The 72,089-nt window shown below is 40.0% G+C and overlaps 1 protein-coding gene across 1 annotated transcript; it reads right to left on the bottom strand.

Moving 5' to 3' along the window:
• Positions 1 to 62,359: 62,359 nt before the first annotated feature.
• net1 (neuroepithelial cell transforming 1) lies at positions 62,360 to 70,007 on the bottom strand. Its single transcript, XM_053313757.1, has 9 exons — positions 69,694 to 70,007; positions 66,708 to 66,815; positions 66,406 to 66,570; positions 65,800 to 65,862; positions 65,385 to 65,558; positions 65,020 to 65,277; positions 64,740 to 64,910; positions 64,297 to 64,483; positions 62,360 to 64,187 (listed from the first exon to the last, which is right to left on the bottom strand). The coding sequence occupies exons 1-9, from the start codon at positions 69,784 to 69,786 to the stop codon at positions 63,727 to 63,729; spliced, it is 1,680 nt and encodes a 559-aa protein (XP_053169732.1). The 5' UTR covers positions 69,787 to 70,007; the 3' UTR covers positions 62,360 to 63,726.
• Between the last annotated feature and the right edge of the window lie 2,082 nt (positions 70,008 to 72,089).

The following is a 72,089-nucleotide window of genomic DNA, read 5'->3' as shown; positions in this document are numbered from 1 at the left end:
AGCCAAAACAATAAGCTGAAAGACACTAAAAGTGTCAATAGAGGTGAAGGGAAATCAGGTCACATGCTGCGTTCCATTTACTTTTAAAGTTGGAAGTCAGAGCTGGGAATGACGTTGCACCCGAGTTTGAATCATTCCAGTTCAAGAAGTCAGAAAACCAGTTCTAGCCAGATAGCAATACCAGTTGATAAAAACACATTTTGCTGTATTTTGTGCATACTAACAACATAGCAGCGTGTCCTGGTGTGTGTACTACAACTTTGGAACTGTTGATGAACAGGCTTATCAGTTTGGATTTTAAGGTCAGGGCTGGTGAGGTTCATCTGTTCTTCAGAGTCGTCAATCCGACTTCAGGGCGCACTCCAGTTGAAATGTCCATCTGGGACCGACTTCCAAGAACAAATAGAATTCTCAGCGAGTATGTCACATTTCACATTACACAGTCATTTCACCCATTATATAGACCTCAGATATACAGAAACATGCTTATTGCTTGACCAACAGGGTGATCTGCATGGCTTGTAATCTTGCTGAAAGAAGGTACAATCCCACCACAAAAAGCATGGAGCATGTCAAGATGAATTTACTCAGGTCCCACAAAAAAGGTTTGTGTGACCTGAACTGGAGATTAATACATCAGAAGGCAAAAACCCCTGTAGCTTCTCTAAGGTGCATGAGCCTTATAAAACAGAGCTGTAATGTTACAAAACTGCATTGGCCTTCATCATGTTTCTTAAAGGACTATTACAGCCAACATGTAGGTTTGTGACATTACAACCTTGTCAACTTTGTCTAAAGAGCATCTCCGTGCTGTAACCTGCCTCTCTGCTCTGATTCTAAACTCTCAAGGCTTTGTGAAGGACTCCATTGTAGCCCAGGTATTTTGGCAGGTCACTATCTGTGTGACGACAGATAAATGGTACCTTTGGCTCACCTGCTTCAGCTGCTCACAAAGGGAGGATTTTGTGTGAGGAGTTGAGCTCCCTGCTTGGTTTACAGCCTCCAATGGGAATCAGGAGAATGAAGCAAGAAAAAGTGGGGGGGAAGGGAGGAGGATCAGGAGATGGTATGGAGTAATGCAGCTTATCAGATAAAGCTGTTCTTTTTTGCATGCCAGATCATTACACAACTGGCACAAACAGATGTAGAAAAAGGAACACACACATATTCCAACTGGTTCCCAAAGATTGTATGCAGCTAAAAAGATGCAGCATGATGGTGTCAAGTTGATTTTAAAACATTCTCAGAGTAAAATTTCAATGTCTGTCACTTTTTCTGCAAGAACTTCAACTTGACCTCAATGATACTGTAGCCATTGTACATTTTACAGTCTTTTTCAGAATTAAACTGCTTTTGGTTGACTGACAACTAAGAGCCAGTATTGCTAGGGCATTGCGAACTTACTGTCAACTTCCACGATTCCACTGCAGAATATCATACACTCCATTTTCAGAAAACCAATATAGCACTGGTTTTGCAATTTAAACCATATTTTTTCCCCTTAACATTCAACATTTGCGTGGATATATGAGTCAGAAGGTGGATGCTAGCAAGCTAGGGTAATTAGCCTGATAACCAACTAGTTTCCTCTAGCATCGAGTCGGAAATCGACTTGTAAGTAAGCTAGTTAGCATCCGTTTTCCGCGTAGATAACATTGCTTATGAACATGACCACTAATTACCACTACGCATTACTTTTTGTTAATGTTCTTGACACCAGTGTCTTTGTGTTACTGACTCACAATGCAAAGGAGGAACGTTTTTTAAAAGTTCTTCCTGTCATCCTGATAGCTGACAGAAACCAAAGTGTATGTGAAAAATCATAACACATTTGAAAAACTTTTGACAATTCAAAAACCTCTGGGAGGCACTGCCAACCTAAACAAGCTTTCCCCCCCACTGTTAAAACAGACGTTGAACTCCTTGGCACCTTATTTACTGCCCTCCAGTCAATCTGTATGTATCTCTATCTGTAACTGCTGTGCTGTGTGTATTTGGGATTTCTGATTGTAGCTATGTGATTCTTATCTGTGCAATGATAAAACTGCAGTAACACACTGTACCATAAAATCCACCACCTTAACTGTGAGGTCATTCAAATGAATTCAAACTAGTGAGCACGTGCTAACACTGACTTTCTCCAAACATCTTGACAACAAACTGCTCAAATGACCCTGACTAAGACAAAGTGTTCTGACAGATAATTATATTTTATTTAATAATTAAGTCATTAATTCTGTCTATTTTGAAGCCCCGCCAGTAAAATAAAAGAAAGTACACTGCTGTATCTTGTTATTTTCTGCTGTTCTTGTTTGGCAGGTTCTACTGTTTCGTGTTAAGGCCAAATCAGAGTTAATTGCCTTTCATCATACCCTGGTGAATCATACGAGCCACCGTGAGGTGAAGTGTGCAAGCAAAAGGTTGGAGGGTTAAATTTGGGACAACAACCTGTGATGCACCCCTGAAGGCTAAATGGAGGCCCCAGAGCCTAGAATACACCTCCACAAATGAGAGGTCACAACCCATGATGAGTGAACAAAGGCAGTTTGTGTGTGTGTGTGTGTGTGTATGGGCACGAAGGGGTGAGAGAGTCCATGCATGCAGTTGGCAGGTTGACAGGTCAGAGTGTAGGGGGGCAGAGGTTAACTTGAGCTGCAGAGAAGGGCCAGTGATCTCCTTACAGCAAGGACACACACACTTCCTGCAGCCGAGAGGGAAAAAATAGACATCTGTTGAACAGAGGGCACGTGAGAGAGAGAATCCCAAAAAACATAAAACACACATTATAATGCTGAGGTTGGCCAGATTAGAGCTGCCAAACACATGACACTCTGCAACAAAGAAGAAACGTAGAGAGCAAAACAACACAGAGTGGGAGGATCTGGAAAAGCTCAGTGCAGACAGGAGAGCAACACAAAGCTCCGCAAGGAGTCGAATGAGTGTGTAAACATGCCACGGGCCTCTGGATAGATCGATACTTACACAAACTTGCCCAGCAAGGTCCTAATGTGCACGTTTGTTTTAGGTGAATAAATTGTTTGTCAGACATTTGAACGTCTCGCTTGATAGATAGATAGAGATTATCTCTTTTCCAGTTCTCAACAAAGAAAGCTAAGTTCTTTATCTGCAGAGTAAAGAGATCTTTATAAGGAAAAAGGAACTGTGCCATCAGTAAACTTTAAAAAATCATGCTGTCTAATGCACAGTCCTGGGTTGGATACTAACAGGTCTGTTGTTGCCATATCTTAACCAGAATTTTAAAAGAAATTAGCCTCACCATTTTATCTCTGTTGCACACACTAATTCATCACGGTGTGTCAAACAGTCAAATAACTATATCATTACTAATGCTGCCTTTTCATCATGTGGGAATTACAATGTGTAGATACATCAACATTCAACTTGTAATGACAAATGGAGAACTCATTTTTCTTGAAAGCTTGACACTTGTTATAAGTAGTCATTAATTAAGTGTTGTTGTGGTTGTAGTTTTGTCGGTGGATAATATGTTAGCTATGTAGCTAACGTTAGTGTTCTGTGTATTTTGTCAGAGCTTTTTCATGTAAATACAGGCCTGATGAAATCCACGCTAGAGCTCAAAGTAAGACTGTAAGACAGCATGGATTTTCAGAAAAGTGACGTGTGAAAAGCAGAACCAAAATAAGATCGGCAACTGCTATCTTGACTTGTCTCATGATGTGAATGCTTACAACTTGTTACCCTTTTCTAGCTTTTATTTTAACATAGCATAACAGGCTACATATGTTAATCACCAAATGGCAGGGATACAACTGCAAAGGAGACATATTATGCATATTTGTAGGTCTATTTTTCAATCCTGGACTCTATTGGAATATTTTAGCATGATATACAGTCAAGAAAAAACTCCTTATTTATCTCATACTGACTCTTTACACAACCTCTCAGTTCAACCTCTGTCTGAAACAGGCCGTTTTAGCTCCTGTCTCTGTAAGGTCAAAATAATAGTAACCAACCAAAAAACTGATTTGACCAAATTTGGGTCCATTCTAACCACTGGCAGAACATCTAGTCACATTTTTATTGTTGGGTCTAAGGATGTCACTGTCAGCATGTCAAGCTAACACCTTTGTCCGAAGCCTCTTGTCCAGGTTGCAACAAAATCTCCTCCAGGCCTTTCTTGTAGCAGACCATCTGGGCGTTCAAAACTTTTTGAGCACCTTCACTAGATATAGAAATGTCAGAATCATTAGAATCATTCTTACAAACACACTTTCATGTGGAGATGTAATAACCTTTATAGTCTGTAAGAACCAACATGTATATGCCATTAATAAAAAACATCTGGGTTGTCAGGTTGTGAAATCTCCATTTAGTAACTTATTTTTTTAGGTCTGTGGGTCATCAGGAAGTTTACTTCATATAACCATTTATCATTTGACCTTCTGGATCTGCAGTGCATCTAAAGCACAATCTATTTATTGACAACTTATATTTACAACTCATGACTAGATAGATAGTTTTAAAAACCCATTATTGACGTATTAACATTTATATGTGTCGAAAAATTTGACTTTTACCACAACCTGGCAACCTGAATGTTGTTCTCATTAAAGGTTTAAAAGTCTCATTAAATGTGATTTATAAAGAACCAGGAAATTGTTAACCACTTGTAAACTCTTTGTAAGGGGTGCCTAATTAGAAAATAGTACTAATGTATTGTTCACTGGATAAGCCCCTTGAGGTGCATTGTCTAACTTTCAAGAGGGTCCTGACAATTTACCAGTTTAAACAGGTTTTTACAGCAGGAAGAGCAGGCTGGAGGCCGTAATGAATATAAAATGCAAAGACAAACGTTATCCAAGTGAGTGAGTTTTCCTTTTAAATATCTCCTCTTTCCTCATATAAAAGATTCTTACTGCAAAATCTGGAGATGGAAGATCTGTGAGACTAACAATTTGTCATTAAATGTCTTTTATGAATTATTAGTGTCTGGCATTTTATTGTCAAGGATCGTGCACTTGTGGTACAGACAAAATCTTCTTAAGACAAGTTCCACCGAAAACCACCAACTGCCAAACACTACAGAGAGAGTGAAAGAGTCAGCACAGTCATCATCTCTAATGTACGAATGGAGTTTAAACATATGGGATTTTTGGCAATATAAAGAGACAAAGGCTTAGCACATCAGTCAGCCAAATGTGGGTTATATTCAGGACAGTGTGCGGGAAATTAGAGTGTAAGAGTGAGTGAAGATGAAGGAGACACTGTCAGGACAACACGACTGTCTGGATGAACTGGAACCCAAGAAAGAGAGGAAGAAAAGGCGGTGGGACAAGTCAACGTTGTCCTCTGGGTTCTGCTGCAGAGAACTGGGTCAAGAGGAAGGGTCCAGACCACCACTATGCACAGTCAACTTACTTCAGCTTTTCCTCAGGAAACACAGAAAGGGAGGCAACACACGCCGACCCTGCGCTCTGTTCTTTAGATGAAGTGCTAATTGAGTCCCGTGGTGGATGACTTTCAAAAATAGGCTTTCCCTTGTTCCAAACCCCCCATCAAAGGCTTCCTCGTCACATGTTTCAACAGTTTGTATGTGTGTGTGTGTGTGTGTGTGTGTGTGTGTGTGTGTGTGATCCGATGAATGTAAAGGTTATACAACAGCTCTGTAGGTGCAGGAGCCAGTGAGGTTTTTAGAGAGGCTTAGCGAAAAACGCTGAGGGAGCTTTTCCTAAAGCTCTGCGCTGAACTACTTTCAAATTTGGCACTCTTCTCATGTGTCAGCAGTCTCAGCAGCACCAGCAGGACTTCAGCAATACAACATAATTGACCTACAATACTTAACAATAACGCCAAAAAATGAATAAATCAAATATCCATGAATTGATCTTAAAGTAGGTTTTAACTTCAGTGCTGTCAGACAGTACAGAACAATCCCTCTAGTGAATGTATTCTTGGCACATGGATTCACAACGTAGAGTCCAAAATTAAGGAAGCTATCATTAGCTGTGTTGCACCATCTACTTTTATAAGCTATCCCTGAGGCTACACTGCTCCATAAAAGAGACATGGCTTGCAATCAGTTGTGAGACAGGACTGTGAAACTGTGTTGGACAAATGGGCTGAGCTGTCACTTTTTCAAAGAGTCAAGATTGACGGAATGAGACTATCGAGTTAATCCTTCCAATGAAGTTAAACACAACACATATTATGGACTAAGTTGTAGAATTGAAGGGCTTCTGCTCATTTGCGGTGACTTTGCTGACTCACTTGTGCAGCAAGCTAATGTTATTGTAAGGCACTAACATTTTACAAAGTCAACAAACAGCCTTAGCTTTATCCATGGTCTTTCTTTCTTTCTAGTCGCATATTAAATCCTGCCTCACATTCTTCTGAGACGGTTTCTCTTTTCAGTATAGCTTGCTAGTTCTATCCATTTTTGTATTAGCATAGAGAATGCTAATTTACTGGCAATACCTTTTGAGCCAGTGTGCATTCTTAAAACTCTCCTTGCTTCGGTACAAAATCTTTACACTTACACTAATCTTTATACTTTGAATATTTTTTGCCCATGTTTGAACAGTAGTTTTTAGAATTATATGATAAAGCCCTTGAATGGATGTTGTATGATTGTTGTAGCAAGATTCTGGCTAGCTACCATGTTATGGATTCTTGCTAGCAGCTGTTCGCTAATTGCTCCTCCTGTAACCACCACAATATTTAGCTTTTTGATATATCGTATTAACAAAGGTTGATGGAAACAGCAAAACTTGAAAAAACTTAAATATATTTCCATCATGTTTTCTAAGTTATAGTATTCACTATTTTAGGTATGAGTGGCGCTTGTTTAGCTTGTTGCACCTTCTTCTTCTGCAGTGGTTTAATGGCACCTGACTGGACAATTAGCACCACCTGCTGCTTAACTTGATAAACCAACTGGCAATATTTACATAATAGTAATGGATGGAAATGAGCATAATGTTAACTGTAGAAAAGTAATTTTGAAAATGAAATCCATGCAGTTTGATTTGCATAGGAACCTGGTTCCAAACTAGTGGCTATAGCACGTGAGGTAAGTTGATTGCCAGCTCTCTCAAGTATTTGTCTGTGTCTGTATGTGCATAGAAACATCCCATGACACTGACCGGGTCACTGGAGAAGAGGACATGAGTTAAAGTTAAGGACTATAGTTTGAAGTGAGTCTCATTTACAGTTAACAGCATTTTCACGTGAGCTCCTTGTATTACAGGCTTTGGAGGATTTTAAAGAGCTCATCTCTCTCCCCCCGGCTTTGTTTACAAGCAGTGTCATGTCTTTGCAAATGGATCAAGTTGGACTCTGTTTTAAAAAGCTGCATGGCTGCTGCTTGGGTGGCTTCATGTTTGACTGTGAGGCCAACGTGGCTGTTTCTACCCCACTGACAAGAGGCCCACCTCCGGATGAGCTGCAAAACAGAGAGGGTTGGGGGGGGTCAGGTTTCAGCAATAAAAACTCAGTTACCTCTCAGTATTCTTCTTCTTGTCTACATCTCCATCAGCCCTTCAAACTCTCTACAAGCACTCGCTGCTCTCTCACCATACCTCTGCATCCTCCTTGCCCCTTCCCCTTCGTCCACGGCTTGTGCGTTGTCTTTTGCCCCACTTTGACAGAAAATCAAAAGCTTTGCTGTGTCAACATCACAGGCAGCAGGAGTATCATTGTTAGGCCAGGCTGAGATGGAAACACTGAGCCAAAACAGATAAAAGCAGGGATCCTGTGTCAGAGCCATTAGGGCGGCTCTTTTGACTGAAGTCTGAATCATGGGTCATTGAACTTCTGGCCTTGAACAAAAGCTAAGAGCAATATGTAGTGATTCCAAGTTTGGCATCCTGACTGCTTTCTATTTATTGGTAGAATAAATATCTCAGTCAACTACTTTTAAAGACAATTAATTGTGAGGGTCACTTGAAGTACCTGAAGTTTATTTTACATTATTTTATTGCTCTACAGGGAAGTAAATCAGTTTTTGAACATTTGATATCCACTGGAGTTTCATCAGCTATAATTACAGGTGTCATGACTATTAAAACTGTAGGTCTACACCTACTCTATATGCCAAGTGCCTTGAGATGCCTTTTGTTGTGATTTGGTGCTATATAAATAAAGATTGATTGATTGATTGATTGATTTACCTTACCTTCCTGTTATTGGCGACATAAGCATGTTGTTGCTATAACTGTCCTGTTCTATAGGTGGTGTAGTTTGTCACATGTAGAACTGGTCTGACGATGTCTGTGGTGTGGCTATGAGGATCCCAATGTCGGTCAGCAGGTTTATCCTTTACATTGCATTCCAGTTGTAGTCGGAAGTCAGAATTTCCGAGGTTCCAGTGGGAAATTTCAACTGGAATGCCCACTGTAGTCTATCTATACAATCTAATCTATATTATTTGTGTCTCATTAAATCAGTCATACACACAGCACTGTCCAACTTCTATCTGTGGACATATTGCTATGTTGATTGTAAATGCAAAATGTGTTTTTATGAACTGGTATTGTTATCAGTGGCTAACTTGGCAAGAACTGTTTTTTTCTACTTCTAAACTGGAACGATTCAAACATTGGCATGACATCACTCCCAGCTCCAACTATCAAACTTCTGAGGTAAATGGAGCACAGCATAAGTCCAACACTTTTTTTTAGAGACTAATGTTACTGGAGTACTTTAAATGGATTGCTATGAAATTTTCTACAGACGTTCATTGTCCTCATAATCGAATCCTGCTGAATTTGGTAATCATTCGGTTATAAACTTTTCCTGTAGTAACTACATGAGATTGTCGGTTTGGTTTTTCTGGTTGGTCCTCTACTTCGGTCCAGATTGACATCATTCAACAGCATTTGGAAGGAAATCTGGTACAGATGTTCAATATCTGCAAAAGATGAATCCTACTGACTTTGATGAAGCCCCGACTTTTCTTTTACTTTGTAGTAAAGTCGTTTCATCATTGGGTCAAAGCTTTCATTTATACAGTGGAACATTTCGACAACTATTGGATGGATTACCGTCAAATCTAGGTTGATAAATTGGTGTGTTTCAGAGTGCATGAGCGTCTGAAAAACAATGGACCATGTATGATTGTAATAAATTGTGGCGTTTGTTAAGGTTCCATAGGCCTTTTCCACAGAAGACATTCTCAGTGTCCTGGTATTGTGCTTGCTGGCTCACTGTCACGCTGTCATGGCTTTCTAGAGCACTTGAATAGATCAAAGGCGTTGTTAATGTTATTACTAAGGCTTGTGTTTTTCCTCCTATGACAAGTCTTTCCTACGTGCTGTGACAAAGACCCACTTTATCATGTCCTAAGAAAGAATTTGGAGTGCTGCTTGCTTCCTCAGCATCATGTATTCTCTGTGAAAACAAGATAGTTGTCTTTAGTGTGAACACATTGGAATATCAGTTAATGAAAACTTGAAGGGAAAGGCTGATAGGAATTTTTAGTCATTCTGTGCCAGAACATAATGACCTAAATCCTAAACATAAGCCATATCTGAAATCACTACCTTAGTCCTTCATTCACTACTTATAAATCATCATTATTTTGCGTCATCACTGACCGTGATGTAGTGTCATATGACTGAAATTTTCACATGGATAATTATATGGTACGTTGCACTGTGGGATTTGTTGGCTAAAAGTAGTACATGTCATGGACACTTCTTTTTTTTTCATTCCATAGTGGGAAACTTTGACGGCACATGTGGAAAAATTCACACTCAACAGAATACAAGCATTCATTTAAATTGGGGCATCTTCATGATGGATATATTGATGCTGTCCAAGTCTAGTGATTTTCAGGTTCAACTGTAAATAAAGGATCTCATACTCCTCAGTACTGTGAAAATTCTATATCCTGTTAAACTTACAGTGTGAAAGCCTCTTACAGCTTTACTGGAACATACACGGCCCTCAAGCTAAAAACTAGTGTTTTCTAAGCTCCTGAGAAGTTTCTGGGTATTTGTTCTTACCTGACATCAACAATATGCACTGAGTGTAAACACAAGGCTAATGAATGACTCTTTAACTCAGGTTCTCTCCTTGCTCCAGCACTCCCTTTCTGTTTTTTCTGCCCTGCCTGGGGAGATCGAGGGGCCTGGCAGCGCAGATCTCCTCTGGATTAGTGAGGAATGCAGCCTCATAAGGGGACTTCAAATGTACTTTTCGTTTTCAAAGTGCTTGGCCTTTATCAATAGCAGCCTGCTGTGAACCCAGTGCCTAAAAACAAACTGGACGCTTAGACTGGGCTTATCACAGCAGTGGCCCGCTACTGTATGTACAACCACCCACTGAAATCATTCCTTGAGACGCTTCAAACAAAAATATATGAAAAAAACATGCAAGAAGAGAGAGCCGCTGATCCGATATGACTTACAGCCGAGGTGCTGTTACATAAGTATAATTTATTAAAGCAGACGTTTGACCTGCCTTGAAAATGACAAAAGTTAAAGTTAAGGTTCACAAATCCACAGCGTTACTTTAACTGTGACAGCACATGATGAAGAGTGTGTCAGTGTTACACAACTCTCCAGACATCACTGGAGAGTATTCAGATAAATATAACTCAAGATATAACTCAACACTGTCTCACAATAAGGACAGAAAACTGCTCTGCACAGGTGTTCCTCAGTCAGTCAAAGGTAAAACACCTGCTTTGACCCAAGTGCTGCTCTTCTGAGTCTGAGTGTGACTCTTGTTTACAACACATCATTTGTAGTCAGACACAGTGCACCTAAACAGGCCAAATATAAAAATGCAGCAAAGTGACACTGTGTTTAACACTATTTAAACCAAAGGAAACACAGTGAGATCAAGTTGAACCTATAGTTGACAGCATGAGTCATGACGTTGCACTGATTTGATACCTGGAGGAGAATTCTCTGATACTGCTGTGTAGCAACTGCAGCAATATTGTGATGAGGCATTCTGTTGAATTTGGGTGCAACAACTGGCAAGGAAAGAGACTTTACCCCCCCCCTCCATCCCTGTGAACAATGAGAAACATGAGCTGTGCAATGGATGCTATGCTGTTGTTGGTCTGAATGCAGGTTTAGGACTCGGATACATGAGCATTGATTCTTTTTGAGCCAAAATCTGTTCAGTGGGTCAACAGATTTGCTCACAGAGGTGAAGTAAATGCGTTGAGTAAAATGTTTCATATTGAGTTCAACTCTTTGACCTTTTAGTCCAAAATGTAGGAAGCGTCAACCAACAGTAGTTATTACTAGGCCTGTAATGATAACTATGAATAATATTGCAATGTTATTGTCATTTAAAGATTGTTTTATACCAATGCTATAATGAGCGATTGGAGAGTGTGGCAATTTTGAGATAAAAAAAAAAGATTAAGGGTATAAACCATGTATCATACAATGAATCCATATATAGATATGATGATGTTGATAATTGTACGATAAGTCGATAATTATTGTTACAGGCCTACTTATTGCACTTAAAACCAAAATAACATGTCATGCTTTAATAGCAATTTCTTCTTCTTCCTCTTCTATTATTTAACGCCAGATTACTTATGATTTCCACCCTCAACCATAATTAATCACAAGGTGTAACAGGTTGCCTTTGATGAAGTGTGGTGGTGAAAAAGCCCTGTGTTTTAAGGGATAGGAGCAGGGTGAGGCCAACACTTCAGTGATTAATGTGAGTGGAAGTGGTGGAGAAAGAAAGAAGTACAATACAGGATGTTTCAATGATGATGATGATAAACAGCTGCCTTCACCTCAGATTATTAGTCTCCGGTTGTCAGCTGAAGTACAAAGTACGCCAAAAGGTACAGACTTCTGAAACAATGCCACAGGAACAAGTGGATAAATGGATCATTCATATCAACCAAACAAACATTTCATCTCACTGTTCTCAACACAGTAAGTTAACACTGGGCTATTGAAAGGAGACTCAAATTGTTAGCCTCTTTGTGTGTTTACTACGCTGCTTGTGGTTCGGCCTGGGTGCGGGTCTTAAAATCCATACCACACATTGATTTTAAGCAGGTTTTGAATCTTGGAAGAGTGACAAAATGAAGAATGAAGTTTGTATATAAACTAAAAAGCCCTTGATTTTTCAGTGTGTTGTTAATGGACACCATTCTCCCACAAAGCAATACACCAAGGAAAGGAAGGAGCTACTATGACATTAAAAATAATAGTGGATGGTGGTGAAACAGCTGCAGGAACACTTCAGGAAACAAAAAAAAATGATTTTTGTTATGTTTAAGAAGTGTGGAATTCTGGAGTTTGCACAGCACATATATTGCATAAGTTCCTGCTTGTATAAAGCAATAAAATAATGAGTAGACTCTGAAGCTTAGTATACAGAATAATACAGCCTTAGTAACATAGATTTTCATTATTTGTAATAATCTAAAAAATAGAAAAACACAAACTTTAAATATGCACGACTACACAGTGGTGTTACTATTAGTACTAGTCTGACATCAGTTTTTTTGCAGTGTAACTTGTCTTTCAGTCAGTATTGGCTGCTGTGAAACCTGTTAGCCTTTGGCCCAGTGAGATAAGAGCACACAGGTCAGTTTCCCCAAACACTGAAACCATTTCGTCCTCTTCCTCCTCCTCTTATGAAAATCCCTCCCAAACAAACTGCCGGGACTGTGAGAACACTGCTTCCACCTGTGACATACTCAAGCATCTCAAGCATGGGACCGGTCGCTTAAACACATGAAAAACACACAAAAAGACGTCACCTCCTTACCTCTTAATGATACGTAGTTTCACTGTGAAAACACAAGTGCCCTGAAAGAGAAAAGATGGCTTTCTACTTGGTTTTTTCTCAAGATATGACATGAAAAACATGAAAGTAGGGATTCAAAACTGTAAATATTGACTCTGTTTTTTGATGCAGAGATGTATTCTTTTATTGGCTGATATTTGTTGACTATGCAATAAATAGTTACATTAGCACTATGATGTTGCAGAAAAGTCAAATGCTGTTCCTGCCAATTCAGTCCTGAATTATAGTTGAAGTATATCGCCAAGAAGTACAATAAAATATTATAATGTATATTTCTTTTTTCTTGCCTACAAATCAAAGCGTGACATTTGGCCAACTTTTTGAGCAGCTTTTGCAATACTTTGGAGAATCAATTACTGATATTTTCCTTGCAGAAGTGAGATTCAAGACATTTTTCACACTGAGGAATCCTGCTTTTTCAATTTTCATCAAGGCTAATGGAAACACACTTCATTTTCATTTTAGAGTATGCAGCATTTTACAAGTTGGCATATGATGTATTTGAGTGAAGAGAAAAACAGTCTGAATGTGACCCGAGGCTTTGAGGAGCTCCTGTGTGTGCTGATTAAAGACTAGTGTTTACCTTGCCCTTCAACCAGAAGGGGAGCAGACATGGCTTTGTTCACCATCATACCCCTCAATATCAACACACACACACACACACATGCACTTATACACATACACACCTCTAATTCACTGGTAGGTGAACCTTTCCTATCAGTGTTTGGATTAGCCCCCCATTAGTCCATGGCTGAGGCTAATATACAGAGTGTGATGGAGCTGCAGTTTACATGAGCTCATACCTTTCAGCTGATATAAACCTCGGCCTTGCTGGCTCACATGTTGTGCGGTGCTCAGGAGGAGGCATGAGCATGAGGTCAACCCAACTCCAACACAGCACCCACAAAGTCAGCAGTGGGTCATCCAGGAGAGCTTGACATCATCCTCATTAGAGGAAGACATCATCAGCATTAAATGTTCTGACTCTGCACATTTTTATCACCTGGTGCACCTAATGATGATTACAGAAGGTCAGTAAAGTTGTTGATCTCACACTTCAACCTGTTATTCAGGTTACTTTGACTAGTGTGTTTCGTGTGTGCAGGAGTAAAGTGTAGTCATAAATACCCTTAATATAAGATACAAACATAAACACAAGCACAGTGTAATGTTGCTACAGTAACAGGTACCAACGTCTAAAATTCATGTAACAAAAACGTCTTGCAGTGTCTCATCAATGTTGATATAGCCATGTGTATTATTAACTTTATATAAACTTCCATTTACTTCTATATAGCGTACTGACTAATGATTACCATGCTATTTACCAGCTGCTAATATTTTGAGTCTGGAAGGCTGTAACTCCACATTATTTCGAACATTGTTGTATTAACTGATTATGTACTATGTACTGTCCATCTTTTGCCTTTACAGCTATATTCTGACAGAGGATGACAGCTAAAAAGCTACGCTAGTTTTTTCTCTTAGAATGTATTTGTTTTGTATGTCTTTACTGACTTCACTTATAACTATACTATGTACTGTATATTCTTGTCAAATAATTTGTCTTCAAAGCTTGTTTAAAAAAATAAATAGAATAAACAGATATGAGGGAGTATCATTATTCTTCTGTCACTATTGGGCATATGTACAAATTCAATAGGCTACCAAGACAAAAAAGCAAGCCTGCAATAAAATAAATGTAAAGTAGTAGTAGTTTTGATTTCAACCTGACAGAGGTCATAACATAAACATTACACTGTTTGACGCAGCTTCTGTGTCTGCCAACACCTTTTAGGGGAATACATGGGGACTACGTGTGTCTTTGCCGTTAGCATGCTGTACGTGCAGGTACACAGTCCCAGTGCACGTAACAGCAGGCTAATCACAGTCATCTTTGCACCTGTAGTGTTTTACAGTGATATCACTGCTTGATAGGGCAGGTGTGGTTTTTACTAACAACACATGGACTTCAGGAATCATTACCAGTCTTTTCCTGCTCGTAATATCAACAGCAGATAAAATCACTGCTTCAAAAGTGCAAACAAGGACAGCAAATAGAGTGATGCTATGGTTATATAAATGTGTATAAAGACCATTTTTAGACCACCTGTGAGAAAATTAAACTGAGTCCTTCCCTTGGCAAGCAAATGTTTAGGAATACTACATGTGGTGTTGCTTTACTTGTGCATATTCCTGAATATTTAGTGAAATTAAGTGAACTAAATTGCCACAAACAGGAGAAAACTGGGGCTTTTGGGGCCCCTGGGCACTCCTCCTAACTGTCCACATTTTACATTCTCTTAAAGTGGGTAGTGCAGTTTCAGGCAGACAGATGTCTCTTTTAGAAATTCTTCAAATGTCTGAAAGAAAAACTTGTCGACCCCCTCCTGACCCGGCCTGATTCGTCTCGTTAACTCGACTTACAAAGTGAGAGGTGACTTTGTGACAGCACAGCAGCTCTTACTGTTCCGCAGGCTTGATGAATGAGACGGCAAACGAATGATAAATGCCCCGGTTCCCCCTGCAGAGAGAAGCCACATGTGCATTCAATTCAATCTGCTCACGTGAGCCATACACAGGAAGAAAAGTGAGTATATGTGTGTTTACACAGGCACAAAAGAGCTTTTGTCACCCTAAGGCACCACAGGTGAATGACATCATCCGACCCACTGTGGGACTGCAGAGAGTTGGGATTAGAAGAATATGTGTGTTTTTGTGAGTGTGTGTGCGTCATTAGCTATCAATTTTCCCATGAGAAAAATTCAATGACACGCATCATCTGCCACCATAACAGATATGCTCCGGGGTTACAGTCATATCTATTCAGGTAAACTACATGAGTGAACACCGGTGAACACATGTAGCCTATACACAACACAAACAAAAACATGTGACTTCATACATGTTGCACCAGCAGGTTGGGTTACACACTGTTATTCTAGCTCCAAACACAAAGGCACCTACTCAGGGCTAAATAAATGTCAAGAAAAACAAAAAAGAAAGGACTTTAATGTTCACATAAAAATAAATGTTGAGAGTCTGGTGGGTTAATGCTTTAATATTGTTGTCTCTTTGATTTATCAGCTTTGCTTGAAATTATCATAGCTGACATTTTGGCTGTTTTCAGCCTAAATTCAAACATTAGGAATAATTCAACATTTTAAGAAATACAATTATTCACATTCTTTCATGCATTAAATGAGATATTATACCACTCTCATGTCTGTGTGTTAAGTACAGACCTGGACCTGGAAAGTGTTAGCCTATAGCTTAGCATAAAGACTGGAAGCAGGGGTAAACAGCTAGCGTGATTTAGTCCAAAATTCAAAAGTTTATCACACCACTAATACACGTTTGTTTAAATTATGCTCATGTAAAAACAACAATAAGCAATTTTAGGATGTGTGTTTATGTGATGTAGCTATTTATTGCTAGCAACAGCCGGGAGCAGGTTGCTAGCACTATAGCACAGAAGTGCTAATGTATCTCCTTGCTAAAACCACAAACTGTAATGTTTTGGGTTTTACTGTGTAGCTTGAACGTGACACAACTTGTTAATTAGTTGTAGTTTTAGAGGTTTATTTTTATCTTTCAACACAGTCACAGCCATATTTATCGTATGACACTGTTTCATCCTGTTTCCAGTGTTTATGCTAATCTGTGCTAATCCTCCCAGCTTTAGCACTACTTAATGCACAGATTTAAAATAGATATCAATCTTCTCATGTCACTTTTGTGTTATGATATACTGTTTATACTTGGTATATTGATGAATGATCTATCCTTACTACAATTACTACAGTGTTTGCTAACATAAATAGGCTACTGTGTGCTTAGTTTTATGCTAATGGGAGGTTGGGATTAAGATATTTTTGGAATAAAGAGATTTTAAAAAAAACAATCACTGTAAAAAGACACGATGACCACATTGTGACACATTTGTTCACACACAAGCATGTACAAACAGGGGAAAAAGTAAGGTCCCACAGTTGTATTATCCACATGACACATACAGTATTAATCACACATACACACACACACACACACAGTGGTCTCTGGTGTCAGTGTTTGCTTAGTTAATCCCCTGCTTCTGTGCTTCCTGTGCACTATGTCACATGTGACACCATGATACATGTGACTTCACCTATTTGGATATCGTAACATGGACACACCCTCACGAACAGACATACAACAATATCCACACGCCTCTACTGTTAGAGTGAGGTCAGCATGGACCAACAAGCTCTTTGCACATCACTGATTTCCATCAATGCAAATGTTTGTTTTTCATGGTTAACTTCAGTCTTCACAGTTTCGCAGGTGTGTGTTCACGCTGTCTGTGAACAAGTGGCAAAAACACACAAGGAGATCAATCTGTATACGCCCTCTGGTTTGCAGATAATAATACAAGTGAGTGACAACAGCTGTCCAGTAAGATTTACGATGTTTTATGAGGGATAATGGATGTGTTAAAGGAAATGCCACCAATTTCTCAGAATCCACTAACCACTAAATTTGTTTTTAACTCTGTTTTTCAGTCTAGACTACTAAAATATAGTTTATCATCACAAATAATGAATCATAAATGGGTTGTAGCTCGCCATATGTGACTACATTGTAAGCTTTGTGTTTTCAAATGCAGGTTTACACTGTCCAGGGCAAAATTATATTCTAATTGGACTGTGTTTAAGTCAAATGGAATGCAGCAGAAAAATAATGAGTTTCTCAAAGATAAGCTATCTGTGAGATTGGGTTATGCAGTTATGCGCCCAATTATGAATAATGGGACACGTTCTAATAAGATCTTAGTGATTATATGCATAAGACAATAGCGTGAATAAAGTTTGAACATGGTTCATAGCAACATTATTTACTCAATTACTGAATTTACATGATTTTCTGGATAAATTAAGTTATTATAACTTAAGTTTAGGACCAGCAACCACATCTCATGCTTATTCAGTTTTCTGTTGCAACATATTTAGGCGTGCATAAGCCTTTCCTGCCTCCTTCTTTTCTCTCAGCACAGGAACACAGTAAAGCCATCAACAAATTGTTATCTCCACCCCACCTCCTCAATGATTCGACCTCCCAGTTTTCATTTTATCACAATACAATACGTGTCGTGTTTGCCTTTAAATGAGGAAAAAATGAGGATGAGTGAGGAGGCTCAGGCAGAGATCAGCAGTCCTTGTGTGGGCATTAATGGAGACATGCTCAGCAGTAAAAGAACAACAAACACCTTACCCAACCACCACTGACTCATCAGGGTGGACTAGACATACAAATAAACACACAATATGGTCAAACTAATATTGACATGCTTAGTTCTATATACATAAATAACTTCTAAATCAATAAAAGTAACACATTAAAATATGTGTGTAACGTGGCTTCTGGAGAATACTGAAAAGAGACATAATCCCCCTTCTGCTTCTCAAACATGGCACAATCAGGAAGTATACATAGTTTAAATGTAAATCTATAAAATAACATCTTAATGCCAGAAAGACTGGGGGAACAAAAAGAAAGGTCATCACTCCTTCACCATTAAAAAACTGTGTCAGGAAACTCCATTGCTACTCAGGTAAAGAGAGAAGGGAAACAGTGGTCATGACTAGACTAAGACTTGGGCACTGTGGGCTGGTATGAGACTGTGAAAATTCACCATGTGGACATTAAACACAGCCAGAAACAGAAAAAACATCTGCTCCTGGAATGTGATATGGGCCAGTCGCAGTGTTAGCACAAGTGGGAATGTGGACAATCATGTTAAAAAATGTGCCTGCACACTAGAAAACAGGTGACTAACCCAAATAAGACTATACATACATTACGAATGTGTTGGTGCTGCTTAGCGTATCATTAAATAGTAGACAGCCAGCATGCTTGCTTGTGCTATGCTAACTGGTAATTTTTGCTCCATGCTTTGTGTAAGACGGACTTGTCTTCCACAAACTGCACACAGACAAGTCTTACCATGTTGCACAAGCACACATAATAAAACACACTTTGCATGCAGTACAACCACGAGATGGAGAATACAATACTCATTTGGCCCTAAACAAGACTTTGTATACTTATGCCTTTATGAGCATCCCTCTTTAATAAACTCAGCCTCCCACGCATCAGACTCCATTGAATAATATAAACCGGATCCACAAAGCAATGCAAACATTTACAAATGTTACTACAAAAGTAATTCCAAAAGAATACAGAGGAGCTATTTTGGGCGCCAGTGGTTCCTGAGGTAAAAGCCCAGTTCATTTCATGCATACTAGACAGTATTATGTGCACTTCTAAGGCATTGGTTGTGAATGACTGTAGAAAAGACGAGCTACTGCACAGATAATACCAAGCTCTTTAACACACAAGTCAAAGGTACAAAAGCTGTAGACATAAAAACATAAAATGAGACGTTAACTACAACTCCCATGGTGCATTTCTGTAAGACACATCCAGTCAACTTGAAATGATGTTTACCTGCCGCTGACGGCGAAGTTGAAGATTACACTGTTCAGAAAACAGATCGCATTTTAAAATCAATTTCAATCATTTTGAGATTCTGTGTCAACTATTATGGCAGCTGAGGCTCATGGGTATTGTAGTATCTAGAGCCTTCCATGCCAAACAAAAAGGATAAAATGTGATTTCTTAGAAACAAAGTTAAAATAATGAAAACTAATGTCCGTAACCTATATGCTTGTTAGACTATCTAGGACACTCGTGCTTCAAAGTTGATGATATCTTTCATTTTAAATTGAATTAAATTAAATCCAGAACCTTGCAGCACATAACTCACTTACATAATTAGATTCAGAATTTCATTGTAAAAAATGATAATTTAATAGTCTATTTCAGCAAACTTAAGTCTACTAAAACACATACATGCTTGCTTATGAGCAGCTGAATATTTCTGTGTATTTATCCGTTTCATTAAACAGTGAATATGTCCCGCAGTGCTTAAACCATCGATGATGAGTATTCCAGCTTTGTTACAGTAATCAACTGATGTTTGACTGCGATGTTCTGAAATGATCGGAATGTTTCCATAATCACGTTACAATGAAAACACGAGCACGTGTAAACACACCGAACACCAAACTGTAGACTGAATGCAGAGAGGGGCGATGTGATTCACTTCAGCTCCTGATGACAGCAGCAGCTGCTGTTCGCCCCTCTGACTCCCCACTGGTTCAAACCCAGCAGGAGTCACACTGATCCCACATCAAAGGCCGCCCTGACACACACACTTTAATCTACAGTAGAGCATTCTTCAGTGTGACCTCTGCCTAGCCCGCTTTTAAACCCTGTTGTATACATTAAACCTTCTCACACATTGTAATGGCTCTAATCGTTGTTTAAAGCCAGACACAAGTGAACATGGAAGCCTGGATCTGCTAAGTAGGCCACAGGACATTCACACAGATAAATTTCAAGTGCTTTGCCCCAGTTCACTCCATATTTTTGGGTGTCCGTAATGCTCCCTACACCTGCTTAGTAGATCATATCTTCCGTGTTGAGCAGTGAAGATGCATTAGCAGCTTAAAATGTTTAGTTCGAACAAAAAAAAACTGCAACGGGCTAAATCAGTCAATGCAACAAACTGTTCAAGAGATAACAGCTAAAGAGGATTCAGGAAGAATGGCAGAGAAGATTAGTGAGTAATTGGAGGTTAAACCTTCAAAAGCAGCAGATTGATGGGAGGAAAACCCAGAGGTGAGCTGCGGCTGGACCGGCTTTACTGACGGCCTACAGACCTGAAATTCTTGGTTGACAGGTGTGTGAGACCCTCAACACATTCAGTTCCTGAGAGGACAGCCAGTCACCTGTCCTTAGGTAACACTGACATACTTTCAATGTACACTTTATGCAACAGTTCAATATGTATCCTGCAGTGCACACACAGCATAAAGCCTCCACATACTTTCACATCATTTTGCAACCATCCCCTGCCTTATATAGTTATTTTGCATTTCTTTTAAATCTTCTTTTTGGGACTTTGGGAATGTTTGGCTTTATTTATAACAGGCATTTTTGCATAAAGAATGATGTTAGCCCTGTTATGGACTGGCCACCTGTCCAGGGTGTACCCTACCTCTTGCCCAATGACAAAAGTTATGCTACTTGCCAAAAAAAGGTCATTCATAAGAAAGAAGTATGGGCTTTTTTGTGTCTTTTTCCCATTCTTAAGCATTTTTCAGCATCCTTCATTCGACTTCCCCTCTCTGGTAACAGTTGTGTCTTTCAAACTCTCATTTGTTGTCTCCAAACAAAGATAGCCATGATGACATCACTATGACATCACTACTGCATATTACTATTTTCTCAGTGGTTTTTGTAGGTTGTCCGGCATCCCACATGACCAATAAACTGAACTTCATGTGTTCAATTGATGGAGTGGCCCTTTAAGTCTGATACCATGTAAAACAATAGATTTTGTTTTATGAGAGAAACATTGTGAGGCATTCTCATTCTCCTCCAGGGCTGTGTACTGATACTCGATACCTTAGATATCAAGTATCAATACCTGCATTCCTTACTTGTTGTACCCAGATGACTATTTGTGTGGTTTTGCTCAAAGCCAATCACTATAGGCATGCTTCTATTTAATGTGACATGATTGGCTCATTACCGCAGCAGCTACAGCCCATACAGTCTGTGGTGAAAATTCTTCATTGTACAGTTTTGTACAGTTATGTAACATATATTGAATAATTTGAGCACTTTCAGAATGTGGTGGAAGAGCAGTGGCATGTTACACAACTGTATCACTCCATTCACATGATGGGAATTGAATGAAGTAGAAAAAAAAGGTATTGAATAAAGTGCTCTACTGGTATCATGTTAAAGGTACTGGCATTGGGCCTGGTATCGTCATTTTTAAATGATACTCAGTCCTGTTCTCCTCAGACAAGTGCAAACATAATGTTATCTGAGTTTCATTCAGGTTGACATAGAACAGTGGTGTTAAACTTGGCCAGACAACAATAAACCAAATCAACATGCACCTTGTCACAGCCTGTGTGGTCTGTTTGTTGTCTTGACAGATGATCACAGGTGACAAACACAGTTCTGTTTCACCCTCATCTCCTCGCAGACTCTAGCTATTGTACTACTATCTGCACCCAGAAGTCACAGAGACTGATGGGCACATGCTGTGACTGCAGTGGGATGTTCGTAGGGACAAAACAAGCAGCGGGACATAAGTTTCTTTGTTTGTTTATAAAACAAAATGTAGTCATCTTGACATGGGGATACATATACAGTACAGTCTGTTATCATGACCACCCACCCACCCCACCAGCCCCCTAACCCTACCACATCCCTGTGTCCAGGGTCACGTAAATGACATTCCTTTTTTTGTAATGTGATAAGGTGTGTCACCCAGTGATTCAACATAATAACTATTCATAATAAATTAATATAGCAATAAATCAATGATAATAATATTTACAGTACAGATTTAAATTGCAGTATGTTGCAATCATTTCACAAAGAAAGAAAGAAAGAAAGAAAGAGAAAACAAGAACAAATCTCGCATTTGAAATGCTGCTGTATACAATAGGTCCACAGGTTTTTCAAGTTTTCCACCTTCCTCAAGAACAGCAAGTATCTACAAGAATTTCAAATTAAATACAATAAAAAGGGAAGAAGGGGAAAATCAAAACAATCTAAGGTACCTATGGTGCTCCCTTTAATGGTTAAGTAATTAGCAATAGTAATAATTGTGAATAATAATTACAATAACAAGGGACCATGTATAATTGGCATTAATCTCTCAGAGAAAACATGCTTTGTACCAGAGTATAGCCAATGGCTAGTTTCCATCTAGAGTCCCTGTGATAGTCAGACACAAGAACTACAAACACTAGAAAGGGAAGACAGACATAAGTACAACAAGTAGGACAGGATGGGTAGACACAAGCACAATATACATCAGGAAGGGCAGGAAAACATAGATTAGTACACACAAAACAGCACTCTAACAACAAGACCAACCAGCAGTGACACCAGACAATCAATACAACAGCAGCTAAAACATTAAATAGAGTTCCAGACACTAAAAAGTGAATATTGTGCAGATAGCTAATAGCTTTATAGCTCCTTAACAGCCAAGTATTTTGATAATCGATGAATTGGTTTCAACCAATTGTCCAACTTCTCTTATTCCAGCTTTTCAAATGTGAACATTTTCTGGATTCTTTATCTTGCCATGATAGCAAACCAAACATTCCTATGATGTGGACAGAGACATTTGAGGATGTCAACTTAGGCCTTGAGAAACATTGCTAGACACCAAAACAATCAGATGCTGCAACCCTGTATTATATTCCAGTTCCAGTTGACCAGTATATGTGTCCAACAGTTGTGACTTATCCCTTACCCTAACCCTATCTAAAGGTAATGAAAGGCCTTCGACATAGACTTTATCAAATCAGCATACACTACTCTTGACCTTCTCTAATTTCAGCATTGACGTCACATACTGGATCCACCGAGGCCTTTTTTGGCTTCCGATTACACAAAATAAGTCGCCTGGCGAGCAAAGCCGGAATTATCACTCTCTTCAAATCATCGCAAACATGACGTTATCTCAGTTTCATTCAGCTCGATATAGCGACGTTTATCAGACAGAGCAAAGTGGTGTTAAACTTGGCCAGACAACAATAAAACCAAATCACACGTGCACCTCGTCATAGCCTGTGTGGTCTGTTTGTTGTCTTGACAGATGATCACAGGTGACAAACACAGTTCCTCTGTTTCACCCTCATCTCCTTGCAGACTGTACCTATTGTACTACTATCTGCACCCAAAGGTCACAGAGACTCATGGGTACCTGCAGTGACAGGAGCAGGACATTTGCGGGGACAAAAAGAGCAGCGGGACGTTTGTAAAGTTGCAGACAGCGGAACGATGGGAGGGACGATAAGACACTGAAACCGATGGATGGGTGGGGGGGGAGGGGGTAAACACATCCTGCATGGCGACAGAGGCAGAGGAGCGACACAGGACTACATGTCCATTTATAAACAATGAGCTCATATGTACATTGTTCAAGCCTGTATGTATTAAGCACTTCATCCTTCGGGGGTTTTATTGTTCTAAAACAGCATCCTAATACAAGAGGACAACTCTATTGAAAGAACCAGGAGGGTTTTTTCAGTCTGATGTAACCTGCCTTTTTAAAAAGAGCTGCAGCTAAAATCAGCATATGAAGTGTGTGAGCTCTATTTGGAGGAGGTGTATTTCTGCCAGTGTCATGCTGTATTGAGGGAATGATTCCAAAATAATACAGCACTCTAGAGGTGATTATAGCACGAGAACAAAGGGAACAGAAATAGCCGTGAATAGATTGAAAGTCATCTTGTACAACAGAGCATTACAGCCACGTTAAAACCTGGAGATTTACACAACAATGCTGTTAGGACCAATTGTGATATTATGGGAATGAGGTCATAGTAATACAAGAAAAGAGTCAATGCAAAAAAAAAAAACTATATTTTATGACTGGATTGGATTAGATTGCATGTGCATGTTTTACAAACTGTGTGTAGATGTACAAACATACTGTAGATACAGTACAGATACATATATTGTGTACTGTGTAGGTTTTTGAGAATATCTTAATAATACTTAATAATAGTTGTCCCTCAAGTGTCCTTAGATGGAACTGAACCATAAACATTACCATTCTGGGATGTGCATCTTAACCAGTATGCTGCTGCCATATATACCAATTACTTTCTTATTACATTATACTTATTACTTATTCAATTTTTTCCTCAACATATTTCACATTTGTTCTTAAAATCTATGAGAAACCTTAACCCTTATTGCCTTTTTTTAAACATAAAAAAACAGAAACAAGTTACATTTTTAAAGCTGCATTTATTGATTTTTTGGACACTTTTTTTACTGTGAACACAACACTGACATATTATTGTCTTATAGAGTTGCTATGGTGAATATAGCAGCAAACTGTTCCCTATTTAGACCTCCAGCAGACACAGAGCAACATTAGCTTTTATTCTGGGTCGTGTTTCTGGTCACCTGATAAACACAAGCCCAAAATTCACTCTTTTTTAGCTCTATTTTGGGTCTCCACCAACACCTGAAAAAAATATCTGGCCCTGTAATTACTAAATGCTTCACTATTTTCACATTCTAATTGCAAACTTTGTCTGTCTGTTATTCTGTGCTGGGTAGGTAGTGTTCACTAGGCTTATCACAGCTTTTTCTGAACCAAAACTTGCACACCATAAAACCAAAACAAAGAGCTGACACACTGGTTAACCAGCATTATGTCATAGTTCTCTGTGGGTTGAACTCTTTCACACTACACATATTTGCTTGATCCATTTTTGTTACAAAAACACCAATTTTGCAGCTTTATAGATAATAAAACTTTACACACAGGAAGTGAGTCAAAATGTCTCGCAGCAGAAAGCAGTAAAAAACTAATAATAACCTGAGCATTGTTCAATATACAGCAGGCTGAACAAACCTGCGGGCGTTACATCTTCATCCCACAGATTCTGCTGCTTTGATGTCTCATCATCCTGTAATGTGACTGGGTTAGAAAACTTTATTTGTTTTCCAGGTAGGCACGCTGAGCTGATATTGAATGTTGGGTAACAGCCAATCACTGTCATCTGCTGCTGATATGACGAAGCTCGGCTACCAAAGCAGACTCTAAACCCTGCAATGAAATTTCATTTTCTTGAACACTTTGTTTAATTTTAGCACAATACAGAAGATCCTTTACTTTAAAGAGATGCTTACCCTACAGCAGTTGCTTCAGTCTGGATTTCAGGAGTTCTTCTGACCCACCTTGGTTTGAATATTGTTACAGAGGCCTCTACACCAAGATGAGTAAGGTTGTAGTCAGGACATGGACACATAATTATAACCAGAAGACAAAAAGTCATATTGGATTTTTCTAAACAATTCAATTACAAAGTCAAATATAAGATGCCATGGTGTTGCATTATGGGAAATGTAGGATTCAGTGTTTTTGGAGCTTTATTCGGTGCTAAAACTCAGGATATCTCTGCTTCTGCTGCACAGATTCTGACTGCTGGGTTTAGTAATCTTTCTATTGAAAATCCTCCAACTTCATTCAACTTCAAAACTAAATCACTGGAGTGCCCTTTAAAGCTTTGGCAATGTATTCTTTTCACAACTAAAAAGTTCTCAAATTTAAAACAGCAGATACTAAATCATCCAACCAAATTCAAGAACCGAACAGCCAATAAAAAACACCAAAACAAAAGAAGCCCAATATGATGTGAATGAGAATGGAAATGTGTGTTTCCACTGTCTGTATTTAGCGGCTCTATCTGGCAAACCTGTCGGGCTGATGTCAGTGTGGGTAAAGAACGGTATGCTCGCTCTTTTCTGCCAGAGTTAATCACCAAACCGCAGCCACCGCTCAAGCAGCGGAACCAGTAAACAACACCAGTATGACGATATGGAAGGCATTAGCTTCGGCTGCTCTCTGTGAGACGTTTTTTTTTTTTTTTGCTCACAACCTCAAATAAAACCAGTATTTGATTTGGCTGCGTGTTGGCCTTCACTTGCCGCCGCACTTAAGCCTCTCTGGTGTTACAAAAGCCAACTGTGGAGTGACTGGATAAAAACAACACCGCCGCGGGAGAGCTTACCTTACCTCGTGACCTTTTCAACCTGCAGATGTGCTGTCATACTTTTTGTTCTGTACACACTGTGCGTCCAGTGCTGTTTTGGGGTGGTGGTGAAAGTTAGCATCACCGAGGTGGGGAAGTAAGCCAAAGCCTACCAGTGCGTGAGGACACTCTAACTCTGAGGCAGTACTGACAGTCTTCTAAAGAGTTACGTAACTTAACATTAGCCTGATGAAAACTTAAGTCTTCAAGACCTGAAGCTGATTATAATTGGTCTAAACCAAGCAGACAGGTGTTATATAAATATTTTAGGAACCCTTATATAATAAAATGGGACTCACTCAATTGATTCACTAAGTTCACAAAGCAGCTTCGTTTTTTGTTATGATTCTGATGATTTTTATAATATCAGAGCCATTTTTGACACTGTTATGGCCTTTTTTTATGACAGCCATTATGTGATTTGACCATACAGGATGTAGAGTTTCATAAATTGCAGCAGACTACAGTGAGAGCCAGGTATTTATCATGTAATTCAGTCCTGAGCTCAGCATTACTGTATCCTACAACACTGCTGTCATTGTCGACAATTCAGACTGAAGCTGTAAACAGATCACGAGTCGCTCTGCTTCTGTTGCATTAAAGATTTTTGGGGGGGCAAGATTTAACTTTATGAGACACTGGACAGTAGAGAACAGCTAGGCCTAATAAGGGGAAAGACTGATAGAGAAGATGGCATTCAACCAACGTCTCCATCCAGAATCAACCCAGAGATGTTGTGATTGCATGATCGGTGTTAGGCCAAACCTGGAGTACATACCAAATCTTTTATTTGATATTTCCTCGCTCCTTGATTCTCGTTTGAGCTAGAAGTAACCCTGATCGACCAAGAACCCATCCCAAGTGTCTTATTTCTGCTGTGAGGATTTATGAGCGAAGGAACACAAGTTTTGTATTTTATTTGTTTTCTGATTCACCAATCCTAAAAATCTGTTCATTAATGGTCTGATCAACAGAGGAACCAAAAACAACTTTTTCATTTATTAGAAATAATTTTCTTTCCATGATCTGTTATTACCCCGTTAACTTTTAGTTTGAATAACATAAAGTAATAAATATATATAAGAGTATATATAGTAACATAGTATATATATATAATAGTATAATAAGCATAAATAAAGTAAGGCAGAGTCTGTCTCTCTAAAAACACAATTTGTATATTTTACATAATTTAACATCATTTCCATTCAGTTATATGTGAGGCTGAAAATTCCCCCAGTGTCAGGTTTGTCATGAGTTACATAATTTCCATTTTCCCTGAAACATTTAGCCCGATAAATAATTGAAAGTGTTCAAAAGACATCCTGAGATATTAAATAATAAGTTCACCATCAGGATATCAATAAATAACGATTAAATAATATAGATGCATTCTGCCAGTAGAAATAGTTCCAGTATGCAGTATAACTAGAGAACTGCAGGTGTTTGTCAAACAGGTAATATAATATGTAATATAACAGGCTGCAGGGAGAAATCACAGCCGCTCTGGCAGTGATACTATGAGTTTTTATTATTGTCAGCACAGTACACGTTTGCAGATACAAACTCCATCAGAAGTTGCTACAGCTGTGAAAACCGACAAACAGCTGATCAGCTGTTAAAACTGACTGACAGCTGATCCAGCTGTGATCAGACGCTGCCATCATCAGAAACAGACATCGCTTCCCATGACACTTCAAAGGAAACGGATACATTTCTCTAATTTCCCTAAAAACACATTTCCTTGTTTCCTCTTTCCTTACATGGTTTGCTTTTGTCTCTCCATGAATCCAGGGTGTGAGGGATGGAGACTTACATAAAAGACCCAAGTGAGGGAAACGTGGATGCAATTTATGAGCCTCAGGACGTACCTTTGGGCAGTCGTGCCCTGCGTGATTTTTCCCTGCTCCAACACACCTGATTCAAATGAATGAATCGTCATCAAGTTTCTGTAGAGCTTAATGACGATTTAATTTGAATGAAATGATGAAACAATGCTCCAGGCTATATGAATGTCCCCTTTGTTTCACTGTAGCTTCTCAGTGTTTGCTGTCCTCTGTGGTTGATTCATGTTAGTTCAAACAAAACTGTGGGACTTGTATTATTAGGATGTATTTAACCTGAGCTCTTCTAACTTTACACCCACAGTTCTATAACACCTAACTCTTCTCAAATTGATGCGCTTGTCATTGTCACTCGTAAGTTCTTAAAACCAACAAGGATGTAGCAGCACCAGGATAATTTGGGAACTTAAAGGCCGGGGGTTGGCTTAAAAATGAAGGATTTTGTCTGGAGTGGCATTCGACTGCACCTAAAGGCAGTCGCAGAAGTGTTTCTTAATGTTCTGGATCACCACACTGTTGAATGGCATCACTCCCAGAGAAGTTAGACACATGATAAATCAGTCAGATGGGAATAACAGCACACACTGTCAGACAGTCTCTCATTGAAGGCAATAATGAGACAAAAATTATCAAAGCAGTTAGATGAAGACTTAAAAAAAGAGAGTTTGACAGAGAAGAACAAATCCTGCATAATCTCACATCTCTGCACCAGTTACTGCTTGACACGGCTGTGCTTCTCAGAATGTCGAATTTGGGAGGGTTATGTAACTGTAGGATGTACCCCACAACCCCACCCCTAAAAAAAACCCATGTCAGGAAGGTGAGAAGGGATGAGGGTTCAGGCGGTGTTCAACCATCTGATAAGCACTGGGTTTTTGGAACATGCTGACATCTTGAAGAAGGTGCCAGTGCAGGGTTGACATGCTCTACAGTATGTTGACATTCCACCAAAGTTGTATACATCCGCACATTCATGGCCTGGTGTACTTCACTGCTTTCTGTGCTACCATATCTTTGATTATAGCTCAAGTGGGAAAGCAGATCCACAGATTTCAGTCTACATGGGAGTCAGTGTGTACATACTACACTACACACTATCTATCTCCTCAGGCCTTTCTCTTCCCCTGGTGGTCCACTTTATGCACGATTCACAACTTACCCTATACATCCAAGGTGGCCATGATGGAAAACCCCTTTCATTACCTCATAAAACTGACACAGAACCAGACAGGAGTGTCTGTCGCCCCGGCACGATAGTCCACCAGCTGCTGCAGCAAGACGGCCCCCGAAGGAACATCGTTCTGCAAGGGGCCGGCCTTCTACTCTTCTGCTGACTCAGAGAGCAAGGGGGGTTAGAAAACAGACCCAGATGTGTGACAGCAGCCCTCCCTGACACTTCCCATCCGCCACACTCCTCCACAAACTTTAATTAAACCTGTCTGTGGAGATAAAGGCCACTGTTATACAACAGTTACATAAGCTGCAGTTTGTAGGCAACAGCGAGCAGCTTAGAGACCTATAATGTTGGTTTCACACACAAGTCTCATGAGGACAATTAAAACACATGACCGCATTAGTTATTAAATAATTCTATAAAATGTCTGCACACACTGTGTTAGATGGTGTTAATAAGCCAGGAATGTTTGCAACATTTCTTTTTTTTTAAACTTTTGACAGGGCCATTTAGCTGTGTCTCCCTGATTCCAGGCTTGATGTTAAGCTAGGCTAATCACATTTTAACTGCAGGTCAATGAAGCTGGACCTCTAAGAACATAAGATAATAAGTCCATAAGTCTGTTCCTTTCATTCTGCAAAAATGTTCTAAAGTTGTTCAGTTTAAGCTCCGAAGTCCAAAGATTACATCCTCTCCTCATCTACTTAACCACACTTCTACACTCGAACTGTCTTCCTTGATTAAACCGGCCTCCGCACCAGCAGCCGCTTCTCTGATTTCAACAGTAAACTTCACTGGGGGTCCATGAGGCGACCTCGGCCCAGAGAAGGGGGGGGGGGGGGGGGGGGTGAAATAATACCCGAGCCGCCGCCAAGCTCCTTGATCCTCTGGGCCAGTCAGACAGGAAGTGCTTTAATCAAGGCTTCCTGCGCTGCCTTGTTTTGTCTGAGGGAGAAGAGGAGAGAGGGAAGAGTAATGCATCCAGCAGCTGTTGCAGAAGGCTCGGTGTCTTCGGATGAACAAAAGAGCTTCAGCCACTTCAGCACAAGAAACTGATTTGATGACAAGAAATGTTCCCTTTTTTCACTGCTTCACAGATTTGTTTAAGTTGCAGGAACTCTTTCCAATAGCAAACCCCCCTTTCTTTTACTTTGACATGACTCAAGTTATACCATCTGTTAGCATCAGTGTTCTTTGACTCTATTTGTTGGAAATCAAAGTATTATACTGAAGTAGAAAATCTTGATGTTTTAATGCACATTTATATCAGCGACACAGTGAAATAACTTAGCACATCATCATGAAATAGGTGGAGCCAGAAAAGTAATAGTACATACATTTACCTAGGAAGTGAGAAGTCGGAGCCTAATTTGGATCGTTCCAGTTCAAGAAGCCAGAAAACCAGTCCTAACCACGTTAGCCATTGTTAGCAATACAATTTTCCTTTATTTTGGACATACAATCACTGTAGCAACATGTCCACAGATAGAAGTTGGACAGTGTTGTGTGTAAGACTGATTTAATGAGACACAAATAAGACAAAAGTGCTAATAAACAGGATATTACACAGCTTTCACACTGTTGAAGAGCAGGGCAGCCATCTTGGATTTTTAAGGTTGGGGATGGTGAAGTTCTTCCCATCTTCCGAGTTTCAAATCTGACTTCAGTGAGTGTTCTATTTGAAATTTCTGACCGGGAACTTGGAAATTCTGACTTCTGAGTACAAACGGAACGCACTATTAGTGATTAGTTGCAGTGCTATTTGGCGAGCAAACCAGTTGGTCAGTTCTATAAATTCATAGGTAAGTTCACAATAGTTGGCCGACAGCTTGTGATGATTCCATTGTTATGAACTGATTTCAGGCCAAACTTATGATGTTTTGAACACTATTGTGACTGGGCTGGTGCTATCTCTGGTTTAACAAATATGAAAAGTCATTACATGGATCCCCTCCATTGTTCACTGTTGTGCTGAATCAGGTGACCGGATGTACACAGGAAGTCAGGAAGGGTTAACCAAACTCTCCACATGACTTTGCATGGAGGGTCTCTGTGGCTTGACTTCCATGTCTTCCCAATAGGTTTTCATCATTTTACGTTTTCGTTTGTGTGGATTTTTATCTTAAACATCTCAACACAATTTAAAGTCCATCTACGGGAAAATCAGAAATGTCCTTTTCAAAAAGCATTATGTTAGAATGTTAGAATATAATTGTTGGAAAAAGTGAGAACACTGAACTGTGTAGTACTGAATTGTGGAGTTACAGTGTTAATTCATCAATGGCTGCAAGCATCACTGTAAAATATCATCCATGTGTGTTTCCTTACACCTGTTTTGAATGATGTATTTTTATACAGGAGTTTGGTACAAGTGTCTTCAGCCGACACAACCATTTAAGAGTACACAATACTTAATTTTGCATACTTTTGAAACCTTAATATGCTTGACGATTTCCAAATTCATCTGGGTGGTTAATTACACATTTTTCTGTAGTGTGACAAACTCACACATTTATTATTGCTCTACACAGACTCTAACAACAAACTCTTCATCAGAAATGAATATCTGAACTCATGTGGCATGACGCTCCAAACAATAGACACATTGTTGAGTGAGACATGAGCTCACTAACAGGCACGTTTATCTGCAAACTGGTTTTCTGACACATGACACTCCGACCGTTTCCTCAGAACATTACAGCGACATTTAAAGTATGCACAGGGCCACTGCTATAATAGCTCTCAGACGTTAAAAAAAACACTTGAAACTGGAAGATTGCTGGTTCAAGAACTATATATTACAATATATATAATATCAATATCAAGTAAATGAGATCTGCATGTATCTGCCTAAGAAACACTGAGCTCTGGACACTTTAGCTCTCATTAAATCATTGTTTAAGCCGGTTTTAGAACAACACCTAATATATTATTACTTATGCAAACACTTATAAACATTTGAATGTCATAACTATTCACAGCAGTCCAGATGTACTCAGGCAATGTTTTATACTTGTTTTAGACCCTAGAAGATGCACTGTAACTCATGGACTTCTGCCCTATTTTCAGTTTTAAAACCTAAGTAGGCTCATTATATTCTAGACTGTAGATGTCTGCGACCATTAAAATGTCTCATCAACATCAGATCACTCAGTAAGTAGTTGTTCTCTCTGTCTGATCCTCTCTGCTGCAGTAGCCAGAGGCCTGTGGTCATAATGTGATGCAGGATGGAGCTGAAGAAGAGAACAAGTTAGATTCTAATTAAAGTTAGAATCTGACCTCCGAACACTGTAATGAGTCACAGTTTCGCACATGTATTAAGTTGTGCGTTGAGGTTTAGCAGAGCAGGTTAAGTCAGGGTGGAAAAGTTTACACATTGTTTTACATAATTAATTGTTTCATTGGAAGTTCCACATCTGCGTCTTCGCAATCGTTGTAGACGTAAGAAGATACAGGGACGTCAGAGAGCCGTCGGGATGTGTGGAGGTGTATTCATTTGATTGACAGATCAAGTTGTGACACACACGTCTTGTACTTATGACCTTTTTTTTTTTTTGGGTGCCCCGTCAGCTCCAACCTGAATTGCTTCCTAGTAAAGATGAATCAATCCTGTTTGTTAGGTCAGAGCTATATTTATGAAGGCACACTTATCACACCTAGGGAACATTATAATTGCAACATGAACATCCTTTTAATTATGACTATTTTAAATCATGACTTTTATCCAGGCTTATTCATTTTTATTGCTATTTACTTGTTTCATTTTAATTTTTCTTGGTTTTTTGGGTAAATAATATTTGGTTTTCTTATGAATGGAAGTGCATAATGAAAATGACAATAATGAATCAATCCTTTATTTTGAAACCCAATGGCTTTAAGATTTCACTAATTACTTATAAACATGAAATCTTTATCTCTTGTTTATATTACTGACATTTTATGTGCCTATTCAATCGATAATCTCAGGTTCTGTGATGAAATAGTTTTTTTATCAGTTCTTGCAACTAGATTGAGATCAAAGGTAACCGCGGTCACTGTTAGGACACTGGAACTCTAAAAACTAACAGAAGATCATGGATTACCACCTTAAATTTTATCTTATTTTTTCAATCTATCAAATGCTGACATCAGCAGTCCCCTACAACAGGGTTTGTCCACTTCCTAAAACACAGCACACATCATCAAAGTACAGAAGGAGGGACAGTTTAACCTAGATTTAGTCTGAGTGCACAGACAGACATTAGAGGACTGTTAGGATCTGACGCAGGACCGTGACTGTTCTGTTCTCTGATGAAACTCTGAGAGGTGTTTATCTTATCTGCTGATACGGAGGTCGAGGCCTTCAAATGTCTCGTCCTCTCTCTGTGTCTCGCTTGTGTTTTGTCTTCACGTCTCCCTTTTTTTTTTAAACATTGGTATGAGTCACATCTGAACACCGCAGCTTGTCCTTCTGTTCTCACTCGGGGACATTTAAACACACAATACAGTCATAAAGCAGAGGAATCTACTGGGATTCGGGATTCGGGTTTATTCATTTAATAGCTTTACTTTTGGCCATGTTCTTATTTGTCTTAGTTGGAAAATGCATGATAAACTGGCAAGACAGCGTCCATACAAGGCTGATATGGGTATGATATTTGCTCAATCATGCAGGCAGAGTTTAAGTTGGATGTAGTCCTTTAAATTTGATTGGCTGATTCCAAAGATGGGCATGTCTTAACTGAGAGTGACAGTTGTTCTCTTTTGCATGTCAAGGATGTTTTAAAGTGACACAGATTACATCATACACATCATTTAATAAGATATTTGCTTTTAGAGTTCCCTGCAACCTCATCAAGCACACCCTCCACCCCCACCTCTCCCACCTCACCTCCCACACATGCATTGACAGGTGAGGAGATTGCACATTAGACAGCACACTCTTTCTGCCAGCTATGAAGACACACACCTGCTTGCATGTTATTTCTCCTAAGAGTTAGTCAAGAGCTTATGTATGTGCTCCCCTGATTAATATTGTTATTTTACAGGCAGTGAAAAGAGAGATTTTGCTGACTTATATTTGGCATAATCAGATTTGGCATAATCAGATTAGGGACATGTGTGTATGTTTAGGATCACTGTTCTATTGCATTGTCTTATAACTGGGAGAATATGTCATTTTGATTTCATTTATGAGCAGGAAAAACAACAGAGAATGACAAACATGACCATATATTCATTATATATTTATAATGATACTGTATAAAAAGAGTTGCAAATCTAACAAACCGTAAAGTCAGCATTTACGGTAAATAGTTTTCTTTCACATTTCAGATTCATTTCTCTCTAATACTTCTGCACTGCACTGTAAACTGATGCCTGACATCACTAGTGTCACACGCGGGGACTTTCCACTCAATAGTGAAAGTGTGTGATTTTGATGTTTATATCTAAACAGCTGATGGTTTCTGAGAAAAAGTTCCCACAGAGTCTAATGGTCACTTTCTCAGAAATCAGTAGAGTAAAAATATCAGACCTCTATGACTGTGTTTACATATCACTGACAGTGCAGGTATCTATGTGTCATTTGTCTCTGACGCTGTGTTCACACTATTAACATGGAAAAAGAGGCCAACTGCCATGTTAAATACTACTGTACTCTCTGAGCCTCTTCAATGCCACTTTAGATTAGATTAGTTAAATTATATATATATTTATTTATTTTGATTTTGTTTTTATTTCATTTTCCAGGTGGAGGCTACAACACATAGCAAAATATTAGGAACAGCAGTCAATATAATGCACCTCACACCACCACCACTTAGTATGATGTCAGTAATAAACATAAAGTAGCATTATCAATTTTTGACAATATTACTACTAAAACAGAAAATGTATAAACTTTAAAAACATTAGAATTTATGGAACAGCTGTTAATTTAGTTTTTAGAGTCACTGTGTAAGATATTTACACAGATACAAACGTCATCTGCACCTGTGGATTTTTCCAAGCACAGACCTGTCTATTAGCACACCTTGGTATATTTTTGCACTAGAAAGCAGCTATTTATATTATTATATTATTTATATTTATGGTGATTTAGATAAAGACCTGCTCCATTTAAATGACTAAATATTCTTTCTTCATAAATATTTATTCATCATTCATTTATTATTTGGAACTTTAAGATCCACATAGATTTAATTGTACATTTGCCCATTAACCCTTTACACACTGTTCATATTCTGACTCTACACCAATTCACATTCATAAATTCCCCTTCAGTCAATAAATGTTTGATTAATGCTTCTGTTTGATTTAAACAATCACGGTCCAGGAAAACATCTGATTGAATATGAAGAATACAATTCTTTTTAATAAACACCAGTCAACTTGTACATTTGCATATATAAAACTTTGTATCAGCTGCACAAAAATTCAAACAAATATGCATTTTGTTTCCATTTTCGTATATCACATTAGGAAAAGTCCAGCTAAAAGAAATGCGTGTACAGTGTTTTTACAGCTCTAAAATATAAAAATAGGTCATACACATTTAACAAATATGTTTGCACGTGTAGCTGGCCTGCCGTACTGCTTATTCTGAATATTAATTTACTGAAAATATAACATTTGAACTCCGTCTTCTATAATTAGCTCCTGGAAAAGTTCTTTCCAGGAACCTCCCAATAAATACACAGTGACATCAGTTGTTTTCTAGGAAATCACAGAAAAGGGACACTCGTAAAATAAACGGTTACCTAACTAGAACAAAAAAAAAAGAATAAAAAGAATCATTGGTTATACAAACAAACTATTAACTATATATATTTAAAAACTTGGATTAAAACACATATATTTACACAAATATAAACCTTTAATCACCTCTTTTACATACAGTTTTATGTCACATGTAGTGTTTTTTTCCCCTTTGTCAGTTGATCTGTGTGAATATCAGTGGAGCTCAGTGTTGCACAACTGATTCATGTTCCAGACACACTTGTGGTGAACTGATCTCTCACCTCAAGCAGCGGTTATGTGAGCTGAGGAGCTGCAGGAAATAACTGATGCTTACATTTGTCACCAGATTCAGTTATTATTATAATTTGTATTATGGTTTATTTATTAGAGACCGATACAATATACATAGACAGGCTAAAACAACTGTATAGTGCAATTATCACATGCTGTGTCTCAAATGAATACAATACAGCACAGAATAAAAAAGAAGCACAACAGGGTGCATAGTACAATAAGATACACATAAAACTAGACATGAGACATGAGCACATTTTTGTTGCTGAATTAGCCTTGAAAGTGGTGAAGTTAAAGAATCTATAAAAATGTGACCAAGTTGGTTACTGCAGCAAAGCTAATTAGCTTTGGTTTGCATTAAGCGGCCACAAAGCGTGATCATTTTAATCACAGCTGTTGTATCAATTGGTTGTACACTTGCAGAACAGATATCCGGATTATATATATAAATGATTTCTGCTGTAAGACTGTCTTTAAGCCCAAGTCAATGAACTTCAATGAAGCCTGCAGGCAAACTGGGCAACAACCTCTCTCCTTTTGGTATGATGAGCATCCACTTTATGATTGCAGTATGTCATAACAGGCAGACAATTATAGACATAAGGTCAAGACTAACAAGAAATTGGAGTCATGTATTGTCAAACTAGATGCCATCTAAGGCTTGTGCAATATTGAATGGTTATAAAGTTGTTCAAGAGACGTTACATATCTGTTGCTCTAGTTGAAGTTGAGCCAAAGCTGACTCAGATATTCTCATAACCTGTCCAGGAGTGACACAATACATCACCTGACCGTACAGACAACATATCAGCAATCAGTCCTTATCAGTTCAACAATAGATTGATATTCTCCCTCCTTAACCCCGACTGGTGCGTCTGCCACCGCTTCAGGGCTGAAGCAATCTGCTCCCACTGAGGTTCCCATCACCGTGGATAAAGCTGAAAGGGAAAGGGAGTTTCCCCCCTCGCTTTTCTCACGGCATTCATATCCACAGTATAGAGGATTAGTTTACAGGGAACTACCACTGTAACTTGGCTGCAGCGTCTTGCAGATCAGCTGCACCGATCAATCAATGCTAGATCGCTGGCAGTTAATTCAGAACAAAGGAGAGTAAAGTGACAGCTCATGAATGGGAGGTCACAGGAAAAGTAGAGCAACAACTGCACTTCAGGGGAAGGTAGGGAATATGTACAAGACAATCTGATACCCAAACTAGCACTTGTAGTTTAGGTAATAAACTTGTGTAATGTTCCAAGTTCAAATATGCTCTAATATTGTAAGACAGCCATTGTATTACATCTTCCATTCCAGGGCTTATATTGTTGTTGTAGTCATTTTTCTACTCTCAACATTCAACATTCACATAAGCAACATATCACTGAACACGTGATCAACAATCTGATAACTAACATAGTTGACCTTCAAGATTCAAAGAAATAAACCAATATAAAAAGTCAGATTTCACTGCCAACAGTAGCCTCCTTATCCCAGAATGCAATGCTACCAAAAGACATTTTAAGGTAAAGTTAGCAGTCAAACGCAGTCAGTTTTGTGCACTTTTTCTGGGACTTTCAAAGAACTCTGGGAAATGTAGGAAATCACAAATGAAAGCAGAAGGAGATAGACCTTATAAGGAAACCTTTCAACACCACAAGTTACATTTTTATTCAAATCTTATTTTAAGTGAATGTCAACATGTTGCTGATTGCTATCAACTTCACAATCTTCACTAATCCATTAGTTGGCTATCAACATTGAATTGACATTTTGTAGAAAAATCAGCTCAGTACAATCAACCATTCACTTATGAGCCAAAGTAAATCTGACAAATATTTAATGTTTGTGTCATACTGTGATGAACGATGACAAAGTGTGAATGCTGACCTCACTGATATTTTAGGGAACAAAAAGCTATTGAATCAAAAATAGAGGAAGCTATTGACTGTGCTGCACTATCTAGTTTGATTTAACTTCCTCTGTCAGAGTATAAACTGCTCCACAGAATAGGAAGTCTTTATGGACACTTATGAGCTAGGTGTTGATGGTACAAATACGCCTTTCGAATAAACCGCAGTTAGCGAGAGCTCTTGCTAGCTTGCTTAGTGCTAGTTAGCTATGAGCACTTTATCGGCCATAGAATAACATACCACAAAGTCAAGGTGTATTTAGTGTGTGCTTTTTGAAACTTTTACTCATATTTATTCGCTCATTTTGAATGTTAACTTACTGTGGTTGTGTTGTGTGGATATTTAAATCTTTTTTTTTATAATATAGAGGCTACTCTTTAAAATAAAAAATAAAAAATCTAGCCATATTGATATTATGATGGTAATGATACATATTTGTGTGAGGCAAAAGAATATCATTGGTGTGTATGGCAGAGTTGCAAAGAGAAAACCACAACTCTCCAAAAAGAACATTGCTGCTGTCTACAGTTTGCTCAAGACCAGAAGACTGTTGGAAAAATGTTCTGTGGACAGATGTGACCAAAATCAAACTTTTCAGCTTGAATGAGAAGAGTTTTGTTTGGCAATGAGCAAACACTGGATTCAAACATAAGAACCTCATCTCATCTATGAAGCATGGAGGTGATAGTATTATGGTTCAGGTCTGCTTTACTGCATCTGGATCAGGACAGCTTGTAATCATTGACAGAGATTTGACTTCTGAGCAAATTCTACAGAAAAATGTCAAGGTGTCCGTCCATGACCTGGAGCTCAACAGAGAGTGGATCATAAAATAAGACGACTATAAACACACAAGACGTTCTACTTAAGAATGGTTATATCAAAAGACAGTTCATGTTTTGGAATGGCTGAGTCAATGTCCTGTTCTACAGAAATACTGTGGAAGGATCTGAAGCAGGCAGTCCATGCCTAAAGGTCAACAGCATCCCCAAATTGAGACTGTTCCTGTAATGGGAAATGGGATTACATTCCTCCAAATTGATGTTCAGGGTTGATAAATAGTTACCAGAAATGTTTAGCTGAAGTTATTGCTGGGAAAAATGATCCCACCAGTTATTTAAAGCAAGGGCTCACTTACTTTTGCCTCACACAAATAGAAGATAGAAGACAGAAGATGTAGTCATTTTCCTCATTAAATAAATGAATACATTACTTTTTTTGTCTTGTTGGGTTCCCTTTATTTAGTTTTATGACTGAAATCTAATCACGTTTTAGGTCATATGTATGCACAAACTTTCAAGCATCACTGTATGTAGATGCATTATTTATATCTTTTTACTATTTTTGTTTGTCACGTTTTCTCTTTATTTTTATATTGCTTTATTTTTATGTTTATTTTATTTTATATATCACATCATGTGACTGTTAGGTGACCTGGGCCTTTGTATATTCAAGATGTCAACTATACATTCTGTCTTTAGTCTGAAGAAGAGCAGAAGGCCCGAAACGTCGCTACAGTCTGTGGATTTTTTTCTGCTGTAACAGAACAGGTTTTATTTTACAAATTGAAAATGTACACACTATCATATCAAACAGCTGGATGCTACAAAGGAGTAATAGGATCATATATGTAAAAAACATGCGAGAAAGAAAGTGAAATGTCTTTTCAAAGTCTGGATGCTTAGGATGATATGGTGATTCTGGGCTAAGATAATAAGTATCTCCTTATTGCTAAACCCAACTGAAAAGTACAATTTTTAATCTCAGAAATGAAATAAAATTAAATGCGTTTTTCTCGAAATATTCCTCCAGGTCATTATTATTATTTTTTGTACATATGGCCCTAATATGCCGTCATAGGATGTAATGTACAGATTCTTATTTCTTTGATAGTGTAAATGGGTTTGAATTCTTCCTTCCTGCAGTAATTTTACAGATAATTTCACTCATTTTCAAATTGATTAAGAAAAACTACAGGAACTTCAAATTGCAGACCAATGTAGATAAGTACTTTATAAGGGAGGGTCCCAATTTCTCTACACCACCTCCCTCCCCAAAACTAAATAAGCACAACACGGCCAATTTTCTTCCCATGCTGCTGTAAACTGAGAGGAAATGAACAATGACTACCTTTTAATAATTACAGATAATAACATCCATCAACCATGACTTCATCTAATGACCATTTAATGAAAAACAACATAGTGTGTATTTAAGCAATCTGCAAGCAGCCAAATGAACATCTTAACCTTTCATTGCTCTTTTCCTTTTTCTCCCCTCTGTTTTATGAGAATCCTCCAGGCTCCTATGAAAATAGTTTACCCCCGCTGGACAGTTTATTAATGAGTCCATGCTGTTGTTTTGGGTAGACGAGAGGTCACTGTCATTAGACTGATGAGGAACTAGCAGCGTGCTCATTTTTCTTGAATGTTTCCATTTGATTTTTGCCAAGTTGGCTCAATTTCATTAGATCTCTGGACTAAATAGTTATTCAGGTAATTGCCTGTGACATTTTGAAAGGAGGGGACGGATGTTGATATTCGATATCTGATGTAGCTACTTATTTGGGTATGCAATGTGCATGCATGCTATTAACACAACAGGGATGGTAGTATTGCATTGAACCAGTGCTCCTTTACGACTTTGAATCTTACAAATATAAGACGTCCACACTTATATAGAAGCTTGACCTCATTCTTTGCCCATTAAACTGAAAGCAAAGTATTTATATTGGGTAGTCTGCGTTGCTTTGTGTATTTTTTCGTAACCTAGCGATCTTCATGGTTGTTCCAGTATTACAGGAGGGATGAAGAGCCAAAAAAGAGCAATGACTACCACACACCAATGTTATGTTATTATGGTTAATATTTTAATATTACCCAAAGCTCCGCTGGTGGAAATAAGTAAGTTTACTTTAGAGCTCTACTTAAATCCAATTTTAAGGTATTTCACTTGTTATTCCATTTTATGTCACTTCAACTCTAATTACTTAAGATTTTATTTTACAAACTTATCTTCAAAAATATATGTTGTTATAGATTAAACTACCCAACAGTAACATATCATTTAAGTAGAGCTATATGGAGAGGCACAATGGCACAGTAGTTTTAGGTCCATCTCAGCCACACACCCCACACACACCCATGCTCACACATACATACGCACACACACAAACACACACACAGACTGTAGCTGTTTAGATATATGTAATTATGGTGATGATGATGGTAATATGTTTGTATTGTTTTGTCCTCATCTTTCAGACCTTCTGTTCTGCTCACTGACTCATCAGTGTAAACTTTGAGCTTGTGCTTCTTGTTCCCTTTGTTTTCATCTAATGCATTGTGTTACTTGGTAACACAATGCAGTAATCGTTTCTCACTTTGTATCCACATTTTTTCTGCACAATAAAAAAGTGTTCTTTTATTTTAATACATTATTAACACTATTCTAATATCATAAAACATATCATTTACAGCTTTAAAGGGGCCATTCTGCGTATTGAGCTCTGAGTAATTTAGCATTTAGCTGATAACCTTACTTTACTCTTTACTTAACTTATCTCACTGTGACATTTACGCCTACAACAGTTAGCTGTAGACTAGCTGGTGAACATAGTAGAGCATATAGCAGCTTTTTTGGGAGTTGTTACAGAGCTAAAAGAGAGTGAATATTGGACTTATATTCACCAAGTGGACAGAAACAAGACTCTAAATGAATAATAATGTTGCTCTGTAACAACTGGATGTGACAATAAGCAGCTGTTTAACATATCAACTAAAATAATGGATGATATGTCAATGTGCTCACAGATTTTTTGCACTGCCAAGTAGCCAAAAAGTGGAAGGTTAAAGTAAAATTAATTATGTTACGCTCATTCTGAGTCTTAACTAAATTCTGCTTTTTACATCAGGCACAATGTAACCTCACATAAACAAGATGACTGCCCAGAATGTTGAGTTATATCCATATCAGCAGTTTCAAAGTGTGGATTGAAAACAACAAGCCATCAATCTTCCTGAAAAGTCATGTGGGACTTTAAAAATCCCTTATAACTATCAGTACAGCAGTAGCACTATAATAAATTACAGTTAAAGCCTCAAACATGAACACATGATGCAGTTTAGAGTCACTGGGGACTGTTCTGTTGAATTGTTTTGCACAGTCAACAGGTTTTGATGCATATTGAGAAATTTAAAAAAAGTTACTGATTGGGAAACACTTGCATCACTTAAGAGGATTATAATGGGACATAATTCTTAAAAGTTGAGGGGGAACATATCCATAAATCTTTCACTTCAAGACATTTGTCCTATGTTTTGACTCTTCTGTACCACGGAACGCCTCGCTTCCTTTCAAGCTTATCTCAGGCTTTTATCTCAGTCCTGGTACTTACCTCGTCACCTCCGCTGTCACTTCAGAGAGGCAGAGGAATACGTGAGCCTGCCGAAAGACAAAAGAGACATTGTTAAAAAATCTGCGCCAGAAACATCCAGCGACACAAAAAGAGGCTTTCTGGCTGACATCCAGAGAGTAAAATGTAAGACGCAACATGAGCCAGGTGTGGAGGTACAGTTAGTTCAGACAGGTTGCTGAGTTCAAGTTAAAGATGCTTTGAACTTTTATGTGATGTCAGCTTCTGGAGGAAAAGAAGCAAAGAAAAGCAGGTGGTAGCTTTAAACATATACAGCATCAACATAACCCTGAGACAGACAGAGCTGTGCTTGGTGAAAGAAATGATTTCATTTTATAAAGAAATGTTTTTAAAATCACAACATAGACACAATCAGATATATACTTATGATATATGTTCTTTTAAGCAGGTGGTACAGTAAATAATTGAGTTTTGGGTCTCACATAGACATATGAAATAAACATTTATAGACATAAATTATATATTTATCTTATTTCTAAGATTTGGATTTAGTTTTAGCTTTTTTTATTAGATAGCTGACTTAACACTGTTCTCTGGATATTCTTGTAGTGTGAATGCTTGATATCTGATATTTAGATTCCTATAGAATAAAGATAAAGGCATTTTTCCCACTACAGGCTGGTAAATATATCATCTGTACAATGTTAACATCTGCTTTTTAGAGGCGTGAAATGTAGATAAACCTCAATAAACCTGGCCCACTGTGTCCAGTCCAGCTACTACTAACAGCTGTGCAATAAAGCCTACCTTCATGACAGTTATAGTGTATAGGCCTGTGGTTTGTGGTGCTGTTAAATATTGTAAATATTGTGCAAAATATTAGTATGCTAAAATTGTAATTGTTGCTTTTTAAAATTTTCTCCAATCACCTGGTTAAAGTTACAGTAAGTTCTTTAGCATGGAGCCTCCATGTCATCACACTCCTCCAGACACCTTGGTGCCACAATTGCTGTGTTTGGCATGGAAATAGAAAATGGGCAGGCAAAGTGCAGTTCGAGGTCTGGAAAATACCCACGTCAGGGTTGCAAAAGTCAGTAACCTTAACATGACATCGATAATTACTTGATCTTTTTATGCAAATGACGCAAGGGAGTAGAAAAAATATTATTGTAGGTTATGTAATGTGGGCTAAATGCCGTCAAACCTGACGGATGTACAGGAACAAATTGTTCTTGTTTTCATAGCCTAATTAGCAGTTACTATTATCAGATTGGCTTTAAGGAATCTGATATCTTTGCTTGGTTACTGGTGGTTTTGAGGGGGCAGCCCCTTTAATCTGAGTATGGCCTATTACTTTAGAAGTTGCATAACTGTTGTGTTGGTGAATTATTGGTGATGTGTTTGATCCAGTGCTCCGTCTATCATTGCAGGGATGAGGGAGCACAGCCTTGTTTGTGTTTATCGCCACAGGCAAGAGGTGTGTCCCAGCATTGGCAGGGATTTACCTTGACTGCGTCTGCAGCGGTACGTGGGAGTAACCTCACAACACAAAGATGTTTACCAGTGTGAAGCAAAGCAAGGGAGTGAAGGTGTGAGTAATGCAGCACCGGTGTGAGTAATGGCCTGATTAGCACAGCGTATTCCCTGAGGTGGTGGATGAGGTCCAGGTGGCTCGCGAGAGGCTGACACGCAACCGACTGGAGGAGAGAGCTCGACTCAGGTGAGGTCAGACTGATCAGTCAGCTGTGACCTCGCTGACATGGAGGGCTGCTGCTCTGATGTGTTAAAACGTGTTCACACAAAGCACTTTATTTAAGTCCTGGGGCAAGTTTACCTCCTGGTTCAGTAGAGCAGGTGAGAAGAGGAAAATGTTATTCAAAACATCCTCGGCACACTACATTGCTGCACATCCTTTTTATGACAGGCATCATATCATACAGTGAGTGTATGGGACAACTGTCTGATATCAAACCTCATATTTGAAACTATTTATAAGCATTTTTTCAGTAAGTTGTCAGTAGCGATTCAATTTATTAGCATTCCCAAATTGCCTTTTTATATAGCAGTGTAGCAACTTTAACTAGTCAGTTAGCAGCCAGCTTTTGGGACAAAGGTACCAGCCATTTTATTTGTACTTAGTTTTTAAAGTCATAATCTGTACAATGTTCATATCAAACTCCATATTTTATACTATTACTGCAAACATTTTTTCAGTAATAGCCATTCAATTTATTAGCATTCCAAAATTGCACCTCCGTATAGCAGTGTATCAAGTTTTGCTAGTCAATTAGCAGTTAGTCAGTGAGTTTATGGGGCAAATGTGGCAACCATTGTATTTATACCTAGTTTTAAGTCATAATCTATAAGATGTTTACATGAAACCTCATATTTGATACTATTTATGACATTTTTTTTCAGTTATGGCCATTCAATGTATTAGCACTCACTAATTACCTCTCCACCACCAGCCGGCGTCTCAGGAGGGGGAAGCAGTGTGCCATAAAGACTATGTACAGTGGGGACGGTGCGTTGCTGACCTCGACTCGGGACGTTGTGGATCGGTGGAAGGAATACTTCGAAGACCTCCTCAGTCCCACCAACACGCCTTCCGGTAAGGAAGCAGGGCCGGGGGACTCGGGTGTGGGCTCTCCTATCTCTGGGGCTGAGGTTGACGAGGTGGTTAAAAAGCTCCTCGGTGGCAGGGCCCCGGGAGTGGATGAGATCCGGCCCGAGTTCCTCAAGGCCCTGGATGTTGTGGGGCTGTCATGGTTGACACGACTCTGCAGCATCGCGTGGACATCGGGGGCAGTGCCTCTGGATTGGCAGACTGGGGTGGTGGTCCCCCTTTTTAAGAAAGGGGACCGGAGGGTGTGTTCCAATTACAGGGGAATCACACTCCTCAGCCTCCCTGGTAAGGTCTATTCGGGGGTGCTGGAGAGGAGGGTCCGTCGGATAGTCGAATCTCGGATTCAGGAGGAGCAGTGTGGTTTTCGTCCGGGTCGTGGAACAGTGGACCAGCTCTACACCCTCTGCAGGATCTTTGAGGGTGCATGGGAGTTTGCCCAACCAGTCCACATGTGTTTTGTGGACTTGGAGAAGGCATTCGACCGTGTCCCTCGGTGGATCCTGTGGGGGGTTCCCCGGGAGTATGGGGTATCGGACTCCCTGATAAGGGCCGTCCGTTCCCTGTATGACCGGTGTCAGAGCTTGGTCCGCATTTCCGGCAATAAGTCGGACTTGTTTCCAGTGAGGGTTGGACTCCGCCAGGGCTGCCCTTTGTCACCGATCCTGTTCATAATTTTTATGGACAGGATTTCTAGGCGCAGCCAGGGTGTAGAGGGGGTCCGGTTTGGTGACCTCAGGATTGGGTCACTGCTTTTTGCAGATGATGTGGTCCTGTTGGCTTCATCAGACCGTGACCTCCAGCTCTCACTGGATCGGTTCGCAGCCGAGTGTGAAGCGGCCGGGATGAGAATCAGCACCTCCAAATCCGAGGCCATGGTCCTCAACCGCAAAAGGGTGGAGTGCACTCTTCGGGTCGGGGATGAGATTCTGCCTCAAGTGGAGGAGTTCAAGTACCTCGGGGTCTTGTTCACGAGTGAGGGAAGGATGGAACGGGAGATCGACAGGCGGATCGGTGCAGCGTCTGCAGTAATGCGGACTCTGCACAGATCCGTCGTGGTGAAGAGGGAGCTGAGCCGAAAGGCGAAGCTCTCGATTTACCAGTCGATCTTCGTTCCTACCTTCACTTATGGTCATGAGCTTTGGGTAGTGACCGAAAGAACAAGATCGCGGGTACAATCGGCCGAAATGAGCTTCCTCCGTAGGGTGGCTGGGCTCTCCCTTAGAGATAGGGTGAGAAGCTCAGTTATCCGGAGGGAGCTCGGAGTAGACCCGCTGCTCCTCCACGTCGAGAGGAGCCAGATGAGGTGGTTCGGGCATCTAATCAGGATGCCTCCCGGACGCCTCCCTGGTGAGGCGTTCAGGGCACGTCCCACCGGTAGGAGACCCCGGGGAAGACCCAGGACACGCTGGAAAGACTATGTCTCTCGGCTGGCCTGGGAACGCCTCGGGGTCCCCCTGGAAGAGCTGGACGAAGTGGCCGGGGAGAGGGAAGTCTGGGTTTCCCTGCTTAGGCTGCTGCCCCCGCGACCCGACCCCGGATAAGCGGCAAGAAGATGGATGGATGGAATAATTACCTCTCAATATAGCAGTGTAGCAACCTTTACTAGCATACAATAGCTGAGCATAAAAATGTATGATGTAAATAATAAAAAAAATAAAATAAACTCAGAAACGCAGCATTGCATTAGTACATTGATTTGAATTTAACAGGGGTAGTAGGAGCTTAAAAAAAATAACATACAGCACTATACCTCTTTTAGCCTACTAAAAGGCTGAAATCTCTAACGATAACTTTAAAGGTTTGACATTTTTGGATGTATGCTAATTAGCTTTCTGCCGGAGAGTCAGATGAAGAAATAAATATCACTCTCATATCTATGCTAACTTTGCAACTGCCGCCAATAGCTGGTTAGCACAGTTGCCAGGAAGTTGCTACTATTCATTTAGAAATAGTCTGACGTGATGTTTTAACAGTGAGCTTTAGAGGTGCTGGAACGTGGATTTTGTTATCTTTGGAAAGAGCTAGGCTAACTATTTCCCCCTGCTTTGAGTCTAAGCTAGGCAAACTGCCCGCTAACATACCTGAAAACATATTTCATGTAATATCTTTTTAGATATTTTTTAGGTACTGCAGGGCACTTTTACTGGCACATTTTGCACAATGAGTATTTTATTATTACATGAATATATTTGTTTTATTAGTACAACTTATCTTTAGTCATAAGTGTTTTGTTTTTTCCATTGGATAGTTAGAGATGTGTTTCTGTGTGATGTTATGTGTGGCTGTCTTAAGTGTGGATATCTATCTATCTATCTATCCATCCATCCATTCATCCATCCATCCATCCATCCATCATGTGATAGGTGCCGGAGTAGTAAACTAAAATATAATAGTGTAGATTGTGGCTAGCCTCAGAAGGTGTGACCCTGAGTGTTTCTGAAGCACGTAGTTCTCAGAGCAGAGACTTCACACCCTCTCCCGTCCTCTCAACCACACACTGATCTTCTGACCTCCATGACTTATGCTGGTGGTTTTGTTTCTCAATCACCACTCACACCCAAACCCACAGCCTCACACACTCACCCACCCACAGACACACAAATGACGACAGCAGAAGAAGCAACCACATGTTGTTATGAGGCCACTGGGTCACTGTCCGGATGCTGAGGTCAGCATGGTTACTGATAAAGGCAGTTATCTTAAATTCTTACACATGTGAGAACTCATGCATAAAGTCTGAACTTGTTTTTACTTTTCCCGTCAAAAGCGGACTCATTTGAGACATTTTTTCTACCTCAGCCAAGGTAATTCCTGCTCACCATGAAATCAACAGGCCTGGCACCTGCCCACCTACGCTGCAAAACATTGCCGTTTCTCATATTTCCAGTCAAACCCCAAACTTCACCTCTTCACCTTTGACCAGGACCCTAGGACCTTTGCAGCTGCAGCCAGGCGGCTACATATGTCCTGCGGGCTGATACCTGTAGATGTTAGGAAACTAATCTGTCTGCATCTGTGTCAGTTTCACACTGATTTTATGCGCTGAGGTGATTTAAGTTCAGCCTGCTGGGATCAGCCGCCAGTTTAGACTTTTCTTAGTCCCTCTGCACTCAGTTTAAATTTACTGACTTTTTTTTTTTTTAGCACAAAGCAGTCTTTCCATGTTCATTTAGGAAAAGGAGGTTAAAACAAGTATTTATGAGTTTCTGTGTTATATAAATTCTGGTTATGAAACATAATTACTAACAGTTTGTACTTTCTTCAGTCCACACCCAAAGGACAGAATTATAACATGCCAGTGGATTGTTTCCTGCTGGTTTGGCTGAATGGAATGGGACAATGCTGATCAGATAAATCATCAGTTACTTTAAAGGTGGAGCTGTTCACTGACGTGAGAGGCAGGTTTGTTAGGGTCAGGCATCATTTTTCCAATCAGTGCTTTCGTAAGCGACTGACAGGTGGAATTTTACATTTGCATTTCTAGCATTTATCCAAGAGCTCTGTGCAAGGTTCCCACACTCTCTGAATAGAGTTTAATATTAGGCTTCAAAGTGTATGAAAAAAATATATAGGTTATTTTAAAAAAGAAAATCAAAAGTAACCCACAAATTCATTCATTCAGTGTGGCTCATCTCACTTGATGTTCCTCAGCTGCAGCATCAATGTTTTATATCAGACAGAAAGCTGGATTTGCATTTACGTCACAGCAGTGGAGTTCATGGTTCACTTGAATCATAATCATCAGGAAGTGAGTTGGGCTGGGTAAGAATTATATTCAGACTTATGTGGATTAAAAAGCCTTTATTCAAAAACATGGCTGATTTAACTGAAAAACCAACCAGTTTCTACCTTACAGGTCTTCATCAGGGTTCAAAGGGTGAACAAACATCAAACAAACATCTTGGCAAACCTGGCAGGGGGTGTCACCCATTCCTGATTAATGAGTGAATGCAGATGGGTGACGACAATTGACTACAATGAGAAGTCATGTTTAAGATGGCACACCTCCCAAAGTACTCAAAAGGCACGAAGTGCCATGATCTAAACGACATGCATTAAAAAAACTCAGTTTCATGGAAACACCATTAAAATCATAAAGTACATCATACCAACACATTCACAAATAATATTCAATGTCATGATTCAAATGCATCTGTACAGTTATTAAGGCCTGTATGTGTGGCCCTCTCTATCTCATGGGCCACACATGATATAGACCTTTAGTTGTAGTGATTAAACTGACATTTGTGCTATGACAACCTTTGCAAAACTTTAAATTTGGACCTTGAAGCCATATTTTCCATCTGCCTCAGCCTCAGAGTTTGACCCCGAGTGGCTCTGACATTTCTGACATTTCCTCTTTAAAATGTTCCTTGGTCTCCATTAAGCTGGTCTGGACAACATGGTCTTGCCTGGAAATCTGACATAATGAAGCTGAAATGGGCTCAAAGAGAAAAGAGGGACCCTTTCAGACACACAGAGGGGATTAGCTCTGCCTGCTGTGGGGGCCCTTCAGAGACATTACGTCCCCAGGTTTAATGGAGGATTGGCGGTCATCTGGGAGGAGAGCGCATAGTTTCACTGAAAGGACACTAGCTGGCTTTGATGTTAGGGGAGCGGAGCAACCGTCTGGAAATGGATCTTAGACTTTACGTAACTCTCGCTCACCTCATTTAACTTTGTGCGAGGGAGGTAACGCAGGGACGACAGAGGGGAACAAATGAGGCTAGGGGGTGACAGTGAAGACCAGTTGTTTTACATTCATATAAATATAAATCTGATCTTTATCCGAGCTGTTTTCAAGTCTAACACTATGTTCCAAACATTTTTAAAAAGGGATAAAAGTGTGTTTGAGCAGGTAGGTTGCAAAAGTAAGAGCGACAGTGTCACCCCAGTGCTGCTGGTTTATTGTCAAATGTGGGATTTTAAAAGTGGGGAAACACTTCCAAAGTCTCACATCTGCCTCAACAATCAAAGTGGGAACAACGTGGAAAATCATGGTGAATGACTTGCTTGATATGCTGCTTACATAAAGTTTGGACTGTTAAGGTTTAACCCTCCTGTTTTCCTCAATTTCGACCCAGGCTGTAATTAAAAAATGAGGTACAATTTCACTTAAATGAGGCCTACTGATCATCATTTCCATAAAACCTGTGGTAATAAGTTGGAATGAAGTTGGCTAAAAAGATCTAACACAGAACTGGGTGATAATTTAAACCTTATGCTTTGTAAACAGTCAAACCACACTGGTTAATTTTTACCCAGATGGACAAAAGTTGCACTGTTGACAGGAACACAACAGAAGGGTTAACCATCTGGTGTTGCTGTATTTGTAAGCTGCTCGATCTCAAAATATCAATCAAACATTTACCATTTCTTGCACTGGTTTGTATGCACTTATGTTCATTTGGCATCGTGTTGTAAACAGGCCTCTAACATTATATCAGCTGTTTTTCTACTGTAATTTTCCAGTGCTAATCATTGGTGCAATAGGTACATCTCAAAGGCTGTAAAGGGAAATCACATCATGTACAGTCAACAAGGCATTAGCAATTTATTACAGCAATTATACATGTTTTAATTTGGCTTTGTGCTTTTGCCTTGGGGACAAATCCAACACAGATTGTGTTTGAGTGGAGATATACAGCATTTGGTGAACATGAGCACATGAACAAATGCTAAACAGGAGGAGGCTTGAAAGGCTAGAGGGAAAGTTGCTTAAAGCAGTGTAGCAGCAATGATTCAGTGCTTCACGTTAGTGTATTCACACCAATGAACACCAATGGTTTATAATGATTGGTGATAATTGATAATGAAGGGTCTTTAGCAATTAAAAAAACCCTCACTAACATACATTCATTCTGTTCTTGTTTTTGACTCTGTAAAACATTTTGTACCCCATTTAAAGAAAAGTTGTACACAAATAAATGTTAGTATCGTTCTATGTTTTGATTCTGGCTCTAAATCCTCGTCTATACAGTGGAGCAAAGGCCAGTGTAAGCAGACAATCTGTGGGTGGAGAGCAGACCCACATGGGATTACAGCACAACAATGTTCCCCTGGTTCACTGCCGCTCCACTGTTTTGTCTAACAAGAATACTGTTATGTACTACTGAGGAGTGGGATGGTGGAGAGGAGGAGAGACAGGGCCTCCAACACATTTTCCATGCTGTTTTTTTCCAAGCTTACATTCGCTAACACGATCTGTGGATTCTGATATGAGAGAAACGACTGTAAACAAGGCCATGGTACATGTGTGATGACGAGTTTTGTGTTCATTTGTGAAGGGACATTAACTGTGATAATAAAGTCAGTTCTCTAGCAGCATGGTAGAGCCAAATAACTGCTTTTAGCTTTGCTTTTTCAGGATTTTGTCCTACTTTTAAAGTCTAACTGAAATTAAAGTTCAGCTAAAAAGTCAGCTAGTGTTATTTGTAAATGTAGGCATTAGTGTTCTCCAGGGGTTGTGAATTCCAGCTAACAGTGTAATTACTGGTCATTTGATTGTGCAATATCTGTGTGGGTGGGCACCTAAAATAGTAATATCACCTCAGTTCCAACAGCCACGTAGGCGGTTAACAATCTAGGTGGTCGACACTGTTGGCTGTTGCTCAGCATTATCCTTTGTTTGATTTCCATACATTACTTTGGTTCCTATCACAGGTAAATGTACATAGTAGAGGTAAGTCTGCTCATTTGCTGTTACTGCAACTGGACCCATGAAACAGAGACAGCTCACACTACTGTTTTAGTTAGAAACATCATTCAAAATCTCATTGTTGTAATGTAAATAACTAAAAATCCAGACTTAGATGATCTATGCCATCAGTATGTTGTGTTGTTAACTTCATATGTTTCCACAAGTATAGTGATTTATAAAAAAAAAAAGAATGTTAATGCTCTTATATCATTGTGTATTAGATATTGTGTTTAATGCAGCTTTTAGCAAACACCACTTACCATAAACCCTCAACCATCACCAGTTAGATTTCATGGCTTGACAGATGTGTTGAGATCATGGGCAAGTTGAGGGGTTGGAGTTAGTTTAGACATGTCAGTTAAAACATGTTGGTTAGAACCAAATTAACAGGTACATATTAATGAGAGTTGTAGTTTGTATGCTCACAAAGTAATCATTTATCATTCATTTTTTCAGAAAGACCAATGAAAGAAACAAACAAGACCTGGAACTGAGTTACAGAAGCTAGTGGAAGAGAGGCTAGCTGTGATGTGACATCATGACTTCAGTTCTCTCTAATGCAGCGCTGAATGTACTAGAGCCGCTGATGACTTAGCACACATTAAAATAATATGAATGAAAAGAAACGTCTAAGTTTTTTTTAACAAATGTCTTGAAGCCACGTTAGCAGTATTGCAAACGGCAGTCAGTGGCACACCTCAGAAGTTGACAGCATGTCTCTTAGCAACGTTTGTCCTCAAATATCAGTCAGCTACTGCCATGAGAGACATTCCACCAGAAGCTTAGACAACAGTCACCTTTTTTTTTTACAGAGAACCCAAAATATTGCTATAAAGAAGACCTGTCATTATGTCGGATTTGCTGTTTTACACTGTACCAGACAAAGCCGGTATAATACTGCAACCATGTGTGATGTTAGATATCATGCTAGTGTTCCAGGATTAGAGTCGTGATGTGAATTACAACAGCATTGGCGTCTAGTGTGTCAACAATGTCTCCCATGCCATGTTTGTACTGTAGGAAGTCTGTGAAGTCAGATTTCAGTTTGATTTACAGACACTTCAGTACCCAGTAACAATGAACACCCTTCCACTTGTAGCTATAGAAGAAAAGGGATAAGAAACTGAAGGTGTCAGAGTAACAAGAACAACATGGAACCTTCAGGGCAGGATTTCAGCTGACACAGATCTCTTTGGCTCAAGTCTACACTCTATCCTCCCTCCCTGAACTTCTAACACCGCTTTGGACAACTGACAAGCACAGGGGGGGGGCAGTCAGGCAAAAAGGATCAGTGTTGAACTTCGCTCGTAATTGTGATAATCAGCCCGTGTTTTGGTTACAGATCTCAGTTTTTTGGGGGGACCACACAGCTCGGAGGAAATGCCTCTGGGGGGGTACAATCTCACAGATTTCCTCTCGGGTCAGCTTGCTCCGATATGGATCTGTGTGGTCTTGAGAAAGGCACGATATCCTGTATGCATGTGTTGATTCAAATCCAGGTTCCCTACTCGTACCTCTCACTGTTTTGTCTGTAGACTTATATTTTCCAAATAGTAACAGGTGGTACCTTTTCCTCTGCTAAAATGTGAAAAAGGCTTTTTAAACACTGGATTTTCTTCCCTACTGGCCTCTTTAAGGTCAAATTGCCTATATTTCCTGTGTCTATTTTCTCTGTTATCACTTGATTCAGAGCAATAGTCTCACCTTTGCCCTTTCTCATGTATTCTGATTGATGTAAAAATGTAGACTTATTAGAAAGCTGCATTCAGATGAAGTTACATCATCTAAAAGCCTCAAATCTAACTGTAAATCTTACAAACACAAGTTATGTTTGGACACTGCTCAAAGGAATGTGATGAAAGAAGAAAGAATTAGCATCAAACAATGAAATCATAAAAGATTTACAGAGTGAGGTCAATGTATTACAGTTGTATAATACTGTAAACCTAAGGAAAAATGAGAGTAAGAGTTTTATCAGATAAGCGGTTCTTGCCAAGACAATGTTTCAGGACTGAGATGTTGTGTACACAGATGTAACTGTCACTCAAAACCGATAAATCACTTTCCAAATCCTTCTTTTATGAGGCTACATCCTCACATCCTTTATCTTATGTAGAGATTGCTCAGATGTGAACACACACACACGCACACACACATATGCACACTGTTCTCAGAGGGCTTACATAACATCTTGATGCTGCTATCAAAGGTATATTTTCACTGTGATGTGCAGAGTTGAATATTCGTTCCTGCCAACATGCTCCTGCAGCTGCAAACAACAGCCTGTAATTAGCTTTCTGAAACCAAGTTTGAGCAGGAAACTGAACTTTAATGCTGTTGTATAATGTAAAAGAAACAGGTCATAGTGTTATAACCTTTGACCTTACACCAGAGCCATTTTGTAGACTTTTTACATGTCACAAGTCCAAGGCTTTCAGGTCTCTGTATGCTGACCCGTAAAGGATAATTCCAGTTTATTACAAGTTGTGTCTTATTTTTAGTACATTTGGTCCATTGAACTGTCAGTTATGGTAACAGATCTTGGAATACAGTGACGTAGCTACAACAAAGTCCAAAGGGTCAAGACACATAAACAGACAAGATATAAACAAGCTAACAGTTTAGCCAAATTATGTAAACCAGTAGTTCCAGACCAGGGCAAATACAAGGGGTCACATACGGTCAGAATAGAAGAGCAGAAAAACCATTGACACCAATTCTTTGGGGATTTTTGCCTCATATCTTTGTCCTTTATCTTGTAAATGACTGGATAGTTTTACCATTAAGTGACAGAAAAATTGCTTTGGTCACAGATGAGAAAAGTAACCAACCACTGACAGATGGTTGCAAGTAGACATTGCTTCTTTGGGGTCACAACCCAAAAAGGTTTGAAACCACTGATCCAAACCATTTTATTTGGAAGTAAAATGAATGTGAACACACCTGAAATCTTCCATTGAACTGGTTAAGTGTTTAATGAGGTAAAGTACAGTCACTCAAAGCTGAAGCAGGACATCAGGTATACACTGTGATAGATTTGCACAGTTGGGTAGTAGCTGTACTGTTAGCTTTTGTTTTCTTCTCAAAAATAAGATTAACTAATCTTTGGGTTCATGTGTAACCAGTATGAATGCCTGACCACTCTTGTTTCTTGCCTGGTTGTGTTCTCTTAGGTAATGATGCTAATTACTCTGGTGAGTATAGTGTTATCTTTACAGATATGATTCTTAGCGTGGCTAACCTAAAAGCAACATGCTCTGAAATATTCACCAACTCTTAACATTTTGAATACAGTTACACAAGTTGTTCTTCCAACAGGCCCCTGCACACACTGCCTGGTTTAATCTTCAGTAAAGCTTTTTTGCAAAAAGCTAGACATTCTCCACTGTAAAATGGCATATATCACAGAATCTAATGCACCACTCTCTCAGTCTCTAATGATTGGCTCATTTGTTCTAAGCTATAACATTAATGTTTCCTAACCATGACTATTACCTGGGAATGCTGCAGTTTTTATTCCCAGAAGACTCATGAAAGAATATTTATGGAAATCATACTATGCCAGGTCCTGTGCCAGGAAGTTGCCGGAGTGTCTCACATGGAAAATGAACTGCGGCTCCTGATGCAGACATGGAAAATTGCAGGACCATTTATGGGTTGTGGTGCAGTGAGAAGGGGTCTACACAGTAACAAACCCTCAACACAATCTGGGATAATCTGAGATTCTCAGGTTTCCTCTGTTCCGGCGAGCTTTCTCAGCTAATCTCAGTTGGAGGCTTGGCCGGGGAAAGAGAACAGTAAACAATTCGGTGACAGATTTTAAACAAAGCACTCACCCGAGGAGTGCTCATACCTGACCAACTGAGTCAATCTGATGAGGCAAGCAATGATGTTGCCAGGACACTATTTTAGAGTTTGCCTAATCTGTTGGTGAATGTATGATGTGATGTGTGGGGGCAGATTCCTGTGGAATAGCTGTCGTGACTGAGAATAAAGCTAAATCAAAGAAGGCATTCCTACTAAATATAACCTGTGCGTGCTTTCACTCAAAGTTATATGGAAAAATGCATTATAAGGTATGTGATAAGCATCTTGTTTGTAAGTTACCATACCACTGTTGGCAGTTGCCCGAGCTCAAACCACTTCTGCCGTCTACTGCTTTTGATGTCAGCCAATGTCAGCATATAAGAAGTGATGTCTCACCCCCACAGGCTTGCAACATGAAAAACACAGTGAAAGTTTGGCATAACTGACGTCTGAGCCAAACTCGGCCGCTCTCTCATATCTCCAAAGCCCTGGGCCTCCTCAAGAGGAAATGAAAGAAAGCTTGAATCTCCCTTGAACACAGAAAGCAATATCTTGGAGGATAAATACCATTTTCAGATAAATACTCCTTCACTGAACACCACACACACTCTTTTAACTGGAACACTAGCTCATTGTGCTAAACACAAAGGCTAGCTTGTTAGCTTTAAATCTTTAAGCTAGGCTAACTGAGATTTGATTTTGAACCTCATTAAATCACCTTTTTATGATTAATGATTTATTTGTGGTAACAAATATGTATACATCTATGTTTATCATGAAACTCAATGCAAAACATTGGTTGGAAGTTGTCTGTAGGGATGCTGAATGGAGCTAACGTCTTGATTGACATTTTAAAAACATTAATATAAATGTGCTGGAGTTAGCTCAACAGCTAATTTGTACCTGTGGTTGCCACATTAATATAAAACAAAAATTGTGCCTCATAATACAAACAAATAACTCACATGTCACTCACAATCAGTTAATTGTGGAAACGTACGAAATTTGACAAAATATTAATACTGGATTGAAAATATTGGATTGAGTTGGTAGGGGGAAAAACTAAACAAGTAAATGTGTCACACAGTTGTAGAAAAATATGATATTGAAATGTTTTTGTACCAGGAATGTTTCGTTCTTACTAGAACTAGCAAACCATCTGTTGTAGGGATGCCAAATGGAGCTAACATCTTGACTGGCCCATAAAATAAGTCCTCAAAGTCTTAACTGCACTGTGCGTTAGTACCCGTTGTTGCTTTCTTTTTGAAAACGGAACAGTCCTGAACATTTAATCGAGTACGCTATTCATGCAATGCAATTTCACTTTTACTTCTACTGATGACAGAGTTCCTGGCATCATTTAAAAGTTAGTAATGTCCTGTTACTGACATTGTATACAGGAAAAATGAACAGGACTTTAACCTCTGGAAGGTTACATTAGTCACCTGATAGCACTTTGCCCTTATGAAACACTTTATTATACATGTGTGTTGTTTATGAGAGTGTTAAATGTAGACCTTGGGTTATGTACATGAAAAAACAAGCTGCACTGTAGCTGTAACAGACAGAACTTGGTCACAAACCTCAACTTTCTGCCCCTGCTTTTGTTGTCTGTGTAACATCCCCAAAGGGTAACATTTCTATCATCCCCTTTAAATAGATGAATATTTTAGTGAGCCATTAATTGCTGCTCAAGGTTTTTTTTTTCCCACCCTCACATGTCATCTCCTGAGGCGAAAGGAAATCCCTGAGACAAGGTGATATTTGTCTGAGAGAAGAGCGCATTGAGCTGACAGCTTCTCTCTGTGGCGTGTGAGTGATGACTGAACATGCTCTTGGTCTGTCAGAACGAGTTGAACAGAGTGCATTTTGACATAAACATAGAGTTCGGGTCTGTGAACCTTTTTGACCTGCGGCCTTTTGAGCTACCTCAAAGCACAACCTCGCTGGTTTGATTTGGAGTTGAGCTTATTGTGTTATTGTTTGTGGGTGTGGATTTGGTAAACTGATCTTAAAATTTCATACCCAGGGAGTTTCCAGTGCCTTCTAGCATCTACCCGACCAGTAATAAAAGAGATGTTGTTGCATTTAAGTGATACAGTGAGTATTAGAGGACACAGAGAGGCTACACAGCTTGTAAGCCTTCGCGTGTCTTCATATTAATCCCACAGACAATCCTTCTGTTATATTTTCTCTACTCTGTGTGGGGCCGTGTGGCCTTTTTACCATTCATAAGCCATGAGTAAATGACCTCATCGCCCACGTGGTCCACTAGCAGCGACAGCGGGCCTCAAACAAGCCGCAGTGTCCTGTTGTGCAGCATGAATTTTGCCACAGCTTGGCTTTAAATCATGTTCACATATTTCTGCGGCTGTTTGACCAGACCATTTTTTTTATTGAACCAGTCCTTGTTGACATTTTTGTCAACAATTTCCTTCATTGGCAAGGCTGACGATTTTCGGGAAGTTTAGACTGGCCTTAGTCCCAGCTAAATTAGCCACTAAATACCTCTCCAAACAGCTGAAGTTCTCTGATGAGTTGGAAACACTCAAATTCCTTCCTGGTCCTCAGTGCTGGATAGAGCCAGATTAATATAGTTTGACATTTTAATGATTGTCCTTTGAAAATTCCTGTGAGCCAGATGAAAAGATTGATTCCACTCTCATGTCTGTTTGCTAAATGTGAACAACAAGGAGACAAGTACAAAGCCTAGCTTAGCATACAGACTAGTGCTGTATCTCAAATCATGCTTTTGTACTTTGTACTTTCATATTCTGAGTGTATAAATGTGTTCACACTGAGAAGTATGGAAAAATGCAGTGCACTTTGAGTACCTGGATGGTGCACTCAAAACAGTCAAAAAGTTGGGTATGGAATTATATGGACACTTTTCACCCTCAGCTGTAGCTGTCTTGGCCATGTAGTGGACAGGAAGGACCACTTTTTTTTCAAACAGGAAATGGTGGCTGAAGACGTGGTAAATATGGTGAACATCGCCCCATTATACAAATGTAAACTATACATGTGTTTTTGCATTAAGTACCTATTAGTGTTGTCAGATATAAGCCATCAGTAGGTTTATTGTGTTAATTTAGCAGTCTGTAATGATTTGGTATTGGTATATAGTCATTTGAGCCATCGTCTACCTAAAAATACCAATCAGTGCAGCTTTAATTATCAGTAAATGTGTTGTACAAAGGTAAAAAAGCAGTGGAATGAATAAAAAATTCAATTTTCTGCATGGTTTACTGGAATTGTTGCTGGTTTTGTTATATGGGAATCTTTCAACTTAGAATATCTACAGGTGGAGAAATGTATGATATTATGAATTGATACAAACTGCATGGTAAAGCAGCATCTGGAAATGACTGGATAATTGTAAGAGTAAGAGTAAGAGTAAGAGTTTAGGTGAATCAAGCATCATCACTTTTGAAATGATTCCCAAAAATGCTTTCATTCCTGTATTTTGATGTTAATTTCTTATCTGTAACATCCGACCGAAAAATATCATTTCCTGTAAAGTATATTTAAAGTTTAGAGACTGACACATTTCCTCATGCCCAGTATTAAGTGTCACTTCCACATTGTTGTTACGGTAATAGAGAAACTGGGTGACTGAGTCAGACCAGTAAGGGAAGTTTGAGCTTCCCTCAGTTGATCTGATCCCACGTGGGGGATCGTCTTCCACCACCGGGTATAGCTCAGATAATACAGGCTGCTTGTAGATTTCAGGGTGTGTTTGTGGAGGTTTTTTGGTGGAGGGAGATGGGCGTCAGAGGATGTGGCGGTGATGGATCACTGACAGGAGGCTCAGCTGTCTGCGTCCGTCAATAATCCGGCCCACGGCTCTTTCAATGGCACAGATGAGCTGCTGAGAGAAGTTTCTGGAACACTGGAGATGTTCCTGATGTGTTTGTGTCTCGGCTGGTTCCCTGTTGGGCCATTATTATGTTTAAAGTTATGGTGCTGGTTAGACCCCTGCATGTGTTTTGTTATATAAAGTGCAACAACTCCAAAAGAACTGCTTAGTTATGTAACAGCAGCTGGTCGAATTAATGGAGTGTGAAAGCTTAATCTTAGTCTTAATCAACCTCAGTCACATTTGCTCAGTCATCAACACTTTGATTCAGTAGATGCCTCCAGCACTCTAATAAACAGCCACACGCTACACTCTTTCTCTGTGCAGATGGAAAAAAAAGACAAACATAAACACAAGTGACAGGACATGGTGTTAATGTAAGACAGGTTTAGATTTGACTTAAACAGTGGACGGATCCAGGAATGTAATGTTCTCTAATGCATTTAGTATTTGTACCTCACTTTTCTTTTGCTTGTATACTACATTTCAGAGTCAAATATTGTACTTTTTACTCTACTACTTTTATTTGACTGTTACTTTCCAGATTCCCAGGTTTCACATACAAAACATATGAATTAGAAAATATGATGCATTGTTGTAAGCTCAAACTGTCCGATAATATATAAAAAAGTATGTCCACATTTATGCATCAGTACTGACAATCTAATAGTGATATTAGTACATTTTGTATGTACTTCAGCTTCTTCCTGAGACTTCACTCCACCCAGACTTCAGAGCAAAACCGTGTCAAGTTTTGAAGTGAAACATCAGTTTTGCTGCTTCAACTCTGACCTTCTGTACTTTCCAAAGCTGTGCAAACACATCATTTTCCTGTGTGATTACGGATTATAACTGGCATATTGGGTCACTTCCAGTTTAGCCTCTAAAGTGGTAGCTAATCTAGCTGAACTGTTAAGGTTGTCCACTCCTGTTTGTTGTCCAGTTGGACCAAGTGAGGCTGCCATGTTCCCAGATCTTGGCAATTACTTTGATAGTTTCTCGTAAAGATAGCCGCTTTTGGTTTTCCCTCCATATAAAATGGTTTAGATAATTTGGCTATTACATAATTATTATTTTGTTTACAACATGACTGATCACCTGGCTGGTTCAAGAATGAGACCCAAGATGTAAACAGAATTAAAAGGCCTTAAAGATGTGCAGTCGACTTATATGAAGACTTGAGTTTTGCCTTGGTCTTGCCATTAAGCATTTAAAAATGAAGGTCAAAGGTCATGATAAGGGTGTAGTTTTAATATTAGCAAAAATCATACCCATAAATACCATTAAATGTCGTACAGTACAACAACTTCTACATTATAAACAGGAGAGTGTTTTAATATATTCGCTCAGTCACTGCTGTTTGCTTTTCATCACAGGTCCAGAAATTCCTCCATCGCACTAACTACAATGCTGGTACATGTTCAACTTCCATTAAAGTATATGAGCGACTGTGTGGAGAGCATGAGCAAATGTTTGGAGAATGCTCCAGTTTCTGAGAGGCAGACATGAGGCCATTACTTAATAAAAAACTGCAAGCAGCATCTGGGTTCTGCCAAGCAGACAAATTAAAGGGGAAGAAAATCTGCTTGGGTCCAACAAAGACTTCATATCACATTTAAACAGCTCCCAGCGACAACTAAAATAAAGCCATCTTTCTTGCGATCGCTTTACTCATCTTGCATCACCACCGTTACACCCCAGTATAAACTGAGCAGCCATTTCAGTCTTAAATCCTTTAAACCCCAATCTGTCTGTTTAGAAGTTTGAGAGGTTCTTGTGGACCATTTGTCAGGTCTTCCAAATGGAAAGCACAGAGCTGGGAGGGAGAGAAAGAGAAAGAAAGAGAGAGGCGTCTTCTCCCATAAAGACTCAACAAATAAGTTTTCACAAACAGACACCATAGGCAGGGACGTTGCAGTTTGAAAAAGCAAATGACTAATTCCTGCACTGGAAATGTTTCTCTTGGCACCTACATGGAACTGACTGTTTAGTTAAGAGCTAAGCAGTCATAACTCAGTTGCTATCTCCTTCTTCTGCCTTCGTTTGGGGCAGTTTAGAGTATCAGGTGAGTCACACAACAAAACATAATGGAGATGTGCAAGCATTTCTGTCAATTTTAAAGGCTGTTTAAAGGAATAATCCATCATATTGTGAAATATGCTTATTTGCTTTCTTGCTGAGAGTTAAAAGATTGATGCCTCTCCCATGTCTGCCCGTTAAACACAAAACTACTGCCAAGAGACTGAAAGCTTAGCTTGGACTGGAAAAAAAGAGGAAACAGCTAGCCTAGCCTTCCAATGATAACAAACTATGCCTACCAGCTCCTCTAAAGCTCACCAAATAACACATTATACCAGCCAATGCCAAGAAGTCACTGTGACACAGCTGCTGATTGTCAAGAAATAGCACAAATGTCAAATAGTGAGCCTAGCTAACTTTCTTTATGCTAAGTATTTATGCTAGGTTATGCTACCAGTCTGCTGTAGCTTTATATTTAGCATACAGACATGAGTGGTATTGGACTTCCTATCTAAAGTTACTGCTGCAAGTCATAGTAATGAAGAATTAAGACATGAAACCAAAAGTTCAGATGCAAATCTTACACAGATCTTTATTGTTCTTTTATTACATACAGTTCACGGCAAGTGAATTGCCGTTTTCTTTTCTCTTCTCTTTTTCCAACTTTCAACACAAGTCTTGACATACACATACACAAACTTTCTTTTTCTTCTTCACCCTTCCCCTACGTACTTTTATCCATATATTAACCTTCACTAGATTTTTACCATCCATCATCAATCTATGAGCAAGGTATCACATCAACTTCTACAAACAGTTGATGGAGTTAAACGTCTTGCATTAACCATTTCTTTTCAGTTCCAAAACAGCTTTATCCATCTTTTCTCATTTCTCTTCAGCTTTCAAACAACATTCTCTTGTTTCCATCGATCGGTCCTTTACATACTGTCCTGTCCATCAGGACAAGGTAAATACATCCTGCTGCCTCTAGTGCTGCAAGCAGTGTCCACAACTAAATCTCCATGCAAGATGCTACACTGAAAAGTGATGTTTCACTCTGAAGAGTCAGCTTTTTTTTCTTAAGAAAGAAAAAAACCCAACATGGCTCAGTTCAAAATTTCGTTTCAAAACAAAACTCATCATTGCTTCTATGACATGATTTTGACATCCAATGATTAGTTATTACTCCACAGAGATGTCTTTGTTCTAACAGTAAGAGACTTCAATCTCAACTGTGATTGGATTTAACTTAATGCCTTTGACTGTAGTAAATGTAAAAAATATAAAAATTAGTGGCCGGGTCCTAACATCTGTCATTTAAGGAATGTATAAAAATAAGACATGTCTTCTGATTATTTTAAAAATCAGATTTTTTACAGAGAAATTTGTAGCTTTGTGTAGCACATCTTTACTTTTTTGGGAATTCTTCTCCTTTCTTCCCTCCTATACATGCTCAAAATTTCAAATTACTTCACCTAAAAGCTAAAACAGTGCTGTTTTATGATACCTAAAAAAATACTACAATAAAATTTAGATATAAAAATGTAAAACTTTCATTACCTCCCCTCTAAAATAATGCTTAAATATCAAATTAATAGTAAACAGGATTGGATGCACCACCTCGAATCTTTAAGAACACACATGACACAGGTTCTTGTGTGAAATATGTGTTTGCTCTTCGCTATGTTTCCCTTTTTAGAGCCATTGAAGCCGTGCACTTCTCTCCAGAATACTGTCTCTCTGTGGATGCACTTGAATGGAGGGGTAAGGTAAATAGCTGCCGAAGTGGACAGTAACACAGAACACTGTTGTAATAATACACACACACGCAGACACACATAAATACAAGTCCCACGCTTTGCAGCGTTGTTGTTTTTATGTACAAAACCCAACATGTCCGCTCAGGAGTCCATTTTTCTCCTTTTATCACAGTTCACACCATAGTCTCTTTTCTCTTCCCTAAAGAACACAGAGACTTCTTGTCCTTTTTGGTTTTGTGTGTTGTGGGCGAGGAGACTGGCGATGACGACGATGATGACGTCGTCGACAAAGATGGGGAGCGGGAAGAGGAAGGGGACGACGTCGTGGGGCTTGAGCTGGTGCTGCTGCTGCTGCTGCACGGCGAGCTGGGGGCAGACTGAGATGTCAGCTGCGGGCAGTTTTCGTCCGTTTCCTCCATGTGGACGATGGCGGATGCGGAGGAAGGGCGGCGCTTTGAGCGGGCGTCTGCCGTAGGCGTGCTTGGCGTGGCGGGCTCGCTGAGGGGCCGGTGGACGGAGATGGCGCTACGGAGACAGTTGAGCCACTGCTGCTTGTGGAAGACGTCGTTAACCTGCAGCGTGTGGGACTGCGCCTGGCTCGGGTCTTGGGAACGCACACGGAAAATGTTCTTGGCTGTAGAAGGAAATGGAAAAAAAGAATTAGCCATTTGATACACTTGATATAAACGAAATGCCTGTTTTAAATGTTGGAAATTGTTTTGACGTTGGACACAAGCCTGTACCTTTGTCTGCGTTGCTGAAGGCGCCTCTGAAGGAGCCGCCCATTCTGACGTCTCCATCCTGCAGGTCTTCCAAAACCAGATCCTCCACAGGGATCGGCTGCCGGTAAACCTGGAAACACTGGCGCTCGTTCCTTGTGACGGGGCGGGTCAGCACCAGCAGCTCGGTGAACAGGAACACGTGCAGCTTCTGAAAAGACGCAAAGAAACAAAAACTATTAAAAACCAGAGCAACTTGATGATATCTTCCATCCTCAACCACCAACAAAAGAATTTCTGTAAGGGTTTGTTTGCTGTTATCTGAGGTAAGCCTGCTATAGTTAAATCATGAGTCGGGGGTGTTACAGCTGGATTGCCTTATATGGGGTGTGAGGCTTGTGTTGATATGTGAAGAGGCAGCCAAAAACAGTGATGTGTTGATGGGGTTTAGTGTGTGTTCTGCTTACCGTGCCGCTCTTGTTGCGTAGCTCCCCGTGACACAGCAGGCTCTTGCACTGCTCGATATGAGGGTCTTTCTGTCTGTCATCCAGATACTCCAGCTTGTCGATGTAGTACTGGCACTCAGACTCTCCCTTCTTCATGTTGATGTCTGACAGGACGCCCTGGATGATGGTGATCTGAATGAGCAAAGAATCGAGTTATTAATCAGCCAGCTTTTAAAAGGTAATATATGAAGATAACACTGGTTCCTCTATTAAAATATGTTGCTATGCGTCCTCCACTTACCGCTTCTTCCAGGCTGGCAGCGTCTGGATGCTCTGACGGAGTGTGTCTCAATATCTCTTTGAGCAACAGCGGGTATTTGACCAGACGGGAGCGTGGGATGTCCAGGAAGCTCCACAGGTCCAGCTTCCTGCTGAAGGGTGACTCCAGGCAGCGCTGCAGGAAGTCCTGCACCCGCCGGTCCTGCTTCTTCTGGTCCAGCAGTGCCTTGGCTGCCAGCTGATTGCTGCAGTACTCCTTGTAAGCATTAAGTCTGGGCAGCTGCAAGACAGGAGGGACACTTTGAATACTTCTGCTTTTCTTACTTGAAACCCAGAGTTTTAATAGAATCTCAAAAGGAACTGTAGACTTGGTGAAATGATGCTTACCCAGCTCACGACAATCTGACCGATCTGGCCCACAGTTCCATCTGGCCCTGTGGCTTTGGAGAGCTGGGCCAGCAGGTCCTCGTGCAGAGGGATGTAGGCATCGAGGTTGCCGAAGATGTGAGTCAGCTCCTCCTCGGACATAATGGAGAGCTTCAGCATTGGGTCATGGTACGCCTGTGGACGGGAGAAGAGCCAAAACTGTCAAATAACAACCTCCCATTCGATCAAGAGGGGGTGGATTTTAAGAATAGCTCAGTGAAGAGCTTTGGAGGTACACAAGAAAGATACAAAAAATGATTTCTTTTCTTCTTTTTATAGTTGCTGGCTTGACTGTGTGGAAAGCGTGCCAGACTTTGATTTAATCTGTTTGCTTTATATGTACTCCCCCCTGCCTTACAGGTTTAAAAGTACAAACCTTGCGTGCAAGCTGGAGGTCCTCAATCAGGTCTTGCTCTCCACGAGACAGCTCAAATATGGCCTGGAGGAGGAGGCACAGAAAGATACTTTTTTTTAGCAAAACACATGAATCTGAATGGCATTACACTGTTACAATCCAATACCCATTACACTAAGTCACTAACTGCACTGGTGCCAAGTTACTGAGGTCAACTTTGAAAACTCACTGGCTTCTGTCTCCCTTTCAATCTTACTCTCTGTGTTTAAAACAGTACAAGGTTTATGGCTTCTGACAGTTGGCTAAGATATCTGACATACACAGGACAATTGGGGATGTAGGACAAGGGAGCAGTAGTCTGTTGGCTTGTCAGGTATATGTGAGCTTACACAGACTAGAAAATGAGCCCTGGATGGGTTTTAGTATCATTTAGACTATTTGAAACAAATACTGCAGGGATATGTGAAACTAGTCTGGTAGATAGGTTTAAACCACTGCTGTCTGGATTTCTGACTTAAAGCACACTCTTCTGTTTGCTACTACACTTTCCCCTGTGTGTCCTAACTGGGCTTGACCCTTTTCTCGCCATATTTACAGTATTTTCATGTCTCAAGTGTTGATTCTCACCTCTTGCCGCTTGATCTCTTTGGTGGAGAAGGTTCCTTTCTGGTGGACATCTAGTGTCTCTGACCACAGAGTGCTGTTCCTCCTTTTAGGCGGTGTTGGGGCTGCCGCCTTGCTGCAAGGCTTCTGGGGCACGCCCGGCGACCTTCCATCGCCCCGGAAGGAGGCCTGATGAGAAAGAGGAAGCCCCAGATGTCAGACATGTTGTAATCAGATGAGGTCATTGTAACATGCAGAAGAGGAAAGACTGAGATAGCCCTTCACCCAAGGAGTTCCATTTTTTTCTGGGATGTCACAGGGCTTACCTGGATGGTTTGGCCGAAGCGCCGGACGGCCCCATTCTTCACCGGAGAAATGAGGTTGGCTAGCGACGTCACCCTGCCGAGAGGACGGACACGCTTGTTGCTGGGTTCCTAGAGAAGAAAAATGGAAAAAATGGAAGGAAAGATTAGTGTCATGTCAAAGAAAGAAAAAAAGTCAGCAAACACAGAACGAAATTATCAGTAATGCCAACTGTGAGATTCTCACAGAGACCTCAGCAGTAAGTCCAGGCTCTCCCTTGTGACTTCCTTGTGATAAAACACATCAAGTCAGGTCATAAATCCTCATTATTGACTTCACTCCCTGCTTTGGGGCGAGGAAATAGGAGTAGCTGGAGCCGAGGTCGAGCTGCAGGCAGACATTGTGGCGGACCAGCAGACAGACAGAGATACTGCTGAGGCTCGGTGGGGATGAGGAGGAGGAAGCAGCTCTAGCAGCTGTTGGCTCCATCATGTGAAGAGTCTTGAGCCAGACCAGCCCACTGAGCACAAAGACCCTTTCTGGCTTGCTGGTCTGGAGGAGAAGGGGGCCTGGAGGAATGCCAGGAATGCACGAGACCCTGCTCTCAGCTGTTCAACACCCCTCCCCGCACACACTCCACTACTATCTGGCCAGCTACAACTCCACTCAAGAGTATATCTGTCCCATCACTCAAACAGCGTGAGATAAATACTTCCTGATTGCTGTCCTGCTCTTTAACTGCCTTTCCCAAAGAAACAAAACAGTATGGGACAGTGTGGCAGTGTGGTCAGACATTTCAGTAAAACAGACCACCATGGTGAGTCAGGGAAAGGAACAGCAGTCGTAAAGAGACAGTGAATCTCTCCCCTCTTGAGTGTTTACACAGTGCAGTGTTGCAGGGGGTTCACAGCAGTGTTCATGGCTGCGAGTCGAGACAGGCTCTTCAACAGGCCTTGCGTGAGAGCAGCAATACACCTGGGCCAGGTGACCCCCCTCCTCACCCAGCCCTGAGGCTGGGAGAAAGGAGAGAACTGTTTGGCCTCGTGCCAACAACAACAGGCTGCAGGAATCAAAGAGCTGAAGATCTGAGGTAATGATTTCAGCCCACGGAGCCTCTTCAAAAACATGACAGGATGAGACAGTCACAACCATAATTAGCATTTCCAAAGTTTGCACTCCCCACAAAACATTTTTAAGAACTTCACACTAATGAGTGCTTGCTTGCTGAAATTGAGGACTGCACTGCTAAAAAGCTGCTTGTGTTTTCTCCTGACTCAGGCCAAATGGGATTTTGCCTTGGCTCAGCGAATCTGGGAAACAGAGCAGCCATTGAGGCTCCAGGCCCTGCGGACACAGCTGTGGAACAGATCGGTTCAGTCTGGTGTGGGCCTTCGAGTTGCTGTGGATGTGGCCGAGTCATGTCTGCTGTGGTCAGGGTCTCAAACGTTGGACCAGAACAGCCAGACAGCCTTGGGAACTTAGCAAGCCCTCTAGTGGTGGGGTCAGCAAAGACACGCTACAGGTCAACTGCGATTCAGATGCCAATCTGTGGGTGCTAGACTTGTCTGACTCTAATTTGTGACCTTTAACTCTCTGTAAACAATGAAAATAAAGTAAAAACACAGAAAGTCTGTGGAGGGAGGGTGGGGAGGGGGTTCCCAAAGTCAATATTCGAAAAGCGTGTTGGCCATTATGCCCTTCCTGTCCTTTGGGGACCGGCCCAAGAATAACAAAAGGCCACTAGTCCCACTCTTTGTGTATCAGCTGTAAAGTGAAACAGTGCAGACGGGGAAAGTTGCTATTCCTGGCAGTTTGACCCTGGCTCACTTCAGGAAACCAGACTGATCCGGGGTTTGTGCTGCCGTTATGGATAACTATCATCAGTGGAACAATGACCCACTGGAACACCTTCTCACATTTCCAACACACATATAGTACATGTACACTGCACTCCTAAAAATGCCTAACCCAAAATTATAACCTTAGAAATGTCAAGAGGTTTTTTAGGGATCCCAAAAGGTCTCCTCTAGTGCTTTCTCTTTGATGTAACCACGAGTGTGCAGTCAGCCTTTACTCCAGATGTGTCCCTGCTATTACAGCACAGCTTGAGTTGATAGGAGCTGAGAACAGAACAGCAGGACTGCAAATGAAAGAGTTGAGGTCATCAGTGAGCCTGTGCATTGGCAAAAAAACTAAAAGAGTGTGTCTCATTTGTGAAAGTCTGAGAAAAGAGGGCTTGGTTCATGAATGGTCCTTTAACTTCTCCTTTACTAAAGTGGTTTACTGTCAATGAAACCACATCTTCCCAAAATCTGCTTCCGAAACAGAACCATGCGAGCCTCAAAAAGGAGAAGGAAGCAGCTGAACAGAGAGCACACCTTGCTTTCAACACCCGTGTCCCTTTAATTGTCTTTGCAGATAAAGGAATGCTCTCACGCTGCTGAGCTGAATTTACATCAAGGTAAACCTGATGTAACTTCAAAAGTAAGGAGGTCAAAAACAAAGTATTTCTAGATGGGACTGAAACTAAAAGAATACAAGGTTGTGAGAGTTAACCCCCTGCTGCTTCACTGTTTGAGGTACTTTGAGTATACTGACTGCTCCATATCCCACTGAGACTAAGCCGCCTGCTGAGATGCATATTTAAGAACAGACAGGGAATACACAACGCCGAAGGGGGTCTGTTTACTTTTTGCAACTACATAGGTGCAGTGTAATCCAATGATTAACTTTTCTAGGTTAGGCAGCATCTCAAGCATGACTTTAAGTGCCAGGTACAAAGTTCGAAGTCTGATCTCAAAGGCATGGGGCAATTGTAAGAACACATACGTGAACACACACGAACACTGTGTGCCAAAGGTAGATAACCAGGGTTAGGCGCTGATTCACTCACAATCTGACTCATGACACAAAGATATGACTTTTGGTCAAACATTTACCGAAAGATGCAGGTAGCAGTTAAACAAACTAGAAATATCTCCCACGAACACTGTTTTTTTTTAATCTTACCTCTGACTCTTTGTTTGCTTGGTTCTGGTAGTCTATCACTTGCAGAGTCCGTTTGATAGGCACCAAGCTACCCAGTTCATCGTAAGCCACCATAGCTTTCAGTAAAAACACAATATCCTTTTTTTAATCCTGGCGAGTCAGCTCCAAGTAATCCACATCAGAGAAAAAAGTCGATGAAAATCAAGAGTTGTGTGAGAATAAAAAACCCTCTAAATAAAATAAATACGCCTTCCCTCTTTTTTCTTCTTTTTCTTCTTCTTTCCCTAGAGCGACGGGGCTTTGTAAAAGCTCCCTTCACACACGCTCACACACACTTTCTGAACTTTGGTCTGAGGTGGACAGAGGGAGGGAAAGGCTTTATACTGGGAACACAGACAGGGGAGGAGCAAGTCTCTGCTCCTAGTGGCTGCAGATGAGGCGGGATCAGGTTTTACTTAGAAGTGCCTCAAAGCACTGTTGATGCATCCACACTGAGTGAAAACAGTAGTGAGAATTTCTAAGATCATGAGTGACGTTCACCGAGAATTGAAGTTTACATAAACAAATGTGATGCGGGCTAATGAAAGCTGCAACAAGGGCTGAACATAATGTGGGTTATCTGATGATATTTGAGAGTGGAAAATACAATTCATCAGTAAACTTTTCTATAAATATTATTAGTAACGATCCCTCACATTTGGTTATACATGATGCATGATATGCTGCAGTGGAACTTTACTATCAAATGACAGTAATGACAAATATATGCCTTTTTAAACTGTAAGCTATTTATTTGATATGGTTATAATTAGGTCTAAAATAATTAATCAGCTAATTGAGATCGAAAATCACATCACACATTTTTGGTTAAGATCTATATGCCCAGGAATTTATTTTGGCATATCTGCTAAATACACAAATAGAGATATTATGTGATGAGCAAATATTATCAGAAAAGCAAACTATTGAAACAGTGATCAGGTTAATTATTAAAATGTATGTTATAAACAGGGAATATGTGTAACTTTGGTAAGGAGACATATAATCTTACTTAAAGTGCAAGAAAACTTTACTTCTGTGTTAGACTGCATGTCATTATAGACATGATGTCATGAGAGTTAAATGTAAAATGTACATTATTTACTAAAGCTATGATTATGCAGAGTCAGCGTTGCACAACTTAAGCTAAACTCAAATGTTTCATATACAAAGTTCTGTTTGATACACTTTAAAATCAACAAACTACAAAGTAATTATGACTTCGTCAATTCATGTTAGCTAACTAATCAAAGGAGCCTCTGCTTCTATGGATCAATGCTTTCTGCTCTTTGCTTTCAACAGAGCTGTTATCAGTCTCATCAGGTCAATTGGGGGAGGTGATCAATTAGAATATCAATAGCAGGGGGGGGGGGGTGACACACTTAGCCAGATGTTTAAACTGAAACCTGTATATTGAGTGCTACTAGGGGGGTTAGGGTGCGACTGTCACCCGTATGTTGATTGGTGTCTAATAGAGAAAAAAGAGACAACATGTTGCAGTTTCAGTAAAGACAAAGAAGTCGTCTGAAGCCGAAATCAAACCTGTGGCTCTCTGTCATGCATGTGTGCACACCCATACAGGAGAGTGGACCTGACGTGAAGATGCACACGGCCCTAGAAAGGCTGAAAGACAACCACACCTGAAGCCACAGATTCTACACACCCATACAGCTGGTGCACAAATGCACAGCAAAAAGGTGGAGAGGTGTTAGGTTTGATGGAGGGGCTAAAGTGCTGCAAAATGGGGTGTCACATTATGAACGTGTGTGTGTGTGTGTGTGTGTGTGTTTGGGCAAATGGTTGAGCCTGTTGCGTTGTCTGCTTCGTCCTCCTGGGTCAACATAGAGGTGTGAAAGCGAACACCATCTTTGTGGTGTTTCTGTGTATGTATGTGTGTGTGTGTGTGACAGTGAGTGACAAAACACAGATGCTGATGGAGGTGTGTACTGGTTGACGCCTTGTTCTTTGGGTTTGTTTGTAGAGCGGTCAGGAATGCTCATCTTCTACAGACCAACAGGACAGCAGGTCTGGATTACATCAGCCATAAAGCTATGGCATACTGAATCGAGCAATTGTTCCCGAAACAACAAAGGATCTGGATTTGGGTTCATGTGAGAAATAAGACAGCAGAGTGAAAAAGTATGCAGACAGCAGAGTCACAGAGGATCTAATAAAAAATGAATCTGTCTGTCTGTGTGTAGTCTATCCATTCCTTCAGACGGCGCTGTGTGCAGTCCTGCAGTTACTCACTCTGTATGGGGAGACCTGGGGCTGAATCAGCTGTACGTCTGACTTTGCCATGATAAAAGCTAAACACAACATGGCTAGGCCTGCCTGGCCTCTTCGCCCCTAGTCACACTGCACAGCAGCTGGAGCAC

The sequence above is a fragment of the Scomber japonicus genome, chromosome 23, assembly GCF_027409825.1.
Source record: "Scomber japonicus isolate fScoJap1 chromosome 23, fScoJap1.pri, whole genome shotgun sequence".
NCBI lineage: Eukaryota > Metazoa > Chordata > Actinopteri > Scombriformes > Scombridae > Scomber > Scomber japonicus.
The sequence above is the reverse complement of the archived record's forward strand: the minus strand, read 5'-3'. Positions and strand labels throughout refer to the sequence as shown.

Coding starts and splice junctions, on each gene's coding strand:
- net1 (XM_053313757.1), bottom strand. CDS start 69,786: ATGGTGGCTTACGATGAACTGGGTAGCTTGGTGCCTATCAAACGGACT. Junction 66,571..66,707: donor GCTTCGGCCAAACCATCCAG/GTAAGCCCTGTG, acceptor CTTTCTCATCAG/GCCTCCTTCCGGGGCGATGG. Junction 65,863..66,405: donor AAGAGATCAAGCGGCAAGAG/GTGAGAATCAAC, acceptor CTCCTCCTCCAG/GCCATATTTGAGCTGTCTCG.